This window comes from Peromyscus californicus, unplaced genomic scaffold (assembly GCF_007827085.1).
Source record: "Peromyscus californicus insignis strain IS unplaced genomic scaffold, ASM782708v3 Scaffold_13__1_contigs__length_99412109, whole genome shotgun sequence".
NCBI lineage: Eukaryota > Metazoa > Chordata > Mammalia > Rodentia > Cricetidae > Peromyscus > Peromyscus californicus.
Window position 1 is genome coordinate 85,813,937 of NW_026294424.1, and position 71,374 is coordinate 85,885,310.

The 71,374-nt window shown below is 46.6% G+C and overlaps 2 protein-coding genes, 1 long non-coding RNA gene and 1 other non-coding gene across 17 annotated transcripts in view; 3 read left to right on the plus strand and 1 right to left on the minus strand.

The window, feature by feature from the left end:
• Positions 1-13,913: 13,913 nt before the first annotated feature.
• Positions 13,914-17,555, minus strand: Sowahb (sosondowah ankyrin repeat domain family member B). The gene has a single exon (XM_052735387.1). It carries the CDS (start codon positions 17,543-17,545, stop codon positions 15,218-15,220), a length of 2,328 nt encoding a protein of 775 aa, XP_052591347.1. The 5' UTR covers positions 17,546-17,555; the 3' UTR covers positions 13,914-15,217.
• Positions 17,556-18,093: 538 nt separating this feature from the next.
• Positions 18,094-39,663, plus strand: LOC128108617 (uncharacterized). Of its 5 annotated transcripts, none has more exons than XR_008217538.1 (4): positions 18,094-18,421; positions 27,287-27,423; positions 28,742-28,930; positions 37,585-39,663. It is a non-coding gene; the product is annotated as an uncharacterized LOC128108617 (long non-coding RNA). The 5 variants fall into 5 exon arrangements; XR_008217539.1 differs by lacking the exon at positions 37,585-39,663 and adding an exon at positions 30,776-32,816; XR_008217540.1 differs by lacking the exon at positions 37,585-39,663 and having other exon boundaries at positions 27,287-27,426; positions 28,742-32,816.
• On the plus strand, positions 37,026-37,159 carry LOC128109178 (small nucleolar RNA SNORA70). The gene has a single exon (XR_008217720.1). It is a non-coding gene; the product is annotated as a small nucleolar RNA SNORA70 (small nucleolar RNA).
• Positions 39,664-59,164: 19,501 nt separating the features above from the next.
• Septin11 (septin 11) overlaps positions 59,165-71,374 on the plus strand; it is an 89,243-nt gene continuing 77,033 nt past the window's right edge. For 6 of the 10 annotated variants that reach the window (XM_052735392.1, XM_052735391.1, XM_052735394.1 and 3 more), the window contains exon 1: positions 59,166-59,316. In XM_052735392.1, coding sequence (XP_052591352.1) covers positions 59,290-59,316 — 27 coding nt within the window. In that variant the 5' untranslated portion in view covers positions 59,166-59,289. Of the gene's footprint in view, positions 59,317-71,374 lie in introns of all 10 variants that reach the window. The other 4 variants (XR_008217541.1, XR_008217542.1, XM_052735397.1 and 1 more) reach the window with 1 other exon arrangement.

Consider the following 71,374-nt stretch of genomic DNA (forward strand, 5'->3'; position numbering starts at 1 on the left):
GGGGGGGGTGTGTTTGTAGAAAACATGACACTTAACCTTCCTGAGCAGTTATGCTCCACCAGGAAACTAAGTGTCGTGCCTTGCGATCAGTCTGTAGCGGTCCTGAACTGAAAAGCGAGCAAAGTAAGCTCTGCTCCTCTGCCCTTCCTGTGTAATAGATCACTGGAAAACCCGCATGCTTGGGGCAAGCCCCCACATCTCCAAAGGCTTCCGTTAACCTCAGGGTGGATGTTGAACGACCCAGCATCATTTTTATGACGCTTGGAGACCTGGCTAGACCCCTGTGTCATTTCATTCCTGCTCCCCACCTCCACCCCTCCACCCACGTTCATTCACATGTCTTGGGCTTTCTTGCAACCCAGAGCTTCTCACAGTTTCTCACAAGTGCTGAGCCTTTGCTGGACTCAGCCCCGACCCCCCACCTTTAAAAAATAAGAAGCTGGGTACAGTGGCATCTGCCTGTGGCTCAAACACTTGGGAGGTAGGGACAGGAAAATCAGGAAGTTGGGGTCATCCTGGGCTACATGAGACCATGCCTCCAAAACAAAACAAGAACTAATCTTGCTACTTTAAAAGGTGTGATTCATAGTACTGAGTGATCATTGTCCCTATGGAATTCTACAACACTGCCATCACTCCAGAACAAGTCTACTCATTAGCAGCCACTCCCAAGTCCTCTCTTCTCTATCTCAACAACCCTATTCATTCTCTTCCTGGAATTATCTATTCCATAAAAATGATATCACACAAAATGTGTCTTTTATGTTGAACTCTTTTCCTTTATCACTCTTTTGCTTTAAGGATTTGCCTGTGTGATAGCATGCATCAGCAGGCCATCGCGCTTACAGCTGAGTAATATATTCCACTGTGTGGACATACTACATTTTGTTTATCCAGTTATCCACTGGTGGACGTTCACATTATTTCCACTTTTCTGTGACATCGTGAACAATGCGGTTACGAGTACTTGGTTACAGATTTTTTTTGTGTGCGAATGTTTTCAATCTTTTGGCTTTGTTTTGGTCATTTGTCACGACAGGGACAAAACACTGGAGAAAACAAAGGATTGCTTTTATTCGGGCTCTTGATTTGAGAGGCTTCAATTCCCGATCAGCTCACCCTGCTCAATGTGACATGGACACAGCGAACAGGGACATGATGGAGGGAAGCAGGTGGTGGAGCAGGGTGACTTAACCTGGAGGGACCGGGGACAGATCTGTACCTCAAAGCCTTGCGGCCAATGTGACCTCCTCCCACCGGGCCCACCGCCTGATAGCCTGTTCAGTGGGTTAACTTCCTGACAAAGTTAGCAACCTCATGGTCCAAACACCTTTTAAAAGCTTGTTTAAAAAAGAATTCCACACCTGTCCACAATGTATTTTGATCCTATTCACCCCTTCCAGCCCACTGTCAGTCCCCCCCCCCCCCCCCAAATATCTCTCTCCCAACTTCACGTGCTTTTTAAAAAAATCTTTTAATCACCCACTGGGTCAAATTCGTGTTGTCTGCACGTGTGTGGGAGTGGGGGGTCGTCCACTGGGATGTGGGTCATTTGCCAGTAATTACTTTTCAAAGAAAAGTGACTGTCCCCCTCCCAGCAGCTTGATAACCTCAACAGCGCCCCGCCCCCACCCCAGGACTTTCCCATATTTATAGTAGCAGGCATGACTTGCCTCCTGGGATGCTGGCCTCAAATACGATCAAGAGAGCTGCTGCCTGCTCCTATATACAGTCTTGCCACTGTCATACCAGTTGGCACATCCTGCCCGGTAGGTCAGTATTATAGCATTCAGGATCCAGTGCCAGGTAAGATCGCTGATATCTTTCCAAGAGGCACCCAAAACAATACAGACCAGTACCATTGCCCAGGGTTACCCACCATAACCGAAAGTAGGAGCCTATTGTTCTAGACCAGCTGTACGTAAGCTGTTGGGCAGGCAGTACCTGCCACACCTACCACGTTATTTTCTAGGCGCCTGGCTCACCCTCTTGCTCAGAGGGCTCTGAGGAGAGAGGAGTATGCCCCTTATTATTGTGCCCTGCACAATGCAGAGCATCTGAAAGGCATCAGTGAGAAACGGACTGACTGAGTCACAGCACGCATTCCATTTGGACAGTGAGAAATTCTACAAAGTCTTTGTAAACTGATTTATGGAGTCGTTGAAGACAAGTGGCATATAATATATATGTATATCTGTCTATCACATATATACACACACATATATCTATGCATACAACACACATATATCTATGCATACAACACTATTTATGCTGATCATTTTAGTGAAGTGTACATATATGTATATGTATACTGACGGAGACAGGGTCTCACTGTTTACCCTTGGAACTCTATGAAGATTAGGTTGGCCTTGAACGCACACAGATCGAGTTGACTCCATCCCTTCTGCTGTCCTCTCTTCCCCACTTCCCCTTCTTTCCCCAAAAGTCTGCCCTCTTCTCAAGCGTCTCCCTGCCCCCACTCCCTGCACATATGAGCAAAAATGTGTTCCACTTTCCTTCCCGGGTCTGGTTAATTTCACTTGACATAATAAATTCCTGTTCCACCCATCACTTGTAAATGACATGATTTCATTCTTCATTAGAGCTAAATAAAGCTCCATTGTTGACACAGGCACCTAAGCTGGTTCCATATCTTGGCTATGGAACAGTGCCACTTTATATATTATATATATATATATATATATGCATATACATATATATAAAATTGTATGTATATTGTATATGTATAGTATATGTATAATATACATATTTTATATATAAAATATGATTTTTAGTGTGCAATGAATCTGAGGATCACCCACTTTGTCAAGATGGAAACTACATTAATATATACAATAGCTGAGGCTTGTCTTGAAATCCTCCTGCCTTAGCTTATGTTCTGGGATTACAGGCCTGTACCACCATGCCTGGCTCATTTCCTAAATTTTGAGTGTGTTGTATTATCTTTTTAATTTCAAAAAGCACACAAAACACTGAAGCCTACAATGTGAAATGGTTCTTAAAGTCTATGGCTGAAGTGGAGATCTCTGATTTCCAAAGTCAAACCACGTGGAGCTCACAAGTGCTCACTGTAGTCAGTGCTGCTTATATCTTCATATATATATATATATATATATATATATATATATATATATATATCTTCATACTTTCTGCAAATTTCACCCTCCTGCATCCCCACCAGCCAAGTTCGGTGTTTTATAGAGTATTTCACAATAGTTTAATTGTCCTTAAGAAAAATAGAAAAAATTAAAAATAAAGAAAATGCCTCTTTATATTTAAATTTTCAAAAATTACATATATATATATAGGTTTCTTGCCTGCATGTATATCTGTGTGCCACATGCATGCCTGTGCCCTTGGAGGCCAGAAATCATGTGATTTCCTGGAACTGGAGTTACAGATGTGCGTGTTGGGAAGTGAACCCTGGCCTCCAGAAGAGCAGCCAGTGCTCAACTCCTGAGCCATCTCTCCAGCCCCGATGCTCTATATTTGTCTTGTCACGTTGGGACACCTTGCAAGAGAGGAGGACTGTCACTCATTGCCTTTAAAAGTGGCCCCTTGGGTAGTTCTGCCTGTCGAAAACACAGACTAAAATACAACAGCTTTAAACGTTCGTCCCTAGTTCCCAGAGCCGTGTGATTCAGTCCCTGTTCGGACATAGGCTTTGGGTAAGCAATAAGGAAGTCTACTGGGCACGTCAGTGTAATTTTACCAATTAAAAACTTGTAGATTGCCACCAGAGCCTTTCTGTCTGGCAGGGTTCATTGCTCAGGGATGCCTAGGGGTGAGAAAGTGGGATGCCCACACAACCCATGTGATCAGGGCCTCAGCACGTGCCAAACACTGCAGAAGCTGCTTGTGGAGTCCAGGCTGGAAGGGCAGGAAATCCAGGCTGGAAGACTGTGTCTACTTCTAAAGGGTACTGTCGCTGCACTTGTAGCCTGTGCCAAGTCCGACTTCTCTAGCAGTCACCTAGGTGCCAGGGTTCCCGAACAACTCCCAAATCCCCCAAGAAAGTCCCAAATCCCCCAAGAAAGCCTAGTCAGAAGACACAAATTGTTTCTCCAAGCTCAACTTCACACTACTCCCTGCCTCCTTCCCCCCCCCCCCCGCACTCCTCTCTGTCCCTTTTCCTTCCTTGCTTCTTCCTTTCCTTTTCCACTACTGAGATGTGGATGCCACTGTGGCATCCACCTTCCCCGTCCCCAGACGGCACCTCTCACAGTGAGTGGAGAAGGCTTGTGGTTAGGGCAAGACACCGTAAGCAACAGCTTGTGGGGAAAGCTGGGCCCTCGGGAAGCACAGCAGGGGGGACAGGGGCAGGACAGACATCGTGGATGGCACTCGCCCCTCTATGTACCAGGCTGGCAAACAGACAGCCTGCCCCAGGCCACCTTTGATCAGCTGTTCCCTTCCAGAAACCTGGGTTCTGCCTAGGAACAGGCCAAAGGAGGGTGCCATTGGGTGAGACTGAACCTGTTTAATAATGTTGCCTCAGGGTCACCAATGATAAATCTTTGCAGACCTTTAGACTGGATGTAGTCCAAGAAATGGATAATCGGGGGCCGGGCGGTGGTGGCACATGCCTTTAATCCCAGGACTCGGGAGGCAGAGGCAGGTGGATCTCTGTGAGTTCGAGGCCAGCCTGGTCTACAGCGCGAGATCCAGGAAAGGCGCAAAGCTACACAGAGAAACCCTGTCTCGAAAAACCAAAACCAAAACAAAACAAAACAAAAAAAGAAATGGATAATCAGTTACTTAAAAAAGCAAAACCAGAAAAGCTTCCTAGTTGAAATAACTTCAAAGCTTTAAGTACTTTACAAAGTGCCCATTTACCCTTTATTTCCATTTCTCAAACGTTAGCATTTCCCCATTTTCCCCCTGTATTCCCTTTCCTATCTCTTTCATTTACTAGTAGACACCGCTCATACGCCATGCTAAGGATGGGACCCAGGGCCTGTGGACACGGTAGACATGGTAGGTAAGCTTCCCGCCACTGAGCTCTATCAAGACCTTGTTAATAGACATTTGAAGGATGCCTGAGGTTAATTGAGCAACAGTTACTATATAGTGTTCAGATATACCCACACCGACCCTCACACGGCTCCCCCATCTTGTGACATCACACATTAATTTATTTGCTATAATTAATCAACCAATATGAACACACTATTATTAACTAAGGTCATTAATTTACTCAGCTTTCCTTACTTTTTGCCTAACATCATTTCCTCTTTCAAGACCCCATCCTGGATGTGTTATGGGTAGTTATCATTTCCCATCCTGGATGTGTTGTGGGTAGTTATCATTTCTCTTTAGGGTCCTCTTACCATGACGGTTTCCCTGAATTTGCTCAATGTTTGTTTTTTGTTTTCTCCAGACAGGGTTTCTCTCTGTAGCCAGGAACTTGCTTTGTGGACCAGGCTGGCCTTGAACTCAGAGATCTGCCTACCTCTGTCTCCTGAGTGCTGGGATTAGACGTGTGCGCCACCACCGCCCGGCTGACTTTGCTTACTTTTGATAACCCTGACCATTCTGAGGAGTGTTGGGTAGACATGTAGTAGATCCCCTCTACAAGAATGTATCGAATATATTTTCACTGTGATTCGATTTGGTTCTGGAGGAAGACTGCCAAGGTCAAGTGCCATTGTCCTTGTATCACAGCAAGGTACACACGGTCAGTGACTCTTATCACAGGTAGGAGTGCTGACTAAGTCTTCCCGCTGTGGCTTCCTCTTCTCCACTTTCTACGAGGAAGTCACCACAGTCAGCTCACACTGGAGGAGGAGGAGAGCCTGGCTTCCACTGTAAGGACAGACAAAATCTGTCTCATTGCTCCCATTTCAGGACTACTCTATGCTTTGAGTCATAATCCACTCGACTTGGTTTTGCTTGTTCTGCCCACTAATTTGACAGAATTGTTAATCCATGAAAAATTATTCTGATAACCTAAGATTTGAAAACTAGAAACACTTCCCCTTCTGAGCACTAGTTAAAGAGCTACCTGTGAAGCCGGGCGGTGGTGGCGCACGCCTTTAATCCCAGCACTTGGGAGGTAGAGACAGGCAGATCTCTGTGAGTTCGAGGCCAGCCTGGTCTACTCTACAAAGTGAGTTCCAGGACAGCCAGGAGTGCTTCACAGAGAAACCCTGCCTCTGAAAAAACCCAAAAGAAAAAAAGAAAAAAAAAGAGCTATCTGTGGTTATATAGAAATTTTTACTTTAAATTAAAAATTTTAAACTAGCCTGAAGATTCAAGACTCAAAAAGGGAAGAGGCATTCAGAAGTCTCTCGGCTGCTCAAATGCCTTCGTGGGGAAATACACTTGCTGCTGCCCAGCCCAGTGACCCTAGAACCTACTTGATGAAAGGAGAGAACTGACTCCCACTACTCGTCATCTGATATACCATGCACATATACCATGGCATACATGCACACGCCTACCCATGAACAAGCGCGTACACACACACACACACACACACACACACACGTAATGTGCACGATGGTTTTGAAATCTGTTTACAAGTCTGTGACAGTCCTTACTTTAAAAGCCAGACCCTCTCCCCTCCCCTACAGTTATCTAGACTGAATGATTCTTCCTCCAAACAGAATCTGATGGAAGTGCCTCTGTGTGGCTTCCAAGACTGGCATCAGGGAAGACCCCACAGCCTTCTTTACGTCTGCCGTGGATCGCTTGTTCTGAAGGAAGCAAGCTGCCAACCCATACACTCGTGAGAATCCTCAGGCTCCTCTCTGGGGAGGGAACAAGAGCTCCTGTCAACAACAGCAGGGACCGAGGTCCTGGTCAAAAGCCAAGTGGGTGAGCCCGAGTCCCACCATCCCATGCAGACATGGTCAAGCCTGCAGCCCTGGCTGATGTCTGTCTAGGCTTTTATGAGCTTCCCTGAGCCTTAAACTACCCATCCAAACGGTTTCTGAGGCACTGAAATGTGAACTAGTACATGCTTGATTTTTTTTCAACTGCCAAGTCTTGGGGTAACTTGTTATATGGCAGCATACAAGTAATAAATTATAATATTATATTCATAGTATCAAGCGGTGAGACCCTTAAAAAGATCCAACAGGACAGTTTTGCTAGAAAGAGAAGATGTAACCCATGTTAAAGCTGCTTTCTTGCACATTACAGTGAGTAAATAAATTACAATTGTAAAGCTCACTGTTGGTAGGGCTTCTGGGAGATAAGATCATGACGGGTACTTTACTTAACATGATTCAGTGCCCCTGAAGCTGACAGATGAAACGAATGCTATACTGCTATCCCTGGGGCAAGAGCCAGAAGTCAAAGCCTCACGCTGATTTTCACAACGACATTCCTATCAGCAAGCACTATTTGTACTAACGAGAAAAGACTCAGAAACCCAAGAGTAATGGGCTAGCTAAGCATGTCTGAATATGGTGCATGTTTTCTCACTGTTAATTATGTCAACAGTCGGGGTTTAATGCCCAGCACTCCAATAAATAAATGAACAAAATATAAACAGAAAAACTTGTGTATTCATTTACGTGTACCCGTGTATGTCAGCATGTGTACTCTACGGCATGCGGAGGTCAGGGAACAACTTCCAAATCGGTTCTCTCCTCCTACCATCCAGGTCTCAGGGACTGAACAGGTCACTAGGCTTGGTGGCAAGTGCCTTTACCAACTGAGCCATCTCACCAAACCCAGACAGTTCTTTAAGAGTTGGGAGTGGGGGCTCACACTTACAACCCCAGTACCTGGAGGCAGAGACAGAATTACCAAAAGCTCAAGCCAGTTGAGCTTACACATCAAGACCTGGGCTCAGAAACAGAACAGAACAAAACAAAAACAGAGTCATTTGATCATATGTACAGACAGGTAGGTAGGTAGATAGATAGATGATGGGTAGATGATTGATAGATCCCTTTTCCCATGCTTATGTTATATGATAATGTGGCTGTAAAATATTCTCCTTACCTAATAGGAAAAAAAGATGAAACCCCACCCAGCAATACTGGCAGACCTGGCCCGTTTTAAACTGTCGTCAAGCTAAGTCCTTCCCTCCTCCCTGTCCTCCCTGTCCTCCCTGTCCTCCCTGCCTCCACGGCCCCATAAGCAAACAGAAAGACTCAGATAGGTGTTCAGAGTTCCCTTGCTTCCTGCTGGTTGCAGCAGGCAGCCAGTTTCCTGGAGGAGGAGCCTCCTACCTGGTAAATCCCAGACCCAGAACCCTGGCAAAGAAACTACTTAAACCCAAAGAAAACTGTTGTTCACAAGAGAGGAATGCAAAGAATGACGGGTGGTGGGGCACATGGCCGAAAGAAGTCTGGCATGTGTGAGGCCTGGGTTTGGTGCCCAGAACCCCCCCAACACACACACACCCCTACACACCCCTACCCCTACACACCCCTACCCCTACACACACACACACACACACACACACACACACCCCTACACACACACCCCTACACACACACACCCCTACACACACACACCCCTACACACACACACACACACACACACACACACACACACACACACACGCCCCTACACACACACACACACACACACACACACACACACACACCCTCAAGCTTAGCACGTTTAGGGACTAGCCCTTGGATGACAGGGAAAGAAAGTGTCACTGAAGCCCAAGCTGCTCCACAAACCCCTCAGCTACCCCACCCTCCATTACCTGAAGACACAAACACTAATGTCCTCTATCTGGCTCCGTATGCAACATCCAGTTCAAATGGAAGAAACTAGTGATGAACTGACCAAATAAAACTGGCATTTGGCACAGAGAATGGATGTCACCTTTGTCACAGACACTGGCCTGATTGGTACACACCGAAATGATGTCAGAGACTGGCTCGTGCTGTGAAATCAGAAGCAGCTGTTTGTGCTTGTTACGGCTCTTTCTGTGTGAAAAACAGTTACTACGTCTATATATATTTTTAAATATAAAGGTAGTTGTAAAGCCAGGCCTGGTGGCATACCCTGATAGTCTAAGCTGAGACTTAAGCCAGAGATTCACTTAGGTTCACAACTTCAAGACCACCCTGAGCATGGTGAGATCCCTTGCCAACAGCAAGGACAGAGATGTAGCTCAAAGGTAAAGTACTTTCTAGCATGTGCAAGGTCCTAGGTTCAATGCCTAGTACAAAACAAACAAATAAAATCCAAACTATAACATATAAAACACAACCTTCTTTTTATTTATTTGGTTTTTCGAGACAGGGTTTCTCTGTGTAGCTTTGAAGCCTGTCCTGGAACTCACTCTGTAGACCAGGCTGGCCTTGAACTCACAGAGATCCACCTGCCTCTGCCTCCTGAGTGCTGGGATTAAAGGTGTACGCCACCACTGCCCCACACAACTTTTTATTAACCATGCAATTTTAAAGATTTTTTTTCCTCAGAAAGTGAGTAAATACGTAAGTGCTTCAAAATCCCATACTCTGTTTTTAAATAAGCCAATTACTGCCTGCTTCATTTAAATACTTAGTACATACTCTGTGTGTGTGTGTGTGTGTGTGTGTGTGTGTGCGTGCACACACACGCATCTGAGTAGAGAGGCCACAGGGCAACCTTTGATTTTTTTTTTCCTACATGTTTTTTGAGACAGGGTCTCTCACAGTCACCTAATCTACTAGACTAATCACCTGGCCAGAGAGCGCCAGGGCTCCACCTCCTCTGACTCCCCAGTTCTGACTCTGGGTTTATGAACATGTGCTTTATTTTGTGGGTTCTGGGGACTAACCCCAGGTCCTCAGGATTGCACAATAGGTACTTTACCCCCTGAGTCATCTCCCCAGTCTTTCAGTTATATTTAAAGGTAGGTTTTTGATGTTTTTAAAATGTCACCATGTAAATAATATATAAGTAATCCCTGTGAACTAAAATAATTATTAGTCAAAATGATTCAGTTCTGCTGGAATGTGGCAGGATGGTCCCAAGTTTGAAAACAACCTGGGCTACATAGTGAATGAGAGGCTAGCTTGGGCCACCCAGCAAGACCCTGCTTTGAAACAAAACAAAAACCAAAAAACAACGACTACACAACAAAAAAATTCCAAACCTAGCAGGTAACAGAACATTTGCTAGAGTGGCTTCCATTGCTCAAATTCCTCCTCTAGGGGAAACTTAAACAATGCCTACCCTAAGGTCCCCGCACCAAACCCAGATAGATACCTTCTGGGTTTACTCTGGAGAGCCAGTGAGTACATTGGGCTTACTTACAGAGCCGTGGGTGGGGGTTCCAGCCAGGAGCATGGGTGGCCGTAAAGCCGCCACCCTGGAAGGTCCACACCCAGCATAGATGACGACCATGTAGCTGCTGCGCTCCTATCCCTAGTCCTTCCCAGTTTATATACTTCTAGCGCTTCCCTGAGGCCACGTGCAATTAAGACAGAACTGGATACAGCTGGTTGGGAGGAGTGGCTAGATACTCAAGGGGGGGGGGGTCCCGTGACCCTCCCAGCCCCTCTATCAGGTCAATAGTCAACAAGTCCACCTGTAATGATCCTCTACAAGTGGGCACAGCTGAACTCAGGAAGACAGCGGCACTTTGTCTGAGAGAATAATCCTGTGTATAACACCTGCCCTACCACCTTCGCGTTTCCTGCATACATTTTCTATTTTCTTTCAGGAACACCAACTGTTTATAACTTCACAGCCATTTTCCATCATGCTGTAGATTTAGATTTTTGAAGAGATCGGGTTTTATTTTCTCAACCCAGAAACATAAATAAAGACATTTGGAGCTTTGAATCTGAGAAATGTCGCACAAAGACCGCCAAACTGACTTTGAGTCAACGGTTCACACAGTGACAGAGGGCACGGCACCAGACCTGTAGCCAGGATGCTGAGAGCATCAGGTGATGCCGCCCCATCTGCCTCTGATCTTGCAGGTGGTCTTGAGGAAGCTTATAGAAGGAAACAAACACCTGGACCCAAGAGCCCCTGGAGGTGTAAGGTGACACACGGGTCGGGGGATAGGGTTTTGGTCAGGTGGCACCCAAGGCAACTTAGGCTGCAGATGTCTTTGTCCTGTGCCTACTTAATTACTCTTTTTCTCTTCTCAAAGGATTCTAGGTTGTTCCAGGGGGAGGAACTTCTGTGGTTATAGAGCCAGCTGCCTCATGCCTTCCTTTCTAAGAATCCGAGAGACTTCGTAAGTAAACACAATAAATCTTCTGGCATGAGAACAGAGACACAGCCAATTTGGTGTCCCATTATCCACGCTATAGGATATGCATGCCAGGGGTACGATGATGGAGAACACTGAAAACTGAAACTTCAAATCTATCGGAACTTTTAACAAGTAGCAGGCTGTCTTGAGTTTCAAGCTCTCCCTCTGTGAACTCCTAATTCTGCAATTAGCAGATAGGAATAAAGAGAAGAAAAAGAAGAATGTTGGTGAGAGATCATCCTTGTTGGACACACACTTCTGAAAGGACTGTGCACCCCTGCTGGAAAAACTGTTCTAGGACCCACTTTTCCGTGGCTTATGGCAAGTCTCGGCAGTCCCACTTGAGGAACCAGGATGTCATTTTTGCGATAAATGCACAGAAAGATGGTCCATCAGTTACACGCTACTCCAAGGTGCTGTTTGGCTCAGAGACCCCTTTGGGACAGAATTTAAAGGACTGTTATGTGAATAGGTGGCCCCAGGAGAAAGCAGCCAGCCTCTGGGTTTCCCTCCACTTGCTACAACATTAGTAATATATCGCACCTTTTAGACCTGTCCATCCTAACCTCTCTCTTACCTTTTTATTTTTATTTATTTATTTATTTATTTATTTATTTATTTATTTGCATGTGGGGGCAGTAGGGTAGGGAGGTATGTCTGTCCCGGTGTGTATGTGGAAGTGAGCGAAGGAGACCTGGATGTTGAACCAGGTGGCTCATGCCTTTACCCACTGAGCCATCTTTCTGGTCCACGAGTCTTGATGCACACATCTGTCCACTGTTATTTTCAGTGACTCCATCTCACAGCTCCCATCTCCAGCAACCAACGAGCCCTGGGATGCAGGAAGGCTGAAATGGTATCCTTAGGGCAATCTAGATGCTCAACACATTCCCAGTGAACGTATCCAGACACGGTGGCATGGCTGCTGTTGAGGTTACATAAGAGACGACGCAAGAGGATTGCTTGAGCCCCAGAGCTTGGGGCTAGCCTGGACAACACAGCAAGACCCGGACCACCTCACCTTTTTGAAAGAGGGAAAGGAAAACAGCAACAAAGTCAGCCTGGTCTATTTAGATGAGTTCAAAATGTTTTCTCATCTTCACAGTCTCAAGGTATAATCAAAACCCTTTGCTTAAACACGTGGAGTAATTGGTCTGGGCCGTGGGCCGTGCTTGTAATACCAGCACATGGAGGCTGAGGCAAGAGGATTAGGAGTTCAAGGCTACCCTGGAACATGGTCTCACAAAAGCAGAAAACGAATTCAAACACTATGGTAAGTGAGCAATTGTGAGGTCTGCACACATCATTCTGGGAATTCTAGTGAAGCAGCCATGCCTACATCTGGAGGCCTTCACCTTGAATCCTCTTTGCAGGTTGTATTTGGGCTGTGTGTGTGTTTGGTTTTTTGTTTGTTTGTTTGCTTGTTTTGTTTTGAGGGATATGAGCAACCTTACCCATAAATACATATGGGTTTCCAAGCTGAAGGAACCTAGGATGAAAACTGAGTGAATGGGGCCTTGCACACGCCCCTACCCCCCTCCCCGAGACCCTCCCCCACCACACCCATTAGGTGTGGTGCCACCTGGGTGCAGGGTTCATAGCGGGGGAAGCCAGCAGAAGGCTGGAAGAGCATTCCTGCCAGCAGAGCCCTCCCCACCTGGACTTTGCCACAGGAGCAAAAGGCTCTTTCACCCTGCCCTCCCCCCTCTCTTCTGCCCTGACTCTGCCCCCCTTCCCCCTCCCCCCAGCACCGTGACCCGGTAAGAGAGTTCACCAGGTCAGGTCCCACAGACACGGAACAAAGGACATGCGGAACAGGTCCCGAGAGCCAACCTGGGTCTGTGTTCTGACCACTGTGCAACAGCCAGCACTAGGCTGTGTGGAGACACACTGAAGCAGGCACAGGAATGCGGAGGAACCAACAGAGCTGGTTCCTTGGGAAGGCCAGTATCATCACTCCTGGCGGGAACCAGGACCTTCTTGTTTTCTCAGCCCAAGGAGCTCTCTCTCTCTCTCTCTCTCTCTCTCTCTCTCTCTCTCTCAAAATCTGGTATTTGGAGTGTTATATTACATTGGTTTGCCCCCAGTCCTGACACATACGCCTTTCCCCCTCTTGCCGAGTATCACAAGCTTCTCTCAGTTGGAACTCAGCTTTGAAAGACACCTTGGGAAAGAGTCTCGAGGTACAAAGCAGCCAAGAACAAATAGTTGAGATTTTTAGCCTCTGGCTTGGAGAGAGATCATATCCCGTTCACCTATATAGACCCCACAGCACTGTGCAAAATATTTGTTGAATAAGCTAATCCAGTTGTGACAATATGGTAACCCCACTGGCTCCTAAAAGAAGCTGTTTACTAGATTATTCACATAGATGTCTATTTTGTAAACTTAAATTTTCATTTTCCTACCCCACCCCCATCATGTTTTCTGATTTGATTTTCCAGTTTTACCCTTTAGGTAGGGGATGAAAAGGCTACGTAATTGGAAAAGCTCACAGAATTGATTATTCTGTCTTTTTGGTTTAAAAAATGATAGGAGCTGGGGGCACTTGAATAATACACGGGGGGTCCAAGATTCTACCCCCAGAGAAAGGGAGAGATGGAAAAGAGAAAGAAACTGATTTCAGCAACATAAAGTTAAACCACAGAGAAACAAAAAGATCTGACAATCATCGAACCCATTGTGTAAAAACATTAGCAATAATCAGAAGGGTACAATATCATAAATTATAATGATCTGCTGGCCTTTTAATGCGAGAAAATAACCAGAAGAAACACAAAAATACTTTAAAAAAATACGGCATCATTGCCACTACACATGAAAATATTTCCATTAAAAAAGTCATCTCTGGTTGAACTTTGAACTTTTCAGCCCTCTTTGGATTTACATTCGGTGACCTGCACATTCTGCTGGGATTTGCAGAGTCGTCACTCTGTGATTTCGGCCAGGGACCTGCACTGATCCGTCTTCCTGAGAACTGAACGGGACACTTCCTGTTAGACATTCAGTACTTCGAGGCTAATATTTAATCTTGATTGGCAAGAAGTTTAGTGCAAATGACGTCATACTTAGCAGCCTGACACAGTTCTGATGGTGTTAACCCTTCCCACTTCCCCAGAAAGACCCCAGCTTTCTCTTTTCCCGAGTGTCAGCTTTGACCTTGGAACCTATTGGAAGCTGTCAGAGATGATTCTGTTTGCTACCCGGGGAGTTTCCCTTCAGGGTGAAGAGTTTCACTCATCACACAAATGAAGAACCAAACTGCTTTCGTACTTGGGCAGCTCACTTGGGGTTGGTACAAAAAACAAACATACACCACCAGCAAACAGGCAGGGCCTGAATGGAGTCATTTCTCCGGAGAGTGGAGTCAAGGTCATCCTTGATCTCTCCTATCTGCCTCTCTGATCGCTGGCAAAGGTACCCAGAGAAGAGAGTCATCAGTTTACACCAAGCAACCATAGATGCTGTTCACAGGAAGGCTCGGGCACAGGGCTGAGGAAATCTCTTCAATCAAATTCAACACTCTCCAGTAACTATTTTATTTCATTGGTTGGAATGCCAAAAGGCACATAAAGAAAATGAAGGGAAGCCATCTGACTTCAAACCTGGTGCTCTCCACTCAGCCAAGATTGATTCTGGAGATGAATAGAAGCCAGAGCTTCCAGCCTGGGAAGCATGTGAGCTCTGTCAGTTCCACGAACCGCCTCTCTGACGCATCTGTTCCCATTCTAGTAAGGCCTGGCACTGCCGCAGAGAACACCGTGCCTTCCTGTGCTCAGACCCTTGGCTGCTTCAGGAGAGGGGGACCCTTCCTGGGCTTGAGTGCCTGGCTCTGCTTTTGTCTACATTTCACAGCCCAAACAGATGAGCCTTCAAGAAGTTGAGATGACCCTTGAGGACACCATTTCACTGGTCCTTTCTCTTCACCAACTCCTAGAAGTTTGTGTTTCCGCTGGGTTCTCTCACCTACTTAGTAGCTTGGGTGGGTGGGTGGGGGACACTGCCTTCTGGAGAGAGGATCCCACCTCAGTCACTGTACTCTTCTTTCTCCTTCGGGGTGTGGAATTTCTCATATTGGCTGGCCAACTTCCATTTGTTGTGCTGAGTTTTGAGCAAAGCAGCCAAGGAAGACTTCCGGGTGACATTTCTAGACATTTCCCGGCTCTTGACTTTCCTGGCTGGGGAGGAGCTTTGTACTAGGGGATATACAGGGAAGATGGGTTTGCCCCGGGGTGCACCCAGGAGCTGCCATGTTTCCCCAGTAGCATTACTGTTCAGATACTGCCATGGCTTCTTGCCGTTGTAGTCCCGAACATTCACCCGAGAAGCCAACCTTTGCACTAGCAATTTGATGACTCCCTGGTGGCCGTGAATAGCTGCGAGGTGCAGTGGTGTATAGCCACAACTGGACCTCACGTTTACATCTAGTGCAACCCCTGCCTTCTGGGCTCCAGAGATCAAGTCCTGAAGGGCACGCAGGTCACCATGCTTTGCTAGCCAGTGCAAGGCTGTGAACCCGGTCAGGAAGTCTCTGTGCAAAGCCAACTGGGGATCTTCCCAGAACAAAGTCTGCACGTGAAGCCAGGAGCCACTGGCAAGCCTCACAATCCATTCATGTTCTCTGGCATCTAGAGGGACAAGGGGTGACCTGTGCTCAGAAAGCCTGTGGGGTGTCAAGGCTGCAGATCCATCCCTGTTGGGGGCCCATGAGGTGTGTGGCTGACCTGCCACAACATTAGCATCTGCCAAATTCTGTATCAAAACCATATCCACCCTTGGGCTGGGCATGGTTCCTGCCTTGGAAGGTTTCCTGGACCGAGGTGGGCGCCGGCTCCTTTTCAACAAGTCTTCATCAAGATGCTCCTCATCAGAGGACGAGGAGGATTTGGTTCCCCCAGCACGGGCGCTCCTCCTGAGAGACCTCCGGAACTTGGGGGCTGGCCAGGGCGAAGCCTCCTGGGGGTGGTCTCCAAGGCTTTTAGCTACCGTTGAGACCTTCCTAGAATTGGGCACATTCCCTTTAATTCTGAGGCTCCGCCGGATCCGTCTGGGGCTGCTGTCATTTGAAGACACAGACAGGCCCTCAATAGGATCCCTGAGCTCTCCCCAAGAGGAAGTTCCCAGGACAGGTTGCTGCCCCTCTTCGGGGGTTCCGGGCGACTCTTTGGGTCCACTGCTGCTCTCCTCGCTGCCGTGGCTCTCTTGATCCACAAAGTCATCCAGATCCTGGAGGGACAGCTGACAGCGAATGCTTCGAAAGACAGTGGGTGGAAGGTTCCCGGGCCAGGATTCTGAGGACTCATCAGGAACCACAGGCAGGAGAGAATGAAGAGACACTGCGGGCTCTGGCAGCCCAGAGTTTGTCTCCGAGACCCCAAAGGCGGTTTCCAAGGGTAGCTGGAGGAAGTCGTCTGGCACCACCGACCAGGCGCGAGTGGGGCCGGGGTTCCCGGCCTCAGGCATCTGCGGGCATCTGCTTACCCACTCTCGAGTGCGCTGCTGCTGCTGCTGCTGCTGCTGCAGCTGCTGGGTAGGATGGGTCGGGGAGCCGGCGGTAAACAGCTCCAGCGGCTCACTGGAGGGAGCCGGGAGGGGCAGGAGAGCGGGCGGGGACGTCGGGCTCCCAGCAGCCTCGATGGCGGCCGGAGGCCAGTCAGGCGTTGCACACACCGGCGCTCGCTCAGCCGACGCTCCTTCCCGCAGCCACCCGGGAGCTCCGAGGCCATCGGGGGCGGTCGCGGCGACGAGCTCTGGCTCCTCACTGGCGGCCGCAGGGTCCTCGAGATCTCCGGGCAGATGCTGTCCGGTGGGGTCCCCCCAGCCATTCTGTTGGCATTCCCAGCAGCAGCGGCCCCGTGTCTCCGCAGCCGCACACCTGCCTCTGGTCTGAGCAGCCGCGGGCCCCGGGGTCCCCCGGCTCGGGCTGTCCCTGGGGCCGTGCTCGGCCCCGGCCGCCTCCCGCGCGCTGCTGCCGGCTAGCTCATCGCCACCCGAGTCCACCCGGGGCGCAGCACCTGCCGGCGGCGGCTTCTGCGCCTCCGGGTCCCGCGGGCGGTGGCGGCCCGGCTGCGGTCTCTCTGCGGGGGTGGGTCGCTGCAGGCCCTCCTCCCCCAGCAGGTCCCTGTACCTCCGCTTGAGCACCACGTACTTGGTGCCGTCGGGGTCCTGGCGCACTGCGGCCACCGAGTTCACGAAGCCCTTGAAGAGCTCCCGACGCTGCTGCAGCTGCCCGGGGGGCACGTGAGGGTCGCGCAGGAAGCCCTTGAAGTGGCTCAACAGCTCGGCGTTACGCACTCGGCCCCCGGCCTGGCACAGAAAGTCCAGCAGGGCCTCCTGGCTCAGCTCCCCGGCCATCGCTACCGGGTCCCAGGTGCCCGGGGCGGCTGCGTCTCGAGCTCCCAGAGCACTCCCCCTCCGACAGAAACCCGGACCTGGCGAGTGTCACCTGCGCCCGGGGCGGCGCCACCCGCCTCCATCAGCCGCGGAGACCGGCGCCGCCCGCATCCCCGGAGCGCTCCGGGAGGGCCGAGGGTCCCCGGGGGCGGGTGCCCGGGCTGAGTCCCCGCGCGCAGCCCCGGTGGCAGAGGGCGGCTCCCGGGCCGCCCCCGAGCGACGCTGGCCTGTGGCAGCTAGTCCCCGCCGCGAAAGTTCCCGGGATAGGTCGGAGTCGGTTTCACCTGCGCGCTGGCTACGCCTCTCCGGCTCTGGGGGAAGGGCCCGGGCCGCCTCCTGCACCTCCGCCCTCTGAGGTGTCCCCCCACCCCCGCCACCCATCCTGGGTGAGTCAGGCTGGTCCAGATGGGGACAGCGCGGGGAGGTGAGGCCCGGGGCGAACGGCTCTATAGGACGCACTGCCTCCCCCCCCCCGCCCCCCGGGCCCGGAAAGTGCAAGGCAGGTAGGTGACCGGTTGTCCCTCGGAGTGCCCGCCACTCGGGAAACAAAAGCCATGGGAGGTCGGCTCTCTACCCCGCGGCACAAGTTACAGCCAAAGTCCACGCGAGTGGGGGGCCAACAGACAGGCTCTCCACTGTTTCTCTTTATTAATGGGGAGTGGCTTGGGGTTCCCAGTGGCAGGATTGGGACCCGGAAACTCCACCTTGACAATCTTTTTTTGGTTTGGAGATACCGAGATACTGGGAAGGCCTCTCCGGGGCACCGGCTTCAAGGAGTTCAAATATACCTCTCTAAGTCTGTGCTGAGAGCCAAGTCCCTGAAAGCTACAGCCCAAGGTTGGTTTCTGCCTTGCTTTTTCCTGCATTGTCTTACAGTTACGGCTCAGGGGTTGGGGGATGATTCACTGTCAGGGAGTTTATTGCTTGGGAAGTCAAAATCAATAGGAATTGTCTCCCCAGCTAAGGTATATGATACCCAGGGCTGTTTTGTTTTTATTTAGTCTAAGATTTGTGAACAGAAGAGATTCGTTCCATCTGTTTCAGGCTGGCTTCTTGGTGAAATCATTGCTCTGAGCGTGGATTTCCTCCGTTTAAAATGTTGAACACGTGACAAGGGTCTGATTCCACCCCAGGGTGGGTGCTGGACTCTCTTGATCTGTTGAAGGGCTGTGTAGTTCACCCTGATCCAGAGCCCCTTCTAGAGTGGAACTAAGTTTTTCCTTAACCACTTCTGAGGAGGGGAGAGATAACGTTCAGCCCACTTTCTCCATAACAGCTGCCACTGTCCTCCACCTCTGTCTGCCTGGGTGCCTCTCCTTTGTCTTGAGTCCGTTTGCATGCTGTGCTTTATCTACAGTATCTGTTGTAGCATCAAACCCCCCCCCCCCCTTAGCTAGGCTTGCTCCGGCCCTCCCCACCTTTCCCCAACTGCCAGCGCAAATGCCTGTGTCTCGGCATCCTCTCAGGACACCCACGTGTCTAGGGATAAACTCTCCTCCCCTGGCATCTGACGCCCTGTCTCCTGTTCTCATTTTTTACTTTGCTTTGCAGTTCTGGATTTTTCACTAAGACTATATCGAGTATGTTGGTCCTACAATTGTCAACACGTTTTAATATGGACACCCTCTATCCCCCAACCCCAGCACTGGGGATCGAACCCAGGGCCTCATTTGTGCTAGGTACTGTCACTACCACAGACCAATCTCAGTGATTGTCAGATAGGCCACATCTGAAGTGCTTTATTTAAAATCCCAACACTATCCTAGTACTTTTCCACGAATGACTCGGAATCATTGGCTTTAAATTATCTAGGTCAGAAAGAAGGACTGTCTATTTGGGGCATTTTCTAGAACTGAAATCCAGTAGTGGGTTGACATGGAGAAACTGTTCCCTCTCATGTCTCCATATAACTTTGAGGCCTTATAGTAGTTATTAAAACAAATGTTTTCTGTTAAATTTCGGCTCTCTTTTGTATTTATTTACTGGTGTTGAGTCTCAGTGGGATTCACAGGTGTGGGAGGGGGTCCAAATGGGAACCTCAGGTGAGTAAGTCAGAAGAACCCCTCTTTAGTGCCTTGCACAAGTATATGTGTTGAGTTGCCCAAGTAGCCAAGAGGTAGAATGGGGGTCTCGACTTGCAGTTCTTTAAGAGAGAAGGGGGGGGGGGGGCAGATGCCGAAGTTCTGACACCATTGCCTTCAGTTGGGGGTAGAATTACTGGGTCTGCGATTGTTTTGGTTTCTGGATACCCAGGTGGTTTAGTGGCTTCTTGTTTGTCTTGGGGGTGGCTAGCTGGAAGGTTCTACATCGTATATATAAGGGCACCTTCTTGCTTTCCTCACATTTAGTTCGTTATTTCCAAAGGTATTTTTTTGGCTACATGGCTGCGCATTGTTAGACATGGGTATATATAAAGAAGGATGTGTGTTAGAGAACTCTGTGTTGCTATCAAAAGACCAGAGAAATGACATGAGTTTGCATGCTACCTGATTTAGGAGCAGCACACACCACCAGCTGAGGTCCAGGGGGTACATGAAGGAAGAGCTCAGGCTCAGCTCTTGCATTAAAAAAGAGTAATGGAGACCTTTAAGACAGAAGACACTTCTGGGCAGAGGACTCTGGCTTCACTTAAATATTTTGGGGAACTAGCTGCAAATATAACTGCTTGGCTTTAAGGTAGAGGGGTGCAGCTGTGTAGGAAGGTGGGAGCCAGAGGAAGGAGGGCTAGGGAGAGGGGAGAGAGAGTGTTCTCCCCAAGGCAGAGTCTTTTAAGAATTTCCCAGAGAGTCACAACCAGATCAGATTTGTTCTTTAGAAAGAGCTGGAGGTAAATATTAATTTAGAATTATGGGTAAAAAGAATATGTATCAGAATGAGTAAAAAAGGACACAATGCAGAGCTGAATTTAACCAAATCTAAGACTGCATCAGAGATATTAAAATGTAAAAAAGAAGTACCTCTTAAAATATAGGAATTTCAAAATAAATAAATACATAAGCCTGGTGTATGCTTTTAATCCTAGCACTCAGAAAGAAGAAGTAAATGGATCTCTGTGAATTAATTCCAGGCCAGCCTGGAATGCATAGCAGAATTTTAGACCTGCTGGGGTTACATAGTGAGATCTTATCACACATACACACACAAAAAGAGGAATTGCAGGGTATTTAAAAAAATATCTCTTTAAAGAAAAAAATATGAGTCAGGTAGTGGTGGTGCACGCCTTTAATCCCAGCACTCAGGAGGCAGAGGCAGATGGATCTCTGAGTTTGAGGTCAGTTGGTCTACAGAGTGAGTTCCAGGATAGCCAGGGCTACACAGAGAAACCCTGTCTCGAGGGGGGAAAAAAAAGGAAGGAAGGGAGGAAGGAAGGAAAAAAAAAATATAAAAATATGCACCTGTATGTTGGGGGTCAGATTTGACATGTACCTGAGTGCATTGCAACTTTAATGTTTCATATTAGCTTAATAACCCTACAACTATTTGACTATAAGAATATGTGACTCTTTCATTTGAAAATGACACTTAAGGCCAGGCGGTGGTGGCACACGCCTTTAATCCCAGCACTCGGGAGGCAGAGCCAGGCGGATCTCTGTGAGTTCAAGGCCAGCCTGGGCTACCAAGTGAGTTCCAGGAAAGGCGCAAAGCTACACAGAGAAACCCTGTCTCGAAAAACCAAAAAAAAAAAATGACACTTAAGAACAAAGTAACAAGGCTGTATATGGTGGCGCACCTCTTTAAGGAGCAAGAGCAGGTCAACTGTGAGTTGAGACCATCCTGGGCTAAACAGTGAGACCACATCTCCAAAAGGAAAAAGAAGATGAGAGGGAGAGTAGGAAGGGGGAGGTTAAGCGTCCAGACACTGCTGAGATGCCCAGGAAAGAGGCAGCAGAAGCTGAGAACAGTGGACAGATGGATTCAAGAGATATTTAGAAGGTGAATTCAATAGGACCTGGCACCAGAGTCGACCAGGGGATGACGAACAAGCTGGGCAAGCTCTCGAGAAGCTGAGAGGTGGTTGGCATCGTCTCTCCGCTTAGAGAGAAAATAGAGAAAAGGTAGCTTGTGGAAATACATAAGGATGGATGTAAACTCAGCTCGGGGCATATTATTTTTGAAGGGCCATAAAAAATAGAAATATCTAGAAGATAGTTGGCAATATAAATGTGGGTATGACATTCACATCTATAAATGGTCATTTAAACCACAGGAGAGAAAAATGCTTCACAATGTATAGACAGGGGGGCGGGTGCAAGAGGCCGAAATGGCAATTCCCAGAGAGAAAGAGGAAGAGTCTCCTGTGGGGACCTGGAAGGGACCCCAAGAGAGAGGGACACCTGTGTCTCAGAAGAGCAGGAGCAGGAGGGACAGCTTTCTAGACACACTGCCAAGGCTGATAAGAAAGGAAATAGGACCAGAGCTGGCAGGTCCCTGTGGCTGATCTGGAACAGTGTCAGAACAGTGACAGAGACCGAAGGCAGATCATAGAAACCTGGGGGGTGGGGGGGAGGCGGCGGGGGCGAGGAATGGCCCACTTGCCCCTGGACCAAAGGAGAGGAGGCAGATTTAGATGTAGAGAACACCCTCAAAGCATGGAACTGAGCTTTTCTTCTTTTAGGACAGGATATACACGGTCTTGCGCATGTGCCAAGGGAAACAAGCCAAGGAAAGCTGTGTGAAGATCTAGAGCGGAGTGAATCATTGATACAGTAGAAACTGGGGGTGGCATTGGAGTCCAGAGTTCAGGGAGAGGAGGGAGCCATGCTCCCCCTGTTAGGGACAGAGGGAGGACAAGGGACTGAGCTCAATGGTAGAGCACTTGTCTGGCACACACAGAGCCTTTGGCTCCATCCCCAGCACTGGGAAGGGAAGAAAAGAGAAACAGAAGGGAAGTAGGTATTGCATTTGGGGGCTTGAGATGTCACTTAGTTGGTAGAATGCTTGCACAGCATGTGCAGGGAGGTTGACACCCAGCGCCATATAAGCCAGGCATAACCTTGGTATGACACATGCCTGTTAACACAGCACTGTGGAGGAGGTGGGGACAGGAGGATCAAAAAGTCAAAGTTATCCTCAGCTGCGTCAAGAGTTTGAGGTCAGCCTGGGCTACATAACCGAGTGGGGAGCACCTAACGGGAAGGGGCTCCTTGCTTTTATGTCTCTGCTCCTGCTCTGCCCCCCCCCACCTTTATTTATTTGTCCAGTATTTATTGAGGGTCTACCAGATGTGTGTAGTGGAGAACTGAGAGTGTAATGGTGAATCAAACAGGCAGAACCTTGATTCTCAGAAAACTTAGACCTCAGTGGGACAGAGAGTGGCAACAGACGTAAACTAAACAGGAAAGACCACGATTGGTAAGTGCTCAGATACAAAAGCCGGCTGATGTGATAAAGCAGCAAGCAAGGGTGAATGGGAAAGCTTGTCAGAGACTGGAAACAGGCAGAGCCCCCAGTGAGAGCAGAGCAGCTGGGAATGGGGAGGAGGGGGCTAGGAAGAGCACTCCCCGGCAGGCAGGTGCTGTGGGATGTTCTGTATGCCAAATGTTTTGCTCTGATTGGTTAGTAAATAAAACACTGATTGGCCAGTAGTCAGGCAGGAGGAAGTATAGGCGGGACAAGAAGGAGAAGAATTCTGGGAAATGGAAGGCTGAGTCAGAGACACTGCCAGCCGCCACGATGATGAACAGCATGTGAAGAGAAGATGCCGGTAAGCCACGAGCCACGTGGCAAGGTACAGATTTATAGAAATGGATTAATTTAAGCTGTAAGAACAGTTAGCAAGAAGCCTGGCACGGTCATACAGTTTGTAAGCAATATAAGTCTCTGTGTTTACTTAGGTCTGAGCAGCTGTGGGACTGGCGGGTGAGAGAGATTTGTCCTGACCGTGGGCCAGGCAGGAAAACTCTAGCTACAAATGGCGCCCAACGTGGGGCAAGAGTTTCCACCTAAAACCTGAGAAAAAAGATTCTAAAACGGAGCTAAAAACAGCTTCCTAATTGTCTCTTTCAAATGAGCAGCAGCCTGCCGGTTTGAGCTACTGGTGGATTCCTAGCGTGCGCGCTCGACCTGCCGCCATATGGTGGGAATGAGGCCTCTGCAAGTGGCACATTAAGCTGCATGGTGGATTTAGCCTTTGCTAGTACAAAACAAAAAAAGAGGTTTCTGGGTACACGCTGCTTGGATAAAAGCATAGACCCATGATAGCTCCCAGAGCTGGCGGAAAACGTACCACCGCCATGTTGGGAAGCTGAGGTGGGCGGAGCCAACAGCCATAGCGCTGGTTCAGTCTTACAAATGCTGCAGTTTAAAGCAATAGATTCACAATAAGACAGATTCAGATGTAATAGTTTACAATGTGTGTAAAATATACGTAGGCTTGAAAGAGACAAAAAAGGTGATATATACAGTTATAGAAACAAATACACAGTTTTAAAAAATAAAGTCTTTAAAGAGACAGTAAAATTAATATAAAAAATAAGCCACGTAAAGATGAATATTACACAGAGAATCTGGATTGTGTTGTCTTTGGGATTTTTAACTGCAGAAAAACATTTGATCGTAAAAGATATTGAGGCAGGCAGGCAGGCAGATCTGTGTCTCTGTCTCTAACCCTGTGTCTCTTTGCCCCCCAAGTCATATATACACACAGGGATGTACTCTCTTGCAATATGAGAGCTTAGACACTGGAAAGGACAGTATTGAGAGAGCCCCCCTCCCTCGGAGCCTTCCAGGGCATCTTTCCTTTCCTCTCCGGCCTGGGGAATGGCCTGCCTGCCTTAGCTTCTGTACCTTGTACTTGTACCGCTCCAATCTCTGGCTCCACTGTATTTCTTCACACCTCTGCCTCTGTGTCTTCCCTCTTCCGTCTCTTACAAGGACCTTTGTCTCTGGGGTGATGGCCCAGGCCACAATCCATGATGCTTTGATTACATCTGCTACCTTGACCTGTAAGGCATCAATGACAGGTTCTAGAAATCTTAACCTTTTGGAAGGCTGTCATCCAACCCATTAAATGGGAAAACAGAGAAGTTCAAGAATGCCTTCCCTTCTCTCTTGTTCCAGTCAGCTTGAATTTCCTTCATGATTTGACCCGGCTAGCACTGACTCAGGGGATCTACCCACACCCTCTGTCCCAGCGTTTTCTATCTTTAATGATATATTAGGCTTGCGGTATTGGCTGACTACAGGGTAAGAACTAACCATGGTTAGCAATATCTTAAGACTTGTTTGCTTTTGCATATTTTCTTTTTATAATTTATACTTCTGGTTGTATAATTCACATAACATTGGTTCATGTATTGGGCAGCTTTTTGTTGCTGTGATGAAAATACCTAAGAAAACAACGTAAGAGAGGAAAGAAAGGTTCATTTTTTGTTCATGGTTTCAGAGCGTTGGGTCCAGGGCTGCCTGGGCCTCTGGCTTTGGGCCTGAGGCAGGGCTGAAGGTCCAGGTGGAAAGCACATTATGGTGCAAATATGGTTATAACAAATAAAAATTTAATTTTAACAACTTCTTATCTTTATTGATTACATGGCAAGCACATGAATGTCACAGGCTTTCATTTTGAAATGAAGCTATGGGTGGTACTTATTAATCATCAACTAAACATGTTATTAAAATTTGGTATTTATATACTACAGTTGGCACATATCTGAGGAGAACTGAGGATACTAATTCAGCATGCTATTAATAAGTCTGGCAGCCCAAAAAATCCTTGGCAAACACACATAGGCACATAATTGGACTTCCCCCAAATTTCAAAGGCTAATTTCTTTTTTTTCATATAATATTTTTATTGTCTTGGAGAATTTCATACAATATATTTGGATCATACTCATCCCCTACCCCTTTCCTCCCCCTAACTCCTCACAGACTCATGCCCCATTCCTACCTCTCTTCCCCTCTTTTGAAATTGTTTCCCTTAAAAGCTAATTTCTTACCACATAGCAGCTATTAATTATATTGAGGTAGTTGAGGTATTGGCTACAGTTCTTATTGCTATATAATTATAAATGGATGTTAAGGTTTTTTTGTTTTTTGTTTTTTGTTTTTTTTTTCGAGACAGGGTTTCTCTATGTAGCTTTGCGCCTTTCCTGGAACTCGCTTTGGAGACCAGGCTGGCCTCGAACTCACAGAGATCCGCCTGGCTCTGCCTCCCGAGTGCTAGGATTAAAGGCGTGCGCCACCACCGCCCGGCTTTGTTTTGTTTTTTAATGAGGGTGGGCAGTGAGAAGGCTGAAGTGGGTAAAGCCACTTACTACCTGCTGACCTGAGTTCAATTCCCCAGACCTTCATAGTAAAAGGAAGGCAGTGATTCCCAAAAGTTTTCCTCTGGCCCATGCATTGTGCTTTGTAGGGAGTCACAGGGAAAATATGATCAGCAAACAGGGATACAAGCAAGACCGTCGAGAAGCTGCTGGCATTTGTACATGTACATACATCTGCTAGGACCTGGCTCCTCCAAGAGTGACAGGAACTACTGCTGACATTAAAATAGCAATCTCTTTCCCACAGAGCCACGGGCAGCCCAGAGTTGGTGTAGCCGCGATTGTCCTTGGCCCAGACTCCTGCCATTTTATATTCTAACTGTTCTCGAAGTGGGCTTTCCATGCAAGAGTCTAATTTGCTGTTGCGACATGGGCCATTGTATCCCACTCTGGCTGGTAGGGGGAAGGAAGGCAGAGAGGGGGACAAAACTGATGTCTGAAAGAAGTTGCATGTAGCCAGACACAGTGTTGCATGCTTATAATCTTGATGCCTGGGAGGCTGAGACAGGAAGATCATGATTTTTAGGCCGGACTAGACCACACACCAAGCTCTAGCATAGCCTGGAATGCAAAATAAGACCATGTCTCAAGTATATTAAGTATATGTGTGTGTTATATATAATATACATAGATATATATTTTTGTTTTAAATTTTATTTATTATTTTTGTGTGTGAAAGAGACAGATGAGTGTGTTTGTGCATGCATCTGTGTGCATGTGCATGCCTGCTTGTGCCATAGTGCATGTGCATGCTGATCAGAGGTCAACTTCATGCACGGTTCCCTCAGTCTCCCTTTACCTGTGTTCAGGGATCAAGCTGAGTCCCAGGGATTAAACTAGCGTTGTCAGGCTTGTGTGGCAAGGTACCAAGCCATCCTGCCAGTCCTGAAAGATACTATAAAAATAAATAAAAATGAAAAAGAGTTGCATACAATACTGCTGGTTCCATCCCAATATCCAGGGTGTAATCTCATGGCCACCTGTAGGTGGGAAGGAAGGTTGGGAAGAGAAACTCTTTGTTCTGAATAGGCATGCTTGCACTTAAAAACAAGAAGTGCATTATTTCAAAACTGGCTTTATCACCTGAAGCACCATAGGCCTTCTGGGCAGGGCAGGTCTTTATTGAATGACATCATCTTGAATATTTCAAGTCTTTTATCCCTCTAGGGCCCAGACATCTAAACACCAATCACGATCTCTCTGCCACAGTATCGACTCCTATACATTTATTTGTCCCATAGGGAGTGGCACTATCCTGGAAGTTTCTGTGGAAGGCATCTATCATCACATGCCCAGTGTGTCACTGTTTCGGGGAGACTCTCTGCAGCCACGTGCTGAGTCAGGCTTCTTGGGTGACCCTTCCCTTCCCCTCTTGTTACACAGATGAGAAACAGGTCAGTGTCTGACCCAGGCTAAGCCAAATAAAATCTTTTCCCAGGTTTTAAAAATCAGGACCAAGGAGAGAAGTTTTAGTTCACCTGTGAGATGGAAGACACTGTGTCATCAGAGCGTTGCTGGCGGGGAAGACGTTCTGATCCTTCGGAAAATGATGGGGCATCTCTTCAGAGACACCAGGTGGTACGGCAGCCGCACTCCTGGGTCTGTGCGTTAGTCAGCTAGTAAGGGTTAGTCAGCCAGTTAGGGCTAGTCAGCTAGTTAGTTAGGGTTTACTTTTTACTTTATATATTTAGTTGGCTTTGCATATTTATATGCGCATACATTTGTATACAGAATGTATACAGCTTTGTGTGCCCTGCTGGGTAAAGCAAGCTCAGATTCTCTGACTCTGAGTAAGTTCTCACTAGGAAACCTCTGTGGGCTCCCACAGTGCATTGTAATGTGTTTTGCCTGCAGGTATGTGTATGGGAGGGAGTCTGATCCCCTGGAACAGAGTTATAGACAGTTGTGAGCTGCCATGTGGGTGCTGGGAATTGAACCTGGGTCCTCTGGAAGAGCAGCCAGTACTCTTAACTGCTGAGACATCTCTCCAGGCCCCCATAACTTCAGTTTTTAAAATGTGAAATGCATCACACATGCTGTTTTGAATTGACAATTGAGTATTGAGGGTTTTTTTGTTGTTGTTTGTTTTGTTTTGTTTTCCAAGACAGGGTTTCTTTGTGTGGCCCTGGTTGTCCTAGAACTCACTCTGTAGTCCAGGCTGGCCTCGAACTCACAGAGATCCACCTGCCTCTGCCTCCCAAATGTTGGGAATAAAGATGGGGGCCACCACCACCTGAAAGAATATTGACTTTTTAGTGTTAAGCAGGTATATGTGTACCCATTGCCAAATGCATCATGTTCAGGGGGTCTTCACTGCTACTGCTATCATGTTCTTCCTACCCCTCAGGAGGCTTGACTGTGTGTGTGTGTGTGTGTGTGTGTGTGTGTGTGTGTGTGTGTGTGTGTGTGTGTAAAATATTTTTATTGATTATTGGGAATTTCACATCATGAACTTCAATCACATTCTTTCCCCAGTCCTCCCAGGTCCACGTCCTCACCTTTGTGACCTCCCCAAGAAGAAGAAAGAGGAGGAGGAGGAGGAGAAGGAGGAGGAGGAGGAGGAGGAGGAGGAACAGGGGGAAGAGAAGTGGGAGGAACAGGAGGAGGAGGAGCAGGAGGAGGAGGAGTGGGAGGAGGAGGAGAGAGTCTAATTTGTGTTGTCCATATGTTCCCTGGAGCATGGCCCAACTCCCAAGGCTAGCCCCTAAGCTCTATGTTATGATTTAACGAAAACCATCCATCTATATTTGCTCCTTGTCTCTGGTTCCTCCTAAAACCCTTGGAAACTCTGGAGTCTTTTGTCATTCCTCTGTGACCTCTGGAGTCAACAGGTGTGTCCTTTATCATTCCCACTGAGTCCCTTCCTGCCTTGTCTGACCTTGTGCCAACACAGTGACTCAGAACAGACTTCAGATGGACTCAGAGGAGCTGTCACACCAGGAAGGTTGAGAACGTAACTGGAGGGTTGGCGCTGTCGGCTGCTGAGAACGAGCTGCTGCCCTTGTCACTGCGGCGAAACACCCAACGACTTACGGGAGAGAGGACTTATTCTGGTGACAGTTTCAGGGGTACTGCTCCTCAGGTGAATGGATGTATCTGTCAGTCAGTAGAGTGGGGTGTATCTGTCAGTATAGTGGGGTGTATCTGTCAGTAGAGTGGGGTGTATCTCTCTGTAGAGTGGGGTGTATCAGTCAGTAGAGTGGGATGTATCTGTCAGTAGAGTGGGATGTATCTGTCAGTAGAATGGGGTGTATCTGTCAGTAATTGTGAGAGCCGCAGGTGGCATCTCCTCCTCACACTTTAGCAGACCAGAAAGCAAAGAAATGGACCAGAAGCAGAGTCAAGCCCAAGACCCATCCCCAGGGCCTAAGTCCACAGCTGGGTTCCTAGCCCCAGAGGTTCCATAACCTCCCAAACAGCAAGCACCTCCAGTCAAAGACCAAATGCCCCCAAACATGAGCCTGTGGGTGGCATTTCACAGTGGCATCATAGCACCCACTTCTACCTCTAGGGAGGGAAGAGGGGCCGAAGAATGAGTCCAGTCACATGGTTAGTAGTGAACTCCATTGAGCTTCCCAGTTGATGCCACGCAATGTGAGAGGGGTCATGCCACACACCTGGGGACAGAGCGGCCACCTCTCCTTCAGACTTCACCCAGATTGTCTGTTTCTAAAGCTGGGCATGGTGCACGGACCTGTTATCCCAGCAAAGGCCCGGGAATCAAGAGCTCAGGGCTAGCCTCCTCTATATAACATGTTTAAGTCTAGCCTAGGCTACAAGAGACCCTATCTCAAAATAGTAACAACAATAAGAAGACAACAATAAGAAAAACCAAAACAACAACAACACAAAACAAGCGTGCGGCTGTTTCTAACTTGTACCATTTACAATAGGTTGGTGCTAAGCCTTTGCTGGGTTCTGTGAGTTGAAGCAAGTCCTCAATTCTGAAGCGGAGTCTTGGGAACCCTGAACTGATAGCCACACTGGTTAGGAAGAGCCCTGGGTAAACCCCTGGGATTACCCATGCTGGTGTGCTGTGGGCTGAGTTCCAGATCTGCAGGGGCAAACTGCAGGTACTGTGAGAACCGAGTGTAACTGCTGGGTGCCCAGCTGGTGCTGAGGAAGTGCTGAAACACACTGGGGGTAGGGAGCACTCTCACATTGTGTGAAAACATTGTGAATACTACCAGCAAGAACGTAGACCTTGAATACCAACTAGAAGCAATTGTGTTACTAGAACACGTGAAGGGAGATTAACACAGTGCTTCTCAACCTATGGGGTTTCGACCCCTCTGGGAATTGACGAACCCTTTCACAGGGGTTATATATCAGATAGCCTGTATATCAGATATTACATTACTACTCATAACAGTAGCAAAATTACAGTTATGAAGTGGCAACACAAATAATTTTATGGTTGGGGGTCACCACAACATGAGGAACTGTATTAAAGGGCCTCAGCATTAGGAAGGTTGAGAGCCAGTGGATTCAAGTATTGACTTTTTAAAAGGTGTATTTATTTTATGTGTATGAGTGTCTTGCCTGCACAATTGTTGGTGAACCATGTGCAAACCTCAGCCTACAGTCTGGAGAGGATGTCCGACCCCCTGGAACTGGAATTATAGATGGGCTGTGAGCCACTCTGGTTGCTGGGAATTGAACTCAGGTCTTCTGCAAGAGCAGTAAGTGCTCTTAACCTCTGAGCCATCTCTCCAGCCCCAGTAGTGACATTCAGAATTATTTATTTATTTTGTGTGCAGGTGTGTGTGAGAGGAGTCCATCCTCTCCTTCCTCCATTCCTGGGGATCCAACTCAGGTCCTCAGGGTTGGCAACAGGCATCTTTTCCTCCTGAGCCTTCTCTCCTGACCTTGACAGTTATTTAGAGTTGTCCTTTTTTTCTCTGGCTTTTTGTTTTCTTTGAGACAGGTTTCCTCTGTGTGTCCTGGCTGTCCTGAAACTTGCTTTATAGCCCAGGCTGGCTTTGAACTCACAGAGATCTGCCTTCCAAGTGCTGGGATTAAAGGCGGGCTCCACCACTGCCAGGCTGAGCTAAGCCATTCTTCACTACACAAATGCTACAAGGTATACAATAAACAACAATGAAAACAAACAAAACCTCTCTCCTTATTGTTCTACTGACCCATCAAAGATGATGAATCTGGTTTACACAAAATTGTTTTGAGGTGTAGATCTGGCTGAAGGCTTTGCTAGTCACTTGAATTAGTGTTCTTCCATCTGGACCCAGCCTGCCGGGAAACTTGAAACCAAATAGCCACTGCTATGGAGTGACTAGACTTGGCCCTCTGAGAGTAACAAGTTATATTTCCTCCAACAGAAATTTTGTTTACATCGGTTCTTTTAGAGGAATTGATTGTTTCCACACTTGCCCCCACCCTCCTCTCCTACATGGTTGCCTGTTATTCAACTTACTGAATTTTGTTTCAGGCCAGGCTCCGACTGTACCCAGTTGAACTAAAAATCCAAGTGGAGGCATTCTTACTAAAGAATGTGCCACCACACTGAAACTAGATTGTTCTCAGACCTTTTTGAGACTCCAGGAGAGACATAATAAATAGCCATTTCTCAAAAAAAAAGACCAATTCCAGTTGACACATTTCCCCCTGCTCCAATCCTCACCCCTCCCCCTGATAAGGAGTTGAAATAAGCTGATAGGAAGCAATCGCTTGGCGGTGGTGGTTTTTCTATTACTTTGTTTCCCTGTTCCTGGTTAAAAGGAGAGTAACTTTAAACTAACCAACCCCGAGCTGGGGCTGTAGCTAGTTTGGTAGAATGCTTTGAGTAGCACACCCCAAGCCCTGGTTCTATCCCCAGCACCACATAAAACCATCTCTCTTGGCAAATGCTTGTAAGTCCAATATTCAAAGAGTGGAGGCAGGGGGATCAGAAACTAACCTCAGGTCTCAGCTGGAGCATCCCACACTGGGAGATGCAGGCCAGCCAGCTATGAGACCCTGTGTACAGGCTTTTTCTTTTAGGCCACCAACCAGCTCCCAAATCATGACACGGAGACTTTTATTATTAGTTTTAATGCTCGACCTAGCTTAGGCTCATTTCTGGCTAGCTCTTTTAACTTTTAACCTGTTTCTCTCTTCCTACCTTTTGCCTCAGAGCTTTTTACCTTTCTTTCACTATTCCTTGTGTCTGACTGGCCGGCTGTTGCCTGACTTCTTGTCCTCAGTGAGTCCCTCTTTCTCTCCTCCTTCCTTTCTCATTCCTTCCTGAGCCTCGATGTCTCCTATTTATTCTCTCTGCCCACTGGCCCTCCCTATCCTTTCTCCTGCCTAGCTATTGACCGGTCAGTTTTTTTATTAGACCAATCAGGTGCCTTAGGCAGACGAAGTGAAACAAGTGTAACACATCTTTACATAATTAAACAGATGCAGCATAAACAGAAGTAACACACCTCTCCACTGTTAAAGTAATATTCTGCAGCATAAACACATGTAGCACATCTTTGCCTAGTTAAAAGAATATTCCACAACAACCCTGTCTTTAAAAACGAACTAATCTTCTCTACTCTGCCCATCACATTGAACCATGTGCTCTACTTTAAGGAATGAAAGAATTACCAGATTCTAGAATCATAAGTCAAGCCATTTAAGATATGCAAGCCAAACTGTTTAATTTTGTCCTTTCAGACATCCTTCACTCCCACATAGAAAGGACATTAGAAAGTCATACCATGAATAACACAGTGGCAGAAATACTTTAAAGTCTTTAAAAAGACTTTTAGGGTACAATAAACAGTTAATTATAAGGAAATTACATCTCTCTAGGAACATGGAGAAAGGACTATTCTGCATCTTTAGGGCATGAGCAGTCAAAGGAAGGAAAACACTTAGATTTGGAAAACGACAAAAAGTCAAACCAACTCATGAGGCACAACATAGACTAAATATTTGCAAAGTGACCACTTTTAAATAGGTTTTTTTGTTTGGTTGTTTTGGTTTTTTTTTTTGGTTTTTCGAGACAGGGTTTCTCCATGTTGTTTTGGTACCTGTCCTGGATCTCGCTCTGTAGACCAGGCTGGCCTTGAACTCACAGAGATCCGCCTGGCTCTGCCTCCCAAGTGCTGGGATTAAAGGCGTGCGCCACCACCATCTGGCCTTTAAATAGGTTTTTCTTTTGTTTTGTTTTGTTTAAGATTTATTTATTTATCACGTATACAGCTTTCTGCTGCCATGTATCCCTGCATGCCAGAAGAGGGCATCCGATCTCATTACAGATGGTTGTGAGCCACTATGTGGTTGCTGGGAATTGAACTCAGGAACTCTGGAAGAGCAGTCAGTGCTCTTAGCCACTGAGCATCTCTCCAGTCCTAAATAGGTTTTTAAAACTACTTATTTTTTATTGTCTGTGTATGGGTGTTTTGTGTACACATTTGTGTACACATGTATGCCTGGTACCTGTGGAAGCCAGAAGAGGGTGTTAGAACCCCTGGAACTGGGGTTACAGATGACTGACAGTTGTAAGCCACCATGTAGGTGCTGGGATTGGAACCCAGGTCTTCTGGAAGAGCAGCCATCGCTCTTAATAAATGCTCCACCCCCAAGATAGGTTTTAAGAAGCTGAACCAGGTGTGGTGGTGCACAACTTTAATCCCAGCACTCAGGAATCAGGGGCAGGCAGAGGTCTGTGAATTCGAGGCCAGCCTGGTATATACTGAGTTCCAGGCCAGCCAGGGTTACACAGTGAGAAACTGTCTTAAAAAAAAACACAAAGCGAAGAAGCAGCTAAGGTGTAAGATACAGTGAGGGTGTGAGAGGACAGGGTCTTCCTTTTGAGGTCTGTTATATTTATTAAGGTATTTTGTTTATAGTTTGCTTGTTTGGGTCATGCTCTGCCCATTGCATTGGGAATTGAACACAGGGGCTTGTACAGATAAGAAAGTTCCTACCTCTGAGCCACATTCCCAACCCTAAACTTTTAATAGAAAGCTTGTTTTATCACTTGATTCAAGCAATAGTTTGTTTTATGGTTATTTCACATGGGAATATTAATGACTTCACTGATTTATTTCATCAAATCATAATTGGAAGGGCATAATGACATTTTTTTCTCATCTTAAAAGATTGTAATCAGTCTTATCATGCTAGGTCTTTGTTATAGACTTGCTTTTGTGCAAAAGATGGTATCATGCATTACCTTCCTAATATTTTAAAACTACATGAAACTGTTGATAACACCTCCAGAAAATTGTGAACATGAATAAAATTATGCAATTTTTAGCTTGCTAACTGAATAACACTTTAGTTCTCTAAAATGTTCCTAGAGCCTATAAGTAGTTCATTTATTTTTAATTGCTAATTCAATTTCTGCAGTAACAATTTTATTTAGGAAATGATTTCATAGGAGAAAGTAATAGGCAGCAAGAGGGAAAAAAACAAATATATAGTAATCTTTAAGATTCCATTAGATTCAGATTCAGATAGGGGCTGGAGAGGTGGCTTAGCAGTTAAGAGTACTGGCTGTTCTTCCAGAGGACCTGAGTTCAAATCCCAGGGCTCAAAGCTTACAACTGTCTGTGACTCCAGTTCCCAAGGGTTCATCCTCCTCTGGATTCCTTGGGCATCAGGTACACACTTGGTACACAGACATTCATGTAAGTAAAATGCCCATACACATAAAAAACAAAAAGATTTTATTAGTTACCGGGTTTGGGTGCTGTTCCTGTCCAGGGAATAAACTCAGCAGTGTCTGGTATAGACCTCAAATTTCCATGATGAATTCCATATTCTCCAGAGTGTCTAGGACAGTGACTCCAACATGTGGGTCATGACCTTTTTGGGGTCATATATTAGATAGCCTGCATGCCAGATATTTATGTAACAATTCATAACAGTAGCAAATTTACAGTTACGAAGTAGCAACAAACTAATTTTACGGCTGGGGGTCACCACAACATGAGAAACTGTACTGAAGGGTCACAGCATTCGGAAGGTTGAGATCCACTGCGCTAGGCCATTTGAGTGTTCTGACAGTGATGATGACCGTGGGGTGGGATCATGGACAGTGATGCCCAGTTCCACTGCTTACCAACTAGGCAACCTTTCTGAATTCCAGTTCCTTTAACTAATTAAGGGTTAATAATGTGATAGCAGATGACACCTGCTCCACAGCCCCTTAGCCTACTGCAGCTGTAGAAGACAGCTCCTGTATAAAGATATTTACTGGGTTGTAATAAGAGCAGTAGGGGTGAAAGAAAGAAGAAAGAAGGAACTGGGACCAGCCTCATATTGAACAAGGAAAATGAGATACATTTTAGTGTCCTCACACCGTGGACAGTTTGCCTCCACAAATACACTCTATGCAGAGCAATGGTTGATACCCTGCATGCACAAAAATTTCTGTTGCTCAAGAAATAAGTAAAACGGTCTTGAAAAACAAAACAAAATGCTGAAAATAGATTTTAGCAGGGTGGTGGTGGTAGTGGCGTATGCCTTTCATCACAGCACTTGGGAGGCAGATGCAGGAGGATCTCTGTGAGTTCGAGGCCAGCCTGGTCTACAGAGGGAGTTCCAGGACAGGCTCCAAAGCTACACAGAGAAACCCTGTCTTGAAAAACAAAAACAAAAAGAAAAGAAAAGAAAGAGGTAAAATACTCCCTCAGAGATAGGTAAATGATATAAACACGGAATTTACAAAGAAAATATGGGGCTGGGGAGATGGCTCAGTGGAAAAAGCATTTTCTATACAAGTGTGAGGACCAGTGTTTGAATCCCCAGAATCCACTTAAAAGTAGACAGGTATAGAGGCCATTCTAATCCCAGTGCTTGAGAGTCAGAGACACGGGATGTCAAAGGCAAGCCGGCCATTAGACTAGCTGGAACTGGTGTGCTCTGGATTCAGAGAGAGACCCTCTTCAACAACACAATGGACAGCAATCAAGGAAACCAACCAACCAACCACCTTAAACCTTGTCTGTTTGTCTGTGAGCCTAGCCTGTAATGGCTGAGTCATCTCTCCAGCCCCATCTCAAACCTTCAAAATGGAAATCATTTTTTTTGTCTGTAAAATGACAAAGATTAAAAATAAATAAATAAATAAATAAACTCAGTGCTGCCAAGCACAAAGCCTGAGCTACCTGGTTGGCTGGTAATAAAGGATTCTTAAGTTGCTCTTTTAAAAATACTTTATTTTTTATTATATGTGTAGAAGTTGTTTTACCTGCATGTACGTATGTGTACCGTGTGTGTGCACCACCCTAATAAGACAGGAGGGGACACTGGATCCCCTGGAACTGGAGTTACAGGTGGTTGTGAGCCATCATGTGGATGTCGGGAATGGAACCTAGGTCCTTTGCAAGAGCAATTTAGAACTCTTAACTGCTGAGCAATCTCCCCAGTGACTTCTTTTTCCTCTTACACAATGTATGAGTGTATTTATTTATATCCACGTGGGAGTGTGTATGGCATGGCATGCATGTGGAGGTCAGAAGACAACTTAGATGAATCTGTTCTCTCCATCCTCTCTGTGAGTCCTAGGGATTAAACTCAGATCATCAGGTTTAGCTCCAAAAGTGTCTTTACCCCCTGAGCCATCTTTCTGGCTGTCTTTCTATCTCAAGTTAGTCAGCTATTGAAAGATTTAAAAGGAAGTGCCACATATACCCTTAGTCTGTGTCTTAGTTAGGTTTTTATTGCTGTGAAGAGACACCATGACCACAGCAATGCTTATAAAGAAAACATTTAATTGGGGTGGCTTGCTTATAGTATCAGAGGTTTAGTCCATTATCATCATGGTGGGGAGCATGGTGGTGTGCAGGCGGACGTGGTGCTGGAGCTGAGAGTGCTACATCTTGTAGGCAACAGGAAGTTGACTGACTCTCACACTGAGTGAAGCTTGAGAAAAAGACCTCAAAGCCCGCCCCCATAGTGACACACTTCCTCCAACAAGGCCACACCTCCTAATAGCGTCACTCCCTTTGGAGGCCATTTTCTTTCAAACCACCAGTCAGAAAGGCTGTATAAGGAATGACCATTTCCACGACATCCTGGAGAAGGCACAACTCTAGGGTTTGTAAGGAGGTTTGTAGCTGTTTAGTACTTATGGAAGACTGGTGAGTGTAATACAAGGGAATCTGTTTTAGTATTGTGAAACTTCCACTGTAATCTATAATCAGATAATCAATTAACTATTAAAAAGCAGCGTAGCTCTGGACCCAGTTAAACTCATCAGGTTCCTTTTCTCAGGGAGACCTGGTATGCAGTGGCTGCCAGCAGCAGTCCCCTTGGGAATGCACGCAGCCTGTTGCTTGTACGGGTTCCCTAAGGAACCCTGAAGACCGTTTCTGGTGGATACTCGTGTCTCTGGTCTCACACTTTCTCTGGTTTAGGCTCCAGACAGGTAGGTGGGATGCCTTTGGAAGCCCAAGGCACAGTGGCGGAGTTTAAGTTCCCTGGCCAACTGACAGAAGAGTCCCATTTCAAAAAAGTGGGCTTCACCTAGGGTGATGCTCAGTACACTAGTCAAGTGTGGTGGTTTGACTAAGAATGGCCCCCATAGGCTTGTATATTTGAATGTTTAGTCACTGGGAAATAGAACTTTTTGATAGCATTAGAAGAGTTAGGAGGTGTGGCCTTTTGGAGGAAGTGTGTCCCTGGGGGTGGGCTTTGAGGTTTTCTTCTTTCTTTCTTTCTTTTTTTTTTTTTTTTTGCTTTGAGGTTTTCAAAAGCTCACACCCAGCCCAGTGTTTTTCTTTTTCTTTCTCTTAGCCTGTGGATCAGGACGTAGCTTCCTACTGCTTCTCCAGCACCACACCTGCCATGCCTGCTACCCTACTCCCTGACACGATGATAATGAACTGAGCCTCTGAAACTGTAAGCCAGCCCCAATTAAACGCTGGCTTCTGTAAGAGCTGCCTTGGTCATGGTGTCTCTTCACAGCAGTAGAACAGTGACTAAGACACCAAGAAACTGCTCATCCTGAATGGAACTGGATCAAATATATCCCTAAACATGGTCCCCTCCAGTGGTGGGCCCTACACTTCTAAAGGCTTCCGCTATACCTAATCCTGCCTGTAACACAAATTGCTAAATGGTCATATTAATTAAAAACCAGAGCCCGATATTGGGGTAAAAACTGAAAGATCAGAGAGACAGAGTAGCAAGCCACTAGTTCTTACTCCTACAAAATCCTCTGCCAAAAAAGAGTGAGCTCCTCTCTCCACCCCATCTAATCACTTCCTCTCTGCGCCCAGATCTGTCACTTCCTGTCTGTCTGTACAGACCTACAGACCTCTATGGTTAACCAGTGGCTAGCTCCTCCTTCTGATTTTCAGGCAAGCTTTATTTGTTAGAGCACAAATAAAATATCACCACACCTGCCTCTCCCCAATTATATTTATGAGTCAATCTTCCATTCAGACTAAAAATTTAAAAAGTTAAAAGCAGTGTTCTTTAAAGATTTTCAACAATATAAGAGTAATATATGAAAGTGCACCAGGCAATGGTGGTACATGCCTTTAATGCCTACACTCAGGAGGCAGAGGCAGGGGGATCTCTGTTCCAGGACAGCCAAGGCTACACAGAGAAACCCTGTCTTGAAAATTTTTTTTAAAGTGCTATTTTTAGAATCACCATAATACTATAAAAATATTCACTGTGTTGGAAGAAAACAGACCCTTATTTACATGTGCTTTTCTGTTATTTTAGAATAAAGATTCTCAGATACTTATAAATAAATAAGTGTGCATGTTTTTTAACATTGCATATGTATGCAGTTTATTTAAACAAAACCAAATTTAAACTCAGGAGCAATATACACCCTGCTGTTGTAAGTAACACTTAAATTCGGGTCCTTTCTGGTTGGGGTACTTGACCTGATTGGGAAGAATGATGAAAGAAAAACCAGAAGGAGGAGGAAGGAGAGAGGGAGGCGGAAGGGGAGGCGTATGAGCGGATCAGATTTGGGAATCTACTGTGAATTAAGTCTAAAAATGATTGGTGAGCTAAACCTCAGTTCACTTCCCCAACCCCATCTTTGAGGGCCCGTTTGATTCAGTCAGTCATTTGTCTGGTACTTTTAATTATTCTTTTTTTTTTTGTACAGGTGTTTTTTGCTGAAACTATAATATTGAACATGCATAATATAATTCATCACAGAAGTGCATGCCATGTTAGCCCCCAGCAACCATGCTTCCTACTAATGGAGACAGCCACACCTTCCCACTGTGAGTGCCCTTTGCCAATTGGTGCTGTCTGTGACCTTCAGGGTCACTATTTAAAGGATATTTACACGTACAGTGTTTGCACTAGGCACTTGGCACCACTGTAACCAAAACCCGACGTAATCAACTCATAAGGAATTCCTACACAGTTTTGGAGACTTTAGGCCAGGGTTGGCTGGCTCCATTGCTTTTAGGCCTTCGGTGAGCAGCTTATTGTGACCGGGACATGTGGTGGAGCAAAGCAGTGTCGAAAAGCAAAAGAAAGATCAGAAGGAAGAGACCAGGGTCCCACAACCTCCTAATCCCAGACAATGTCCACTGGGCTCCAACTTCTAAAGCCTCCACTGCCTACAAGTGCCGGCGAGTGGGGACCAAGACCTTGGTGTTCTAGTTCCATTCCTGCTGCTGTGACAAAAGCAAACTGGGGGAGACAGGGTTTACTTTAGCTCACAGTTCTGGGTTACAGCCCATCACTGCAGAGGCATCAAGGCATCAAGCACTAAAAACAGCTGGTTACATCACTATGGTTACATCACTATTGTTACTTCCAAAGTGATGCGTAAAGAGAAATACCTGCATGCTGGCTTACTGCGTCTTGCTTGAGGCTTGTGCTTAGTTCCACTTTATACAGCCCAGGACCCCCCTGCCTAGGGAATGCTGCCACCCATAGTGGGATGGGTCTTCCTGCTTTAGTTAACTTAATTAAGACAGTCCCCCCAAGACATGCCATAGACCAACTCAATGCAGATGAGTTCTCATTGAGACTCTTCCCAGATGGTCTCTAAGTTGTGTCAGGGTGACAAGTAAAAATGACTACTACACATGGATAGTCAAAAATTCAAATATTCATTTAACAGTAACATAACAATTCAAAGCCACAATCTAGAGTATGCTTCCACACCAGAGGAGGAGACACAGTATTAGGGCAGGACTTAATAGTCAAAGTGTGTCATTTCCTGTCACTCTCTCCCATCTTCTTATGGATGCCATGATGTTTCCCATCTGTGAAATGGACACAATAATGGCTCTCTGTGCTGGTCGAGATGGTGCCAAGTGAGTCTTTCCTCCCGGCACCCACACCTTTTTCTAATCACCTCCTATACAGATTAGAGTCGATGCAATAAGCATCAGGACACTGTAGAAAGGCGGGAAGTGGTTTCTAAGGCTAGCCCATAACATACCTCGGCCTTCTCGCCTTGCTTTTGCTTCATCTTCGAGCACTTGTCTTAAGAAAGTCAACTGCCAGATCACGAGGACAGTAGCCTCGCGGTGAAAACTAGATAACAACAACAACAACAACAAAACGAACAAAAAAACCCTGACTCCTCAACACAGCAGCAACCAGTTCCACCTTCCCAGACACTTTGCTGCCAAGCCTTCAGGTGACTGCTGTCCCAGACAACGTAACAGTTACTTCCAAAGACATCCTGAGCCAAGCCACCTGGGTCAACTGCTTCTAACCCACCCACAATGCTTGTTTTAAGCCGCTACATTTTGGGGGCAATCTGTTACGCAGCTATAACTAACTGGTGCTCTATATCATAATACATGTGATCTTTTTGCTTTCTTTGGCTGCCGATCCAACATAAGATGATGGAGAAGGCGGGGTCTTGGGGCCACATTTTTGGGAAAGAGGAGGAATGCTGAAGGCTATAAACAAAGGTATCATTTTGTACATGTAGGGACGTAAGGATGCTCACGGTGAGAAGATACAGGTTTTGTGTTTGTCGTCAGAAGGAAGCATAGAATGGCTGCTAGAGGGACTGACGGAACACACACAGCACTACAAATACACAGTGAGGTGTAAGGATCTGCACATCTGGCTCTTGTGTTTGTGGATTCTCTGTGATCCAGGGAAGAAGTGATGAAAACAGTATATGGACAAAGCCCCAGGAAAAAGTTCCACAGTGGCCCGTCTATCCCAGACCCTGGCAGGGAAGACATAGTTATGTTGACTACTGAGTCCTTGCGTGACTCCAGGGACTTGGCCTGACTCAGAGCAATGAGGGAGTGAAGAAAAGACAGAAATGTGCCATGCAGATGCAGTGGGATCAGGTGCCCTGGGCTGTCTGATGGAGAAACCACAGCACCTCGTCTCTGCAGAGTGTTTATCATACAGAGTTGAAGAGAGAGGAGAGGTTATTGCATGCCGCTGAAGGAGGAAATGGGGTTATTACACAGAGATAAACAAGGAGGCAGAATTATTATATACAGCTGAATAAGAAGGCAGGGTTATTGCGTACACATAAATGAGGAGGCAGAGTTACTGTATACAGCTGGATCAAGGACACAGGCTTAGCTAATCTCAGTAGGAGCAGTCTCTGTAGGGGAATGGTCTTCAGGCTGGAAGATCTGAGGGAAGAAAGCTAATGTGGACATTTTCTGCACACACTATCTATCACTACCCACATTTGGACCCCGAGGAAGGATTTGCTGTCTTCTCTGAAGCTCACCCCAGGAGGAAGGCTTTGCTCTTTCTCTCTGGACTCATGTCAACCACACACATTCGTTCATGACCTCATGCACTCAGGGCTTCCTCCACTCCCACAGTGGCCCCTGCTTAGTTCTTTGTATTGTGAATTGGCTGATATTTCATCTCTTTGACCTACATAAAAGCCAGCTTCGCATAGGTCAACCTATGTTAACTCTGTAAGGGTAAATCCAATAGCAGTGGAGTCCCTCTTTTTAGAAACCACATCTTTTGGGCTTTTTTTTTAAAGAGTAAAGGCATTTCCCCCGAATAGTCTTTGTTTTCCAGTACCTAAAACACAGCGCACACTTTTAATTATCTATCTATTATCTATGTATCTATGTATCTATCTATGTATCTATGTATCTATCTATGTATCTATGTATCTATGTACGTATGTATGTATGTATGTATGTATGTATGTATCTATCTATCTATCTATCTATCTATCATCTATCTCCAGTCACCCAGCCACTCAGCCACCCAACCACCCAGCCACCCAGCCACCCGCATACATTCACAGGATTGTAAAAGAAAAGCAGGGCTGGGGAGATGGTTCATTAGATAAAAGCATTTGCAGTGCAATCCTGATAACCTGAGCTTAATCCCCAGAACTACGGAAAAAGCTGGTTGCAGTAAGCATAGCTATAATTCCAGAACTCCTGAAGAGATGTGGAAACGAGAGAATCACCCTGAAGTTCATGGGCCAGCTAAACTGGAATATGCTGCCAAATGCAGGGAGACCCTGCCTCAACAAGATGACAGGAGAAAACTCACTCCTGGACCTTATCCTCTGACTGCCACACATGGGCTGTGGCAAACACACATACACACACACACACACACACACACACACACACACACACACACACACGCTACAGAGGGTATATAAAAACTTCTGCTTCAGTGGTTTTAGCAGCAAATAGTAGAAACTTGAAGCCTAGCCCTGGCTTAAGTGGCAGGAGAGTGTATCCACTCAGTTATGAAAGGTAGGGACGATAGTTTTGTTGATATGGAGGCTGACAGCATCATGAAGAGGCCGATTCTCTTTTCTCCTCTGCTCTCTTTAGTCTTTTTGTTTTTGTTTTTGTTTTTGTTTTCGAGACAGGGTTTCCCTGTGTAGCTTTTCACCTTTCCTGGAACTCACTCTGTAGACCAGGCTGGCCTTGAACTCACAGAGATATGCCTGGCTCTGCCTCCTGAGTGCTGGGATTAAAGGAGTGCACCACCACCGCCTGGCTTCTCCTCTGCTCTCTAATGTATGGTATGGCTCCAGTCGAAGGCTGGTTCCTTTTTGTAAAATGGAAACAAGTTGGGCTTCATGCATCCTTGGTTGGACTCCACAGGAGACAGGAGAACACGATTTTCCTGGAATCTGTCATGGTGTGAAAGCACATCCCAGGGGCATATAGCAAACCCTCTCTTCTTGTTTCACTGGCTAGAACTAGGTCACATAGCCATCCCTAAACAAGCCACTATCAAAAGAACAGAATCATACTTAGCCTACCAGAGCCACCCCTGGAAAAAATGGTCAGTTTTCCAAGTGCCTCTGGGTGAAATGGAGACGGCTGAGGCACCTGAAGTATCTGTGTCTTGTCTCATACCTGCCTGTGCACCCTTCACTGAGGTGAGGGCTAGTCCCAGCTTCCTGCGTACCTGACAGACAGTATCCTATAGACGATTCCTTGTGTGTCGCGTCTGCCTCGACCAGCAAGGAAGACGCAACACCAGGCTCTTCTCCAAGCAGTTTATTCAGGAACCTTGAGACAATCTTCTGACCCCGGGGAAAGCCATCTTCTCCTCTCCTTCTCCTCCTCTTCCTGGGGAAAGCCAGCCCACGCCCTTTATAGCCACTGGGCAATCAACCCCATAGTGCCACGTGGACAATGCTGATAGGGTCAGACATACACAAGCAAGCCAGATTAGGTCCAGGTGTGCGGAAGCAAGTCAGATCCTAGCCTTAGCCAAATAAGGAGCACCTGCCATCGGGAAGGCAGAAGCCGGATGCCGGCGCCATCTTTGCGGCACGGCCGTACACGGCTCTCTACAGTTCCCCCTTTATTGTTTTAAGCAGCAGGCAAGAGCAGAGGTCTAATCTCTGCCAAAATACAACTTGGACATTGTACTGGTGTTAGTCCAGGTGTCATCCACCCAGAGAACACTTGACCCGTCCGATACCCTTTTTTGCAGAGGTGGTAATTAGGTCATCAACCCACATGCAATTAGACTTGCTCTTCTTGGGTTTTTGCAATACAGCTAGACCCAAGTGCAGTGCACTAGCCTTGCATCCTGCGCGATCAAGCTTTTAATGCGGCCAGTCAAGCCTGGGGAGACTGTCCAGCCTCTATGGTTGTAAAGGCTTGGATAATCATGGCTGCATTGCGCTGCTGAGAAACCCTTAAACAAACAATGCACCACAGGCACATCAGGGAGACAAGCACCAGTAGGCCTGCCAGGGCTAATCCCGCCCACTCCTTTAAAAAGGTGATAGAATTTCGCAGCCAAGACATCATTTCTGCAGCAGAGGCCAGGTGCACACGGATGGAGTTGACCACAATGATCTCATTGCACAGGATCTGAGTCAGGTTATCAAACTCCACCGACCAGGTTCCACTCGTGAGTCGATCCTCAGCTGCACCCGCTGGCACGCTTGTCAGAATCAGGGCTATCAGGATCAGGCATATCAGCTTCCGGGGTGTCATCACGTCTCTCCGTCTGAGGGGCCCGTCACACCAATCATTCAGGTACCCAGATAGGGTCCAGCCGGTCCTGTGGGAAAACACAAACAGAACCTCCCACCCATGTCAGCACGGGATCGGGGCCATGCCAGCTACCTGTGAGGATATCTTTCCACTTCACCATGCCCTTCATAGGGCTGTATGGATTATGATGCCTATTTGCTGATGAACTTACCGAGGCATCCAAATTCTTGAAATAAGGGAATAGAAAAGAAACAATCCTTTATATCCACGGCAATAATATGCCAGGAGGCTGGCAGAGCTGATAGAAGCGGCAGCCCCTCGCTGCACTGGACCCATGACCTGCATCTGATTATTAATAGCCCTAAGGTCATGTAACAATCGCCACTTTCCAGATTTTTTTTCTAATGACAAATATAGGTGTGTTCCAAGGGGACACAGAGGGTCGTATATGTCCAGCCTCAAGCTGTTCTTTTACTAGCTCTTCTGCCGCTGATAACTTTTCAGAGGAAAGTGGCCACTGAGGTACCCATACCGGGTCCTCTGTTTTCCAGGAAATGGGAATTCCTTCCTCAGTTGCCCCTATGAAAAACCCAACCCCTGCCTAGGTGGTCTACTCTGCGCCTGAACTGGATCTTTTCTGCCTTGGAGAAACTTCCCCAAACCAAACCTAGGATGACATCCCATCCTTATCATACTCAATTTGAATCCCATAGATTGCATAAGATCCCTTCCCCAAAGGGACACTGGAAGCTCGAGGACGTAGGGTTGCATAACACCCGAATGGCCCCCTTCATCCTGCCACTGTAATTGTCCTGCACTAATATCTGGTGAATTGGTATATCCTAGCCCTTGTAGAGTTTGAGAGGAGACTTGCACTGGCCACCCACGGGGCCAGTCTTTACGGGCAATGATGCTCTGATCTGCACCAGTGTCCAGGAGTCCCGTTATCTTGGTACCATTAATAGTTAATTGCAAGGTGGGTCTTTGATCTAAATCAAGGGACAGAAAAGTTAAATCTGTCCCCATGGATTCAAAGCCTTTATTTCCTCTGTTTCGATCAGCGGCTGGATAGGACTCATGTAAACTGGGTAATAAAACTAGTTGTGCAATCCTATCACCTGGTGAAATGGCAGTAATTCCTTTTGGAGACTCAACCATAATTTTCACGATCCCAGTATAATCAGGATCAATCACTCCTGGGTGTACTTTAAGACCTCTTATGGTGGTGGAGGATCTTCCTATCAATAAACCCACCGTGCCCGGCTTCAAAGGGCCTTTAAAATCAGACTCCACTAATTGTACTCCCATCTGCAGAGTCAGTAATTTTAAACCGCACCATTTTCGCTGTTAACTCAGGTTTTTCTGTGTTGCATTGATTTTCCACAGATCTCAGCTGTGGATGCCTTGTTGCGCTGGTTCTGGCGTCCACCATTCTTAGTTTCTTAGCGGCTTTTGGAGCTTTTGAAAACCGCTCAGACTGCCTGCTTTGCAGTCTCCTAGGACACTAACTCTGTATCTCAGGTTCTTTCACCACATACATTAAGCTTAGATTCACAATCAGCATTTACACCTTTTCACAAACTCACATATAAGTCTAAACTCACACTCAACATTTACACATTTTTACAAACTCACATATAACATATTAACATCTACTTATTTATACTCTTTAATGAAACTATAGAAGTTACCTTCTCCTTGAGGGCAGCTACATTTGAGATGGCCCATTTTTCCACACCGAAAACATGCCCCAGTGTTCCCTCCTTTCTTGTTACTAAGTTGTATAACTGCAGCCGCAAGGCCTGCGTTAGTTAGAGGTCCCCCTAATTCTCTGCATACTTTTATCTATACTTCTAGACCTTTGTTCTTATAAGGGGTGATCGCAGCCTTGCATTCTTTGGTACATTGTTCATAAACTAGCTGCTTTATAAGCGGCATCGCGGCATCTGGGTCCCCAAAAATTCTGCCTGCAGCCTCAACCATGCGGGCCACAAAATCTGAAAAAGGTTCCATAGGTCCCTGAAGGATCTTAGTAAGGTTGCCGCTCACTTCCCCTTTATTAGGCAGGGACTTCCATGCCCTTGTTGCTAGTTGATTTATCTAGTCATAAACCTGCTGTGGATATTCATTTTGTTGATTGGCAAATTGGCCTTGTCCCAGCAGCATGTCTACATCCCAAGCTGCTTGACCTCCACCTGCAGCCCTGTTAATCGCAGCTTGTTCACTGGCAAATTCTATCAAAAATGCCTTCCAGTCTAAATACTGCCCTGTGTTGAGACATGCTCAAGCAAGATTCATCCAATCGGATGGAGTCATGCAAAATCTGTGCAGAGCCTCCACTTGAGCAACAGTATATGAGGCTGTGATGCCATAACTCCGGACAGATTCCGCTAGAGACTTGATGACCTTAAAATCCAAAGGTTCATGGTATCTCTGTTGAGTCTGGGCATTGAGAAACACTGGGCAAGCTAGTTTCATTTCAGTTCTAACCTGTCTCCAAACCTCTGGGTTACTCTTCTTAATCTTTAATTTCTTTGAAAGGAGCAGCTCGTTAAGAGCCAGAAAAATTGGGTGTGAAGAAGTTGCGCCCATGATGCTAGCAGCACTTTTGCTTTCACTTTCTTTAATTTTCCCGCCCGCTTTTGTCGCGGCTCTACGTTTCCTTTTAATTTTCCTGTTCACTTTTGTCGCGGCTCTACATTTCCCGCTTTTGTCATGGATCCCCGCCTTACCTAGGGACTTACCAGTGCACTGCCCTGACTGCGAAGAGTTCTGAGCCTTAAAGGTTCCCTGTACGGGCCACCACTTGTCGCGTCCGCCTCGACCAGCAAGGAAGACGCAACACCAGGCTCTTCTCCAAGCAGTTTATTCAGGAACCTTGAGACAATCTTCTGACCCCGGGGAAAGCCATCTTCTCCTCTCCTTCTCCTCCTCTTCCTGGGGAAAGCCAGCCCACGCCCTTTATAGCCACTGGGCAATCAACCCCATAGTGCCACGTGGACAATGCTGATAGGGTCAGACATACACAAGCAAGCCAGATTAGGTCCAGGTGTGCGGAAGCAAGTCAGATCCTAACCTTAGCCAAATAAGGAGCACCTGCCATCGGGAAGGCAGAAGCCGGATGCCGGCGCCATCTTTGCGGCACGGCCGTACACGGCTCTCTACACTTGTGTCCCTTTTGTACAGGAAGGATGGTGTAGGGTACACAGTGTCTTACACGGGTTCTAATAGGCCGTTGTTGTTAAGTGCTTAATAAATGACATGACTACAACATGTATTTTGTAAGTCTCAATAGGTTTATGTTCTAACTGTGCATCTTGTCTATTTGTCTTATATGCCCCACTAGTGATAGTCTTATTACTATTATTAATATTTTTTTTTAGCTCCAGCAATTTTTGTTGGGCTAAGGGGAAGTCGGGAGGGTTTGGTTTGGAATGGGACTAGAGCTTGAAAGTGGAGCAGCCCTGGCTGGCCCCTGGCAGTGGCATCAGAAAGAAAGAGAAAGAATGCTGCTGGGCGGTGCTTTAATCCCAGCACTCGGGAGGCAAGAGGCAGGCGGATATCTGTGAGTTCGAGGCCAGCCTGGTTTACAGAGCGAGATCCAGGAAAGGCACAACGCTACACAGAGAAACCCTGTCTTGAAAAATACAAACAAACAAAAAAAAAAAAAAAGAAAGAAAGAAAGAAAGAGAATGCCAAGACCAAAGCCATATAAACAACAGCAATAACAACGGATGCCACTATGTACATCTTATACATATGCCCAGTCATAATATTTATTTTATACGTATACACACATATGCACATCACTGGATGTACGTTCAGCAAGAACCAAGTTAGGCCAGGCGTGGGGGCACACATCTGTAATTCAGCACTCAGGAGGCTGAGGCAGGAGTTTTGAGTTTGAGTGCAACTTAGGTTACATCATGAGATGCTCCCCTCCCCCTCAAAAAAACTAGTTAGGTTTGCTTGCCCAGCTGTTTGCACAGCTAGAGAGAGATTCTCCCTGACATACTCCCAATGTTTACTGGTGTTTTAGTGACACACGTGATTCTCACACTTGCTGAGTGAAACTCCAAAGGACTTCGCTAATATGTGAGTGACACAGCACAGTGATAGGAACTGGGTGATGGCTCTAACGCATTTGCCTTTGAGTCCTAGATTTCTTTTGGTAGTATTACTCCTCTCTTCCCTGCCCTCCCCTTGTCTCTTCTTTCAAGGAATATAAACAAAATTTGATGGCCTGTGATTTCTAAAGAAAGGTAACGCCTCTCAGAGGTTTTGATATAACAGACCACCACTAAGGCTGGTGCTGGGGAATAGTCCTTCCGCACACTGTGAAGATGTGTTACTCGCATTGGTTTAATAAAGAGCTAACTGGCTAGTGGTTAGGCAGGGGAGCCAGACTTAGACAACGTTGGAATGAGGAAGGGGGATTCATGAGGAGACGCAGGGAAAAGCAAGATGAACATCCCATATTGAAAAAAGGTACCGAGCTACATGGTAGAGCGTAGGTAAGAAACGTGTGTTAAAGTTGTAAGAGCTAGTTAGTAACAAGCCTAAGCTATCAGCCAAGCGGTTATAATTTATAATATGTCTCTTTGTGGTTATTTGGGAGCTGGCAGGCAGGACACAAAAGTCCACCTACAGGCTGGGGATTCAGCTTAGATGATAGAGTGCTTGCCTGGCACACACATGGCCTGGGCATCTGGGTGCAATGGCACACACTTGTGATCTCAGCACTTGGGAGATGGAGCAGGAGGCTCAGGTAATCCCCTAGTTAGAGAGGAAATCTTAGGCCAGCCTGGTGTACATGAAACCTCCCCCACCCCAAGAAAACAAGCAAACAAACCAAATACCAGTAGAGCAATTTAAAAAAACAAATTGTACCTACAATTTTTTATTTTATATAACTTGTATACAATGTTCTATACCCACTTTTAAGATAAATGTGTTTGTGGGATTCACTCATCACATATTCACCACCATGCTGACTCAGTACATTCTCAAGGACCTAGTTGGGGGCTCTTTCCAAGTCAGTCCCCTATCCAAGACCTGGGGTTACCACTGCTTGCTTTCTGCTACTATAGATTAGTTTTGTGTTTCTTAAAACTTCCTATGAGCAAGATCATACTCTATATTTTGATATTTATCCACATTTTACAGAAATCCATAGTTGGGTTTCATTGCTGAGTTCGACTGGGAATAGCCACACAACTTGTTTATCCTCCACCTCCTGAGGAACTCCAGCTGTTCCCATTGTTTGACTGTTATGAATACTATTATGAATAAAGCTATCATTTTGATGTTTTTTCTAGAAACAAGCTTTTTTTTCTCTTATATAATTACCTTTGAGTGTAATTGTTGAGTCATATGGAAGTATATTTTTAATTTTATAAGAAGTTGCCAAGCTGTGTTCTAAAGCGTGATACACTTTATATTCTCACCAATAACACACAGGGCCACATTGCATTCTCAGGAACAGCGGACATGGCCAGTCTTTCTAATTTTCCATTTCCACCAAGACTACTGATACTGATCTTCATTTCATGTGCTTTTGGCCAAGCATGTATCATCTTTATGATGTGTGTGTTCACATATTTTGCCCATTGATTTTGTCTTTACAGGTGGTTCAGGTATTTCTTATTCCTAGTCTGTGGTTCACTCTTTAGTTTTCTTCCCATGGTCCTACATGAACTTTTGTTGCTGTGGCAAACACTCTATCCAAAATCATCTTAGGGGAGAAAGGATTTATTTGGCCTATCATTCCAGGTGACCGTCCTTTATTGAGGGAAGGCACAGGCAGGAACTGAAGCCGCTGTCATATCACACCCACAGCCAAGAGTACAGAGAAATGTGTGATGCTACCTGCTTCTTGCATCTAGTTTTCCATAGTTCAGGAGCCCCTGCCTAGGGAATGGTGCTGCCCACAATGGGCTAGGTCTTCCTACATCAATAATCAAAACAAATCCCCCCCCAGACATACCCATAAGCCAACCTGATCTAGACAGTCCTCCCTCATTTAGGCTTCCAGTGAATCCAGCAAGTAGAAATTCCAAGCAAACCATTACTATGGTTTTGAGACAGGATTTCACTACATAGGCTGATTTTGAATTCACAATACAACTTCCCCACTCAACCTCCTAAGTGCTGGGACTATATATATACACACACCCACACACACACACACCCACACACACACACACACACACACACACACACACCAGGTCCCATTTTAGTCCTCTTCTCTCTCTCATTTCATGTAGCCTATGCTGGTCTTGAACTCCTGATGATTCGGTCTCTATACCCCAAGTGCTGAGATTACAGGGTATGGTAATAACATATGAGGCATAATCTGTCAAAATTCCTCATCCCAACCAGCCAATGTCTGCTTCTGGTGGTCCAGGAAAGGCTAATGGAATGGAAAGAGGAGACTTGAAATGTTGACAATTACAGGAATCTAAGATTGGGGGGTAGAATTAATGCAAAAGACAGTGAATTTGGAAAAATGAACAAAGTACAAACATAATCCACAGGTATTGGTAGATGAAGGAGCCAGAATTATGAGTGAACTAACTAGAGGACATTTTCCACCACTCAACCAGAGGAACAGGCCATCGATAGGAGAGACGAGATTACAGAGTGGCCCCATGCCTCAGAGCTCATTGTCTGGTGACATTGATGAGGCCAGAACAGTGGGTTATTGTAATGAATAAGAGACAAAGGCGAGACTGAAGTGACTTCTGTCCAAACGTACAGCTATGTATGCTTACCTTAATTTAGAAGCAGTATTTAGTATTCATAGAGATTAATGATGTAAAGTTTCTAGGCCCATAATAAATAATCCTGTGACTACTGGTCCCAGCAAGAGAGGAATTCTCGAGAAGTGAGAGATGACAGAGCTAAGGGTCACTGACCCAACTCAAGGGCTGGCTGCCAAGGACAGGGGCCAGCAGACTGTGTCATCAGACCCCAGGGACAGTGGTCACCAGGCTGTCATCAGACCCCAGGGAGTGAGAACAGATTTTAAAGCACATGCACTAAAGAGTAGCACAAACCCACAAAATGCCAGAAACTTCCTTACAGGGTTAGATAATTTTTACCTTTAAAAAGAATGCAAAGAAGTTTTACAATTTTGCTTTTTCTTTTTCAAGTCATACTTGCCTTGAGAGGGTGACCGAGGGTGAAAGTCAAGTTAGAAGCTAATGATGGAATGCCAATGGGGTTGAGTGAAGAGGCAAACCTCTGAGGGTGTCATGACGAACGTCATGATAAACCTGGCTAACAGGCCACTGAAGTCCAATATGGTAAGCAAGTAACCAATTGTTTTAAATGAGGTAAAATGTCCGGGCCTAAGTGAATTTTCCAAAAAAAGACTCCACCTAAGTGATTAGGGGATCAATATTAGTCAGTTTTGGGAAAACTAAGACATGAGAAGATTGAGAAGAACAATCCAGTCCTGATTTTCATAGATAATAAAAGCCATAGAAGCAGTCTGAGAATTAATCTAACATAGCCAAGCACATCTCGACAGTGAGTTTTAAATAATTTTTCCTTGTGTTTATCTATTTGTTTTTATTTTTTTGCAGTGCTGTGGATTGAACCCTGGGACTCACGTATGCTAGGAAATTGTTCTACTAACAAGCTAAATCCCCAGCTAAACCATTTTGCGTGTCTGTACATGGTGTATGGTGTGCGCATGGGGACTGTGACTGTGTGCACCTGTGGAGGCCAGAGGTTGCTATCAAGTGTCTTCCTTTGTTGTACGCCATACTTCTCTCAGGCAGGGTCTCTTACTGAGCCTCAAGCACACTGACTGTTGAGACTGGCTTGACAGACAGCCCTCAGAATCTGCCTGTCTTTACTTCCAAGCACTGCTGTCACAGGTGGAGGCTGTCATGGCCAGCTCTCACATGGATGTTGGGGAGTGAGCTCAGGTACTCATGCTGTATGGAAAACAGTTTATCCACTGGACCATCTCCACAGCCCATGAACTTCTTTTTAAAGCAACAGAGAGTATGTTTTATGACTGGAATATTTGAAACTGTTAAAAGTTAATTCTCCTTACACTACAGATTTAGTGCAATTCCAGTGAGAATCTCAACATTTTGGGGTAGAATTTCAGAAGCTTACTATAAAATGTATGTGGGAAGGCAAGGGAATTGGGGTAGCTGAAATAATTTAGAAAGGAGATTACAGAGTTGGAGAATTCATTTTTCCTGTGTTCAACACTTAGCTACCATGACTAAGGCACAGTAGCCTTGGCAAGATGAAAAGCCCACAGATCAGTGATTCCCACTTGGGTCCTCATGCTTGAGCAGCAAGCTATCCACTACACTATTTCCCTTACCTCTACTGAATGAATTTTTGACAAAGGCACAACCGGAACTCAGTGGCAGGCAAAGAAGGACTGGGTAGGGGAGTGAAAGACTACCCTACATATGATGATGGAAGAAATGAAAATGTCAGAACCCCTTAATTCTTACCTCATATTACCCACAAAATAACTAAAAAAGAGACTTATGTTTTACATGTATCTGTTTCTTTTGTGTGTGTGTGCACTACAGCACACATGAGGAAATCCGAAGTCAGCCTGCAGGAGTTGGTTCTCTCCCCTACATGAGTGCTGAAGGACAAACTTCAGCTGGGCAGGCTTGGCAGCAGGTGTTTTTATCTGCTGAGCCCCCTCAACCCTAGACTTAAAACTTAACAGGAAATACAGCAGGCATGGTGGGACACACCTGTAATCACAGCAGACAGGAGGTGGAGGCAAGAGGTTTACGAGTTCCAGGCTAGTCTCAACAAATAAACAACAAAAACCAAATGACATAAAAATCCTGAAGACTAGGAAAGTTCTAGAAAATAGCAACAAATGTGGCAAAGACTCTTTAAGTACAGAACCAAAACCAAAGCATAATCCATAAAAGTGAAAAAGTCACATAAAAAAAAAAAATCTCGGCTTTTGACTATTAAGAAAAGGGCCGGGCGGTTGGTGGCGCACACCTGTAATCCCAGCACTCGGGAGGCAGAGGCAAGTGGATCTCTGTGAGTTCGAGGCCAGCCTGGTCTACAGAGCTAGTCCAGGACAGGCTCCAAAGCTACAGAGAAACCCTGTCTCGAAACCCCCTCCCCCCCCCAAAAAAAAAGAAAAGAAAAGAAAAGGAAATGCCAAGCCTTGGCCAAAGTAAGTACTTGTAAAGGACATACCTGTTGAGGGCTTGTATCCAGCACCTATGATGATTCTGAAAGCTTACAGGAAACTGTTGTGGACTATTATTTCAGCGGTAGAAAGGTGTGTTACATTTGTTTCTGCTGCCTTTGTTAACAATGCAAAGATGTGATACATTTGTTTGATTAAATAAAACTAACCTGGGGTCAGGAGGCTGAGTCAGCAACTAGCTGAGAGAAGCGGTGAGGTGGAGCTAAGTGTAGTGAGGGTTCTTTAGTGGGGGCTGAGCAGAAGGACGGCCCATTTTCCAGGAGATGCTAGCAAAGAGAGAAGGTGAGCTACTTACTGTCCAGCCTCTCTGAGCTAGCAGGATTTCACCGCAACCTTTGAATCCTGAGCTCTACAGAGGGATAGAGGTTTAGATAGTTTCTTTTAGCGGCTATAATAGAGCCGGTGCCTGAGGGAACAGAATTCCCTCCTGGCTGTGGCCCTTCCAGCCAAGCCTGGCCTGGTAGCTGCTAAGTTACAATTGTGGTCAGGACAGCAGCTGCCTAAGGTGCAGCCTCTGGATTGAATGCAAAACAACAGGGAACTCAATTAAAAACCCCCAGGAGAGCCAATCATGGCAGCACATGATTACAATTTCAGCACTTGAGTCAGAGGGAGGAAGATTTTCACAAGTTCAAGGCCAGTCTGGCCTGATTAGTGAGTTGTAGATCTGTCAAGGTTACATAGTGAAACATTGTCTCCAACAACCAAACAAAACCCAACCAACCAACCAACTAAACAAACAACCAAAAAACCAAAGGGAAGCAAGGGATACATCATCTAAGAAAGTGTATGGTTGGCAAGTAGATGCTGAACATCCTCAGGGATGAAGGAAATGTAAATTAAAGCCATCCAAGGGAACAGCGCACACCTCCTGGGATGGCTAAAATTTAAAAGACCAAGTATCCTGAGGGTGGCTGCAGAGCTGGGTAGTGGTTACTTCATGCATCCAAATGAGTTCCAGCGTATTATCACCTCAGAAACAAACCCTATGCCTCTTAGTGGTCTCCCGTGCCGCCTCCTCCCTAACAATGAGCTGTCTGTCTCTAGATCCAGACGTATAAGTGGAGTCATACCATGAGTGCTCTTTTGAGACTTTCACATAGCATAATGTCTGAATGATCCATTCATGTACCATGTATCAGTACTTACCCCTTTCATGGAAAAATAAATACTCTACTGTATGGATATAACGTATATTATCTGTTCATCAGTTGACGGGGTTATTTCCACTGTTTGGCTATAGTGTTGAACCCTATGAATGTCATTGTACCCACTGCTGGGTGGATGTGTTTTCATTTCTCTTGGGTATCTAGACATTTCCAGGTCATAGCATAACTGTGCTTAACTATCTGTCAAACTGCCTATCACCATGGCTGCAACATCATGCCTAGGAACAGTATATGAGGCTTCTGGGTTTTCTCAGTCTTTGCCAACACATTATCAGAGCCTGAGAGTGTTTTGTTTTGTATTTTTGAGGCAAGGTCTCTCTACACAGCCCTGGCTGTCCTGGAACGCACTGCTTCTGCAGCACTGGGATTAAAAGCATTCACCACCGTGCCTTTGAGTTACTATAGCTGTCCCAATGGATGTGAACTCTTACTGAGTTACCGTTTCTCCCTGCAGGTCCATTTGCTTAGACTTCACACTTTCTCCATTGAGTGGCCTTACCACCCTTGCTGAGAATCAGTTGACAGCTGGCTGGGATCTGTTTTTGGATCTCAACTCTATCCCATTATTAATGAGTCTATCTTGTATCTGTGCTACTCTGGCTCCTACTGTTTTGTGGTCAAGTTTGAAACCTGGAATGTGAGTCTTGGAACTTGTGGCTGTTTTGGGTCTCAGAACTTCCACAGTCATGGTGGAATCGAACCATCGGTTTTTACCAACAGGTTAGTTGAGTTGCTGAAAAGGACTGTGCTGAATCCATAGATCAGTGTGGAGAGTCTGCCAACTCATGTTTTTCCATTGTTTTCTATTTATTTGGATTCAAACATTGGGGTGGGGATGGGATTTATCTCATTATGAAGTGCTTGCCTGGCAAACCCTCTGCAAGATCCAGGGTTCGATTCCCAGCATCTCATTAAAATTTGTTTCCAGTAATATTTTTGCATGTCTTTAAAACCATTCTCTTAAGTTCTTTGTTTTGTTGTGAATATAAATGAAAGTGTTTTCTAATTATATTTTCGTATTGTCCATTGCAAATGTGTACAAATACAATTGCTTTTTGAGTACTAATCTTGTATCCTATACATTCTTTAATATCATTAAGATTTCCTCTATATAAGTTCATGTCATCTTTGAATAAAGTTTTAAGTTTTCCTCTCTAATTTGCATGCGTTTAAAATGTTTTTTGTTTTTTTTTTTTTTTTTTGGTTTTTTCGAGACAAGGTTTCTCTGTGTAGCTTTGCGCCTTTCCTGGAACTCACTTGGTAGCCCAGGTTGGCCTGGAACTCACAGAGATCCGCCTGGCTCTGCCTCCCGAGTGCTGGGATTAAAGGCGTGCACCACCACTGCCTGGCCGTTTAAAATGTTTTATTGAACATCTTAACATAATATTGCAGGAGTCCAGATCTATTACTTCATTCTCTAATAGGAAGTAGTGATGGTTTCTAACTCTTCCTTTTTTTTTTTTGGACAGGGTCTCACTATGTAGCCCTGTGTATCTTGGAACTGGTTACATAGACCAGGCTGTTTCGTAGTCCATCTTCCTGTGTTTGTTTTGTGTCTTTCTCATTGGATCCGTATTGTTTCCTATTATGCTTGGTGTTTTCTGAATGTATCTCTTTCTTGTACTGTGGGTGGTCAAAGTGCTCTTACATTAGATTTTTAAAAAAGAAAATGGAAAGCTACAGAAACAATCTAGATAATTTACTTAAAAAATAAGAATAAACTATAGAATGCATAAGTTGTCTTATGTCACTTAACTCCGGATTCAAATTTAACAGTGTTTACTCACCACGCTTAGATCAGGTGATCACTTAAGGGCTCTAAGGGGGATGAAATGAAGGGTCTGATGGGTGCTTTATCTTCAGGAATGTTCTATAAGAGACTTTGACTTTCTACCAAGGTGTAACATTCACTTGAAAATCTCTCCAAATAATCAGGGGTCCCACTAAAAAGGGTAATCGATCCTACACCAGTCACAATGTCAAACATTCATTACATCTTTTCTAAAATGAAAATTGGAAGTCCCTTCTATGCTTACTAACCCCTTGGGCTCTTCACTGCCCTCAGAATCAAGTACTGAATTCTGCTTATGGCAATGATTGTTCATAGCCTTAGCCCTGGTTCCATCTCCATCCAAATGTGACTCAACATTTATAGACTATGTAAATATTTATTGATCATTCAACTTTATTGCAATGTTAAGTTCCTTACCAGGGGGAGACGACACTAGCAACATCTCCCCTTCCTCCTAAGGTCCAGAGGCAAAGTGAGACACCCTTCTACCAAAGTTCACTCTGGGAACCAATGAATTTATTGGGCTTCCCTAGACCACAGGTAATGGGTTACTTACTGGAGGGTAGGTGCTCCCTTCCTAGAGGCCACATCGAAAATGGACATCACCCAGCAGGGATGAGGGCCTTCCAATAGACAGATCCCCTCTCTCCTAATCTTTCCAGCCTACACACTCTAGCCCTTCCTGAAGGCCAAGTGCAGTTAAGGCAGAGGTACATAGAAAACATGGCAGTGACTGGCTGGATACTCAGTGAGGCTCAGGAGTAAACAGTCAACAAGCACAGCTGGGACCATCTTTTGCAAACAGGTACAGCTGAAGGCCCCAAGATGGCAGTTGTTTGGCTCAGAGGATGGTCCTGTACATGTACGTTGTGGGCTAGAAGCCAGAAGACAAAGGCGCACTCTTACCTTGAGTTCATGTGTACTATGACCACCTCTCAACTGCCTAGTTCATCTGCAACAATGGCTGGGGTGCCCAGTAAGTCATAGTTCCTGCCTGTTGTCATCCGAAGTTATATACAGCACTAGCCTCCCTTTTTAATCTTAAAAGTTTTCAGTTTGGACAAGAAATTATACATCATCCTTTCATCCACCCGCCCTGCTACCCTCTCTCAACCAAAGCGCAAGAAGGCATTGGATTAGGGTCACAGAGGAAAGGAATTCTTGTTTTTGAGTGCTCTTGCACAGCACCCGCCCACGTGATATCTTAGACCCTGATAGGGTGTGTGTGTTTGGCATAAATGAGGTCCCCATTCTCAAAAGATTTGCTGTCTATAGAATAGTAAGTGATCAAAACAAGTTAGCGCAGGCCTTATGTCCGAGTCCCTCACTCTTCCTCCACCACAACCCGCCACGGGTGGGATTCGCCCCGGAGGCTTCAGGCTCCTCACTCACCTACCAGAGCAGCCCAGCATCAGATCAGCGATGCAGGGCCACTCATTCTCAGCCAAAGGATGGGCAGGGCGTCTGAAGCCTGTGGCCCCACCATGGGTGGGATAGGAGAGGTACTCTTAAGGCCCCCAGAAACTTAGATGTTTGAAGTCTCAGGTCAGACTCTGAGGTGCCCCAGTTCAAACAGGCAGTTTGTTAATAGACCTGGTTCCCCTGAGGGCGCGTTCACATGGGCTGAATACAGCCCTTCAGTGCCTCTTTCCCCGTGCTTCAACCCACCTGGTGTCCTCAACTCACTCAGGCAGCTATCCTCTTGTGGTCCTAGGTCCCGGTGGGAATCTACAGCGCGTGACACCTCTCAGTGTATGTAGCCTATGTCAGATGCATGCACAAGGACCCCACCATTTCGCCTGCCACCCAGACACCAATGCTCCAACATCTGTTGGAAGAATCCTTCCCGATGGTGGAGGAGCTACCCAGTCCCACACGCTGTTGAGTCGCACCCACTTGTCACCCGCTTCGCGCCTTCGCCTTAGCCCCACACCCCGCAGCCAGGATTGAGCATGCACGCCTCCGGCCCCTGGGTCATCTGGTCTGTCTCCGGGGATCTAATGACGTCGGCTGACCTCTGCGCACCAGTGACCTCTCCAGTGATACCGTGGAAAACGCTCTGGAGCAAGCCCACAACGACCTAAATTCTCCAGCGGGCACCGGAGTTTTTCTCCTGTGTCCAGCAGCCGGGGGTTGGGTCGTCCACGGCACCAACTACTACAGCCTCTTCCTCTCCAAAAGCGGTCCCCAGCCCGGCGGCACGCCACAGCGATGGCTTCCAGCAGCTAGCTTAGTCTCCTTTCTGATGGGGAGCCCAGCAGACCAGCAATTCTTTCCTTGTGGGGCACGCTCTGCCCCACCACACCTTCTAAGCGGGTTCCTCCGGGTAGGGCGTGCCACCAGGGCAACTTTCCTCGAGATGCAGCCCCTGCGCCCAGTAGTGCCCTAGCCTGCCTGCCCCACCCCATAGCAGCTCCAGGTGCCGGCTCCGCGCAGCGCGTGGCAGCCCGGGGTTGGGACCTCCGCGCCTAGGCTTTTACGCGGACTCCAGCATGTGTTGCAGCGGGGGGGAGACAGGCAGCGCCCAGGCTCGGGACACCCTAGTGGCACGGAAGAAAGTCACAGGAGGGGAGGTGGCTGATTCTAGAGAGCCTCAATCTACCAGCTGACCAGGCTGATGGTCTGCCCACTGCGTTCGGTCGTTTGGCCGGGGCCGGGGCGCTCCCTGCACCCCCGTCCCGGGGCAGCCAATGGTCGCGTCCAGGCGGGAGGCCATGTTGCTGGAATAAAGCGGGCGGGGCGGCGCGGGCGAGCAGATGCGGCTGGAGGCGCGCGGGAGCCGGGCGCGAGCAGGGCGCAGCCGCGAGGGAGGCGCGGGGGAGGCCAGCGGGAACCGGGGCGCCAGCAGCAGCCTGTGTCGGCGGAGAGCAGTCGGGCGCAACCGGAGCCGCAGTCGCGATGGCGGTGGCTGTGGGGAGACCGAGTGTGAGTGCCGGGGCCTCGCTTCCCCAGCGCGCTGATCCCGGGGCGCCGGGTGGGCTCCGCTTCGGGGCGCGTGCGGGTGGAGACTTGCGGGGACCTTGAGGGGGCTCTGGGTGGTGGCTGCCGGGGCTGTGGGTGTGTGCATGCATTTGGGCGCGCGTCTGGGGCGGAGGGGAGCTTGGGGAGCCGGCAGGCTCAGAGCCTACCTGATGCAACAGTGGATCTCCTTGGCGCGCCCCTATTTCGGGGATGCGGGAGAGAAAAAGGACCCCTCTGCGAGGCGCCCTTTAAAGGGGTAGCTTGAGCCGCTGCTTTCCCCAGCTACCTTCCTCTCCCAGCGCACACCGCTCGGCTGGTGATCGTGGAGGAAGGCGCCGGCTGCGGAGGGTTTCCTCGCGGTTCTCCCGCGCCCCGGGGGCGATCGGGGCATGGGAATTGGGAGCCGAAGCGCTGTGTCACACGGCTGTAGAAGCGGGTCCAAGGGGTGGGATTTCCGCGGTGGCTTACCCCCGGTGTATTGTGAAATTCCGGACACCCTCAGGCGCCCACCCGGGTGACCCGGCCCTGCCCAGGATGTGGACAAAGCCCTAGACACACACACAAAGTTTTCAAAGGGCTCTCTTTCGGGGTGGGTGGATGTACTGAAATACTCTGCGGCTGGCAGGCCGGAGGCGGCGGTACTGAATGCGGGGCTCGAGGAAGAGGAAGGGAGGGTGGGTGCCTGGAGGAGGAGTGCCCCAGCTCCCGAAGGCGGAGGGGATGCTCCTATCCCGACTCTGGGCCGGGGTACACGCCACGGGCCGCGCCTCTTGGAGTATACGACTCTGGGTTTGCGACTCCGGAGCCAGCCAGAGCCAATGGGACTCTGAGGATGTAGTTCAGGGTCTGCTCCCTAGCCTAGGGTGAAAAGGAGGGAAGAGGCGGTGGCGGCGGCCTTTCCTTTTTGTTGAAAGGAGCCAAGCCCAGTGGGAAAGGCGGAGTCCTCTTTTCTCTTTCTCATTTTCTTTGTCGACGATCAAAGCCCCCCCCCCCCCCCCACTTTTGCCTGTGCTGCCTTTGGGGCGCCTCCGGTGGAGTCCATCCCTGGCTAGTACCCCATCTTTTTCATCCCTTTCGAAGTTTGCAGCTAGCTGCAGGTGGTGGCCTGACATTTTGCAGATATAGAGAAAAGTCTTAGGTAGATGCTGAAAGCCGGGGAACTCCGGATACTCAGACTCTTGGCTCTCCCCCACTACGCCCCTCCAGACACCTTCTGCACCCCTGAGGAGTCTCAGCCCAGCAGGAAGTCATGGGGTCACCCTTTGCATCAACCTACCTCGGTTTGGTGGTTCGGATGCTTTTTCTGCTGTTTTGAGGTGCTTTGAAAGACTTTTTCCATGGTGAGAAAATGTGCAGTGGTCATCGCTCAGTCTTCTTGTGAGTTTGTTAGGCCGTCTGAACTCAATTATATGACATAGTCTTAAGAATTTTGTCTGAATTATGCTCTTGTTAATTGGTCCTAGGCTGTCATGACTGAGGGAATTTGCATAGTCTCCGTGCTGATCTCTTTAGAAACCAAGGTTAGATCTTGCCCTCCCCACACTTATTTTCAGGGCGCGGATTCAAAGAACTAAAATAACAATACGTGTTTTAGATGCATTGGCAAGCCTCTGGGAATGCAAGTATCCTGTGTAGGGGTGTCTTTTTCAGCAACACTTATTGTGGGTGCATTCTTGAGGGTTGGGGGAGGTGGAAGAAATAATTTGCTGCACATTTCCAATAAATTAGTAGGTTCATATATGTCAGTTAAATAGGAACAATATGTGGGTTTAAGATTTAGTTGTGTGGCTGTGATCATATCCAACATAGGGTCTGCCGGCCATATGTGAGCTTAATCCTACAGAGTTCTTGTGTAAGACCTTCATTCAGATGATAGAGGAGATTTTTAAAGTTATGTGTATACAGAAAAGAGTGCTTCTTTCTGCATTCAAATTACTTAAAACTTAAAAACAAGACACCCCAGCCCAGCCCCAGTTGTAAGCATGATCAGGCGTGAACTAGGAAGCTGAATAAGGCTTTTAGGAGGCGCCCGAGAATGTGTGGTCACATTTGCATAGGATGGTTGGGCTGTTTACTCTCTGGGATCGCGGATCTTTTAAGTGGGTGGTCTCTCCAGCGAGTGCAGAAGATTCCCCAAGCCCAGCTCCCGAGAATTCTGTGCCGCATCTCTAACGCTGAAATTTTCAACCTCTCCAGTCCCTTTATCTGTCCTGGGGTTTGGACAAAAGAAAGGAAGGGAGAGAGCCACTCCGAAGTAGACTTTCTCATGAATGGAGTTGCCTTAGTTCTTTAGAATTCATTTAAGAAATTTTTAAAAAGAGTTGTTGAGGAAAACATAAATCTTTCTCCTGTCTGTACAAACCACCGTTCCTGTCCAGAGAGAAGAATGACTTTTAGTAAGTTGCTCTCAGTTTTAGACAACTGAGTGTGACATTTGCTGTGGATAACAAATGAGTTTTAATGAACAGAAACGCTTGGATGATAAATGCCTGGGTTTTTGTGATGGTTTTACATTCTGAGTAGTAAATACAGGTCCGTGTGCTTACAGTCTACTTCTGAGCTACCTACCCCGTCGATCAAAAGCTGTGTTTTCTCTATTATGAGATGTATATATTCAGTTACAACTTCTTAAATTTCAAGGCTAAATGCACACATTTCTTAGGTAGAGAGATGTGTTGTTGGTGACCAAGCAGAAGCTGAAGTTTAATGTGATGCTGTTTATTCCATTTTTAATCTGTGTTCATAGCCTGACCGGTTCCGCACGGGCCTCAGGCCGTAGTCCTGAGAAGACCCGAAGCACACGGGCTGTTTCCAGAGTGCGCCTAGTCTAGCAAGAGTGCTTCTCTCCTGTGGATGTGTCTCCGTTTTGGATGGATTAGTATTTTTGCATCCACGTCTCAAAGCAGCTGTTTATTCTGAACAATGCATGGTAATTACGCTGCCTGGGAATCTGGCCTTAGGTAGATGGTGTGTGTGCTCTCTCTTGGGCCATGGTGTCTATGTTATAGTGTCTAGGACCTAGAAAGAACTTTAGGAGTGAATTGATTTAGTTACTTCCCCAGTGCAGAAGTATTTCTTCCTTTTTCTCCTAACTGAAAGTCTTCTCAACTTTTCCGGCGGAAATGGCATATGATATCCTTCAAGAGATCTAATTACCCTTTTGTCCATTCCACTGAATGAAATGGAAAACCAAGTTGCTTGCTTGCCGATTAAATACCACTCTTGAGTACCTGCTTCATGCCAGTCTCTGTCCCTGGAGTTAGGGCTGCAGCTGTGGACAGTAAACTCCCTTCTGCCCCGAAGCAGTTAGTCATTTATGTATTCCTTTTTAAAAGGTTCAAAATCCTCGTGTATTAAAGTGACAGACTTCCGTGGAATTGTAAGCTGGGGAGAAAGGAAGTATGTGCCTGTTGCTGAGGACAGGAATCAGATAGCAGTTTTTGTGAATCACTTTAGTTTTAAAGATACGATGTGTCTTCAAGAGAGGGTCGAGTGTGAGGAAGTGGTGACAACCAAGCATTGTTGTTTTCTTTTGTTCTAAGCTAACATTTCTGTGATTTGAAGATGTGACAGCAGATGGAGGAATCTAGATTGATGTGTGGGGTGAGAGATTAACGGAGCTGAAAAAAGTTCAGGGAAGAGCCAGCTATACAGTGTATGGATTCTGTGACTGGGTGGTATGAAGGTGTCAGATCCCCTGGAAGTGGAGTTACAGACAGTTGTGAGCTGCCACGTGGGTGCTGGGAATTGAACCCCTGGAAGAACAGCCAGTGCTCTTAACCACTGAGCCATCTCTCCAGCCCCTGAAAGGATCTTTACATGACCTTTAGCAGTGTGTCCATACTACAGTGGAAGTCAGAAGGGAACACGCCCACCATTGTCAGGTGACAGCTTTCCATCAGCTTCTGGAGGTTTACCTCCCCAAGCACAGACCATCTTGCTTAACCGGCTAATTAGAAACCAAACGGTGTGCCATGCTGGCCCCGCCTGACCATCTCAACACTTTTACACTGGATGCTTAGTGTTGGGCATGGGCCACCGTGTGTCTCTGTCGGGACAAAAGGGATGAATGATGGGGGGACTCCACGTTGTCACGATTTGGAGTGCCGGCTTTGATCGATGGGCAAAGCACCAAGCATTTTCCCCCATTGAAGATGCCACTTTGGAGCGGGCTTCAGTTTTTTTTTTTTCTTTCTTTATGGGATCTTAATTTGTTTGGGGGAGAGGAGAGGCTGCATTTGCATGTGGATTTTTTTCCCCCCGGTTGGGATTTGTCTTTTGTGGACTTGGCTAACACCTGTCGCAGTTGGGGTCAGCAAAGTGGAGCCATTATTTAAGACTCAGGCAATCTAAAGCTTTTATCCTTTTTCCCAAGGGGACCTACTTTATAATATAACCAATACCCTCCCTGCCTCTTTTAAATCTAGATAGACAGAAAACTTTCTTCCAACTAAACAATACCTCCCCAGACCCACTCAGCGCTGCTGGCAGGCCATCAATGCCGCTTCTGTTGAACATAAAAACAATAAATGGACTAAGGTGACGAGAGGCAGGACTCTGAAAAGGATTTGCTGGGTGACCAGAAGTACAGTTTGCATTGTTTCAGTCCTGGCCTGAGCTAGAAGCCGGGGTGTGCTCCCTGGTGTGACCGAAATCAAATGCTAGCTTGTTTCTGGTGTTAGTGCCAGTGAATGAGAGCACGGGGACACAGGAAGTCATCAGTGCAGACGTTGTCTGTCCACTTGTGGAACTGGCTCCTGTGGGATGGGGTGTGATGTGTTGAGTGGGGGGAGCAGACTCAAAAAGCAGGAAGGAGCCATCCTCCAAGAAGGTAACTTTGGACCCTACGAGTAGGACTTCTGTTCAAAACAAACAAAACTTTGTTGTTTTTCTGCTGTGCAAAAGGAAATTCATATGAAACTTATTTCTCTTGATAATAAGTAGTATCACTTGGGGAGGAATTTATAATTTTCTTAGAAATTGAAAACAGTCATTCTTTTCTGTAATACACTTACTTTATCAGGTGTTGCTCCCTCACTTTTTGTGCGCAAGCGCCGAGATTGTTGAGGTGAATCATCACAGGTAGTCCCCACGTCTCACTGTGAGTTGTGCCTTTAATTGAGGTATTGGCCCACGGGGCTGAGCCTGGCCTGTTAGGGCTGCTGGAACCTGGCCCCTGTCCTGTAACTCCAGTGGCGTGGCTTTCCTGACAGCAGCGCTGAATGAGGAAATCAAGTCCGAGGTGGCCATGGACAGGTGTTGGTAAACTTGTGATAAGTTATAATAACCAGCGTGGATAAGCTGAGAGAAAAGCTCTGGAAGTGAGGGAGAGCCGTTGGAAGAAGTGTAGTGTGGCTCAGCTGTGACATTCAGGGTCGATGGAGAGGGGACTGACGGTTGAGGCAAGAGGTGCAGATGGCGCAGACATTTTTATGTAGACAAGTCTTCACTGTTGGTGTCTCTGAATACTTTATATCCTTTCGTGCCTTGCTCCCTACCTGAACTGTTTCTGACTCTTGGGATTGGTGAAGGGAAGACACTGGAAATCCGCAGACTCCTACTTCTTCAGGGTTGATTTCTGTAGAGGAGGAGTGAGAAAGGATCAGGAGAGGACACACCTTTCACACTGAGCCCTTGGAGGAGAAACCTGAAGACTGGGAACTCTAGCTGCAACTAAGATTATCAGAAAGAGGAATTCCAAAGCCCACTGGATTGTAGGAGAATGGGAATATGTATTAAAAACCAGAGTTTGCTTACGTTTCGAGACCGGTTTCCTTCATCTCGTTTGTGTGTATATTTTTATGCCATATTCATTGGTGAATCTCATTAAGAGTGTCCACTAAATTCATTCTGACCTGATTTGGAAACTTAGAAAAAAGTAGCCATCAAAAATCTTTGTGCATGAGGAACTTGTTCAGAATCTTGGTTTGGTTTTTTGAGACAGGGTCTTACTGTGTATGTCTCACTAGCCTTGAACAAGGTGTGTAACTGCTCAGTAGCACAGGGTGGTCTCAAAATGCATGACCTCCTGCCTCTGCCTCCACGTCCTGGCCTATTACAGTATGTGTCACTATGTCCGACAGCATCTTGATTTTTAAGTTTATTCCATTTAAATTTCTGTTGAAACAATTATGCCACTGTCCTCAAAATATACAATATAGGGCGGCGGTGGCGGCGGCGGCGGCGGCGGCACACGCCTTTAATCCCAGCACTCAGGAGGCAGAGCCAGGTGGAGGCCAGCCTGGTCTAGAGAGCAAGTTCCAGGACAGGCACCAAAACTACACAGAGAAACCCTGTCTCAAAAAACCAAATATATATATACATATATATATATGTATATATATGTAATATAATATACATAGTGTGTATGATATACAAGTGAGAAGTAAGGTACACAGGAACGTGAGGCGTGAGCCATCACACTCCTAGTTTGAGGCAGCCCCTTGGTAGGTAAAGCTTTGGGACAATGACGGTTATTTTTTCTATTGCTGTGGATAAGAAGTAATTGAAGGGAGAAAGGATTTCTTTATTGCTCATGGTTTGAGGGCATATAGACCATCCTGTTGCAGAAGGAATGGCGGTGGCCAGCTCCATGGCTTCGAGAAGTTCACTTCATGGAGGATCAGGAACCAGAGAGTCTGAGCCTGGAAGTGAAGCTAGGCTGTAACCCTCAAGGCCACTCCCTCCAGCTAGGCCCCACCTCCCAAAGCTTATACAACCTCCCAAAATAGTGCTTTTAGACCAATATGCACACAGGCCTACCATCTGTCTCCATTAGGTTAAAGCTTTGTGTTGAGATAATAAATTGACTAAGGTTTGGTGGCTTACATAGCAAAGACTTATTTCTTACTGAAGGTTCTTACCAGTTCCATCTTTGAGGGCTGGTCTGTTTTGACTCCAGCACCCAACCCAGGCTTGCATTTCTGGTGGCAGAGGAGAAAGACATGCTGGATCCTGAGCTGACTTTGATGGGTCACTTTCCCTTGAATTTCATTGACTGTAGTGAATGATCATCCCAAACTCATCAGGATGAGGATGGATAATAGTCTGGTAAAGAGTAGCCCTGTAAGTTACTTGGTCAAGCTTGCGAGCCATGGATGGAAGGTTGATCCTCCAGGGAGAAGCAGCTAATATTTTGAATGACAAATTGACCATATTGCCCTATACACTGAATCTTCAGTGGAGCCAATATTAGGGGTGTGTGTGTGTGTGTGTGTGTGTGTGTGTGTGTGTGTGCGCGTGTGTGTGTGTGAGAGAGAGAGAGAGAGAGAGAGAGAGAGAGAGAGAGAGAGAGAGAGATTGATTTACTTAGCAAAGTTTCATTTCTCCTTCAAGAGTCTTGAATTGAAATCCAGGTCCTTTAAAAAAAAAAAAGGTCTTTAGCGATCTTCCTCTCACTCTCTCAGGCCTCTTCTGATCACAGCTGGTTGTGGTGGCCTGATGGCAGAGCAGTAAGAAACGATAAAGAAAGAGGAACAGCTGAGTGACTTGAGGGCACAGAGTGACCCATGCTGAGCGTCCAGTGGCATCATCGCCAAGTGATGTGGTGACCTTCCTAAAGACCTTCTGTCCTGCTCGCTGGCGGCCCCAGCTTGGGGCTTTACTCTATGGGAAATGGCTGCGAGGCCATTAGGATTTCCAGCTGCTCGATAGACTCATTTCCCTTGGGAGGCTTCCAGAGCAGACCTTTCCCAGCCAGCCTGCCCTAAATGCAGATGTCTCACTTCCTTTCCTTGTTCTCCTTCTGCTGAGAGGCAGCCTCTGAGCATTTTCAGGGAAGACTGCAGGCTCTGAAACCAGGATGCTCCAGCAGGGTTTGCCAAGCTCTGTGCCCTTAGGCAGGTAACTTATCTCCTTTGTAGAATAATAACAGTCCTTTCCTTGAAGAGTTACAGATTAGATGATTTAGCTCACTCAGCCATGCTTACTGCGATGCCCTGGTGGTCTACAGTGAAACCAGTTGGTGGCGGGGAGGAGGAAGTGAATGCTGAGGTGGTAACAGCTTTGTGTGAGGGCTAGGTTCAGTAAACTTGAGACTGCTACCCCGCTCACATTCCCGCTTCCTCGGAAACCCCCATTGTGTATGGGCTTTGGCCACTTTCTGTCTTTGAATTTCCACATGTCGGCATCCCACTTAGAGTTCTCCGGAGTCTGTCATGGTGTCTGTGTGTGTACTCCTAGATTTCTTTATCTTTTTTTTTTTTAAAAAAAGATACGAATAGTTGGACATGGTAGTGTATCTATAATCCTAGCTCTCTGGAAAATGAGGCAGGGGAATTATTGTGAGTTAGAGGCTAGCCTGAGCTACAGAATGAGACCATCCCCCCCCCCCCAAAAAAAATCTCATAAACAAATGAATAAATAAATCTGTAAATAACAAGGGATTATCAAATATTGATCTGAATGGTAAGAAGCAAACAGACCCCCATCACATTGGCAGTGTGTTTGATCAGCTCTTGGACATGGTCATGTAGTCTTAGTCTGGATGTCAGACTTGAGGGAAGGGTCTCTGTTGTGTACCTGCCTTCCCTAGAATAAACACTGGCTGAAGAAGTGAAAACTCATTCTCCAAGTGTGTGGTCCCAGACTGGCATTGAACCCGTGTGTGGAGTCTACCTCTACACAGCTTGCCTTTTTCTGTTGCTGGGTGAACCTCCAGTAGGTGTAGACTCTAGCTGCGTTGATGACCCAGGCTTAGCTTTTCTGACCTCTGCATATCTGGATGTGCAAAGAACTACCATCCCAAAGGGAATCATCACGGAAGGTGGTGGTTTGAGACTTTCACTTGGATCAGTAAATTGGGCAGTTCTGAGGTACAGGATACCTACTTTCTGAGGTTTCCATAATGAGCCTCAGTCTGTAGGGGTGATTGGCTTCCCAATCACTGTCCACCAGCTTCTCCTCCTTCTCTCTGTCACTTTCCAGTCTGTACTCTGGTTCCACCTCATCACACCAAATAGTTGCATCATGTAAGACTTTGTCTCAAGTCCTTGCATTTAAGGAAACCTGGATGATATCACGTTGTTTCTTGTTTGGAGGCACTTTGACCTCATACAGTAAAGGAATCTGAGTGTTTTATAGCAGCAGGCTACCCAGGTTGTTCAAACAATGCTCAAGTGCTGAGTGGTGGCACACACCTTTAATCCCAGCACTTGGGAGGCAGAGGCAGGCAGGGCTCTGTGAGTTGGAGCCCAGCCTGATCTACAGAGCGAGTTCCAGGACAGCCAGGACTGTTTGTTACATGGAGAAACCCTGTCTTGAAAAACCAACAAACAAAATGCTCAAGCAAATTGACCATTGACTAGGTTTTTACCACCATTTCGTGGAGGGCGGACATCAAACTTTGTGAAAACTAGCCTTTGGAAAGACGTGAGTGTATACCGAGAGTTCTCTATAATTTCCATGTGTAGATCTTTGGAATGGACCTCTCATGTTCTCAGGTTAGATGCGCTTGCTTTAGAAAGGATAACATTCATTTAAAACTGGATTTACCTATGGAAATTACATTTCTTATTAGACCAGTGTGGAATGATCAAGCACCTTTGTTTTCCCCTCTATATAATTTGCTGAGTAAGGATGAGATGGAAAACAGACAGATCTTTAGGATTCTAATCCAGTCCACTCTGATTGCCAGCCAGCTCGCTGAATAAGGCACAACTTGAAAGATCCGACTTGTGGGTTTATCTTTGTGATGTGTAGCAGGATTGCTTGTGAGCTCATGTACAACAGCCATGTCATGTTAAGAAGACAGAATTTCTTTTCATCTTCCAGCTCCCACACCCTTTCTCTCGTGTCTTCTGCAGTCTTTCCCAGGATTTGGAGTGAGTGATAGAGATGTCTCCTTTCAGGGCTGAGCTCTCAACAATTACGTATTCTAGCACTTTGAAGAGTTCTGAGCCTCTGTATTAACCATTGCTAGCTGCAAACCAAAGCTTCTCTGACTAAAGTTGAGAGCAGCACTAATCTCTGGGTATAAACAAACATTTGAAAGGCAGTATGACACTGTCCATTGAGCAAAACAACAGTAGTAGTCCCCGTCCCCGTCCCCCTGCCCCAGTCCTTTTGGGCATATGACTTCCCTGGTCATGAGCTTTTAACCAGGTGTACAATACCAGGCATGGATTCCTTGCTGTGGGGCAGGTCTCAAGATTGAGCAATATTAAGGTTCTGGATTAGTTTGTTTGCCCAAGACTTTTTAGGATAATTGCTCAAATGATCTCTCTACTGGGCCAGAGGCTGTGTCTGAAATCCTGGAGAGATTCTTAGAAAGGTCGTCAGCAGGCCGATTCATCTGCGCATCACGTTCTCCCCAGCGTTAATTAACAGCTCTCCTCCGCCCCATCTTCATTCGCTCTGACGTGCGTGTGCCCCAGCAGTAACTTGTGGACTAGCGTGTCTATCTGTTAGTTCCACACCATCCCAAGTCAGCCTCTTAGTCACCTCTCCCCCAGGGAATGTTGCTTGCGGAGTTGAAGCACATATTCATCTTGGAACCCTCTAAGGAAGTTTGGTAATTGTTGGTAGTCAGATTTGCCTCATTGTGAAACTAAAATTCCTGGGTAGCTTATGGTTTTAAGGCAGTTCAGGTTTCCGCCATTGAAATGACTAATTACTTTGCTGTCTGCAGCTGCAGCTTGAAACTGGTTTTTGAGCTGCGTGCTTGAGGATCCGCAGCTAAACCGGGTTTTAAAGGAGGTGTTCTTTAGCATATGTTAACTGTGCATAGTAATGTGCTGAATTGTGACATTTCCATGGTGTATGTAATGTATTTTGATCGTATTCACCCCCGTGACCCTTCTTATCCTCCTCCAGCTCCCGTCGACCCCGGTTCTCTTTCCACCTCCTCTCTTCTGTCTTCACATCTTTTTCCACTCTTTCAGAAGTTCTTTTTCAGTCTTAAATTTTTATATCATTGTTAATTAAAATATGATCGCATCCCTTTCCCTTTCCTTCCTCCATCTCCTTCCAAATGCCTCCCCACAAATTGATAGCCTCCTCTTCCCTGATTATTATTGTAACATATATGTGTTCATGTATGCACACATATATAAATACGACCTGCTGGGTCTGTTTTTGTTGGTGGTAGTTTGTATGGTTTTAGGACTGGCCGCTTTGTATTGGCTGACTGGTTCTTTTTTGATGACCCAGTGGGTTTTATTAAGTAAAGAGTTACTCACAGCAGCCTGTGCGCCTTACCTGTGGTTACATTATTGAAGACCCCCCACCACCACCACTACCACCAACTAGCCGGCAAGAAATCCTCAGAAGTGATGCCTGAGCCCCTCCTCCCTACAGGGCAGGGTGCTGAGGGTCCCCGTTGTCTGCAGGTCTGTGACAGTAATCACAGCTGCTGTGGATGTTTGCAGTGGCCATGCCATGCTTGGCAGACGGCAGTCCGCACACTCCTGCCCTCCTTTTCTGGCTTATGTCTTCTTTCCAGCCCCCTTTCCACCATGTTCCCTGAGCCTTGCAGTGAGTAATACAGATGACTCACGGCTGAACAGTGAACAGTAAGCTGGGTTCTCTATCCCAATCAAAGAGTGGATGATGACGACCTTTTGTCTTTCTATCGTGGGGTTCATGTAGGCATTTGGATGAGTTGGTAATGTCGCTAAATACTGTCAGATCTCTCTCTTTAAAAAAATAAAGTGTATTGTTTGATAATTTCATAAATCCATATAATATGTTGATCATGTTTATTCACCCCCTCTCATTACTTTCTCTCACCCCCTCCTACTCCCTGTGGACCCCCCTAATTCTCTTAATCAATTCCCCTTACTGCTTTCAAGCCTTAAAAAAACAAACCCCACTGAGTTTAATTAAGGTTGCTTGCACGAGCATGGGTGTGAGACTATTTGCTGAAGCTTGCGCAGCTCTGTATCAGCTCCGCTCCTGAAGACAAATGACTGGCCTTCAGCAGCCATTAACAGCCTGCAGCTCCTCAGGCAGTGGGTGGGGGAGAGGGGACTGCTCATGAGTTCCTTCCTCATCCATGCTGGAAATCCCTCTCCTTCTTGAAGAG

What these genes read in the sequence shown, in the direction of transcription:
- Sowahb (XM_052735387.1), bottom strand. Translation starts at nt 17,545, where the DNA reads ATGGCCGGGGAGCTGAGCCAGGAGGCCCTGCTGGACTTTCTGTGCCAG.